General features: G+C 47.8%; 19 protein-coding genes and 2 pseudogenes across 29 annotated transcripts; 10 read left to right on the forward strand and 11 right to left on the reverse strand.

Annotated features, from left to right (window-relative positions):
* The first annotated feature begins 141 nt into the window (after positions 1–141).
* LOC112342150 (dynein assembly factor 5, axonemal-like) lies at positions 142–2938 on the forward strand. The gene is made up of 14 exons (XM_024663503.1): positions 142–359; positions 414–528; positions 631–801; positions 851–996; positions 1050–1149; positions 1205–1329; positions 1390–1470; positions 1530–1636; positions 1690–1913; positions 1972–2207; positions 2251–2383; positions 2437–2630; positions 2733–2792; positions 2842–2938. Exons 1-14 carry the CDS (start codon positions 142–144, stop codon positions 2936–2938), a joined length of 2007 nt encoding a protein of 668 aa, XP_024519271.1.
* Positions 2939–5608: 2670 nt separating this feature from the next.
* Positions 5609–6781, forward strand: LOC9638092 (RNA polymerase II C-terminal domain phosphatase-like 4). The gene has a single exon (XM_002989671.2). It carries the CDS (start codon positions 5609–5611, stop codon positions 6779–6781), a length of 1173 nt encoding a protein of 390 aa, XP_002989717.2.
* Positions 6782–6800: 19 nt separating this feature from the next.
* Positions 6801–8577, forward strand: LOC112342164. 2 transcript variants are annotated; one of them, XM_024663542.1, is made up of 5 exons: positions 6801–7069; positions 7115–7170; positions 7241–8149; positions 8235–8347; positions 8394–8577. In XM_024663542.1, the coding sequence occupies exons 3-5, from the start codon at positions 7249–7251 to the stop codon at positions 8541–8543; spliced, it is 1164 nt and encodes a 387-aa protein (XP_024519310.1). In that variant the 5' UTR covers positions 6801–7069; positions 7115–7170; positions 7241–7248; the 3' UTR covers positions 8544–8577. The 2 variants fall into 2 exon arrangements, with proteins under 2 accessions (XP_024519310.1, XP_024519309.1); XM_024663541.1 differs by having other exon boundaries at positions 7115–8149.
* A 3411-nt stretch (positions 8578–11988) lies between these two features.
* On the forward strand, positions 11989–14810 carry LOC9628964 (phosphoglucomutase, cytoplasmic 2). 2 transcript variants are annotated; one of them, XM_002989672.2, is made up of 17 exons: positions 11990–12130; positions 12217–12298; positions 12357–12412; positions 12473–12586; positions 12646–12708; positions 12756–12875; positions 12933–13033; positions 13091–13250; positions 13299–13456; positions 13523–13618; positions 13670–13733; positions 13791–13872; positions 13940–14115; positions 14180–14256; positions 14314–14446; positions 14507–14623; positions 14678–14810. In XM_002989672.2, exons 1-17 carry the CDS (start codon positions 12050–12052, stop codon positions 14747–14749), a joined length of 1752 nt encoding a protein of 583 aa, XP_002989718.1. In that variant the 5' UTR covers positions 11990–12049; the 3' UTR covers positions 14750–14810. The 2 variants fall into 2 exon arrangements, with proteins under 2 accessions (XP_024519277.1, XP_002989718.1); XM_024663509.1 differs by having other exon boundaries at positions 11989–12130; positions 13670–13872.
* A 146-nt stretch (positions 14811–14956) lies between these two features.
* Positions 14957–16137, reverse strand: LOC9638094 (protein TIFY 4B). Of its 2 annotated transcripts, XM_024663510.1 has the most exons (6): positions 15898–16134; positions 15684–15837; positions 15479–15581; positions 15335–15428; positions 15222–15279; positions 14957–15171 (listed from the first exon to the last, which is right to left on the reverse strand). In XM_024663510.1, exons 1-6 carry the CDS (start codon positions 16043–16045, stop codon positions 15042–15044), a joined length of 687 nt encoding a protein of 228 aa, XP_024519278.1. In that variant the 5' UTR covers positions 16046–16134; the 3' UTR covers positions 14957–15041. The 2 variants fall into 2 exon arrangements, with proteins under 2 accessions (XP_024519278.1, XP_002989775.1); XM_002989729.2 differs by having other exon boundaries at positions 15479–15837; positions 15898–16137.
* A 3580-nt stretch (positions 16138–19717) lies between these two features.
* LOC9628967 (tubulin polyglutamylase ttll6) lies at positions 19718–22813 on the reverse strand. Its single transcript, XM_024663504.1, has 7 exons — positions 22597–22813; positions 22397–22520; positions 22132–22261; positions 21876–22060; positions 21429–21813; positions 20221–21367; positions 19718–20085 (listed from the first exon to the last, which is right to left on the reverse strand). The coding sequence occupies exons 1-7, from the start codon at positions 22811–22813 to the stop codon at positions 19718–19720; spliced, it is 2556 nt and encodes an 851-aa protein (XP_024519272.1).
* A 342-nt stretch (positions 22814–23155) lies between these two features.
* Positions 23156–25238, forward strand: LOC9628968 (RNA polymerase II-associated protein 3). The gene is made up of 8 exons (XM_002989673.2): positions 23156–23284; positions 23351–23444; positions 23722–23772; positions 23827–24000; positions 24053–24226; positions 24281–24400; positions 24463–24596; positions 24652–25238. The coding sequence occupies exons 1-8, from the start codon at positions 23163–23165 to the stop codon at positions 24707–24709; spliced, it is 927 nt and encodes a 308-aa protein (XP_002989719.2). The 5' UTR covers positions 23156–23162; the 3' UTR covers positions 24710–25238.
* A 140-nt stretch (positions 25239–25378) lies between these two features.
* Positions 25379–28191, forward strand: LOC9638095 (protein IQ-DOMAIN 1). 3 transcript variants are annotated; one of them, XM_002989674.2, is made up of 7 exons: positions 25379–26386; positions 26466–26562; positions 26692–26856; positions 26906–27112; positions 27170–27283; positions 27330–27924; positions 28005–28191. In XM_002989674.2, the coding sequence occupies exons 2-6, from the start codon at positions 26494–26496 to the stop codon at positions 27900–27902; spliced, it is 1128 nt and encodes a 375-aa protein (XP_002989720.1). In that variant the 5' UTR covers positions 25379–26386; positions 26466–26493; the 3' UTR covers positions 27903–27924; positions 28005–28191. The 3 variants fall into 3 exon arrangements, with proteins under 3 accessions (XP_002989720.1, XP_024519248.1, XP_024519249.1); XM_024663480.1 differs by having other exon boundaries at positions 25379–25483; positions 25883–26386; positions 27330–28191; XM_024663481.1 differs by having other exon boundaries at positions 26695–26856; positions 27330–28191.
* Positions 28192–28302: 111 nt separating this feature from the next.
* LOC9638096 lies at positions 28303–29934 on the forward strand (annotated as a pseudogene).
* A 14-nt stretch (positions 29935–29948) lies between these two features.
* LOC112342137 lies at positions 29949–31173 on the reverse strand. The gene is made up of 3 exons (XM_024663482.1): positions 31085–31173; positions 30979–31025; positions 29949–30923 (listed from the first exon to the last, which is right to left on the reverse strand). The coding sequence occupies exons 1-3, from the start codon at positions 31141–31143 to the stop codon at positions 29962–29964; spliced, it is 1068 nt and encodes a 355-aa protein (XP_024519250.1). The 5' UTR covers positions 31144–31173; the 3' UTR covers positions 29949–29961.
* A 131-nt stretch (positions 31174–31304) lies between these two features.
* Positions 31305–35865, forward strand: LOC9638097 (chlorophyll a-b binding protein 8, chloroplastic). 2 transcript variants are annotated; one of them, XM_024663484.1, is made up of 4 exons: positions 31308–31561; positions 31654–31712; positions 31768–32353; positions 35700–35865. In XM_024663484.1, exons 1-4 carry the CDS (start codon positions 31397–31399, stop codon positions 35733–35735), a joined length of 846 nt encoding a protein of 281 aa, XP_024519252.1. In that variant the 5' UTR covers positions 31308–31396; the 3' UTR covers positions 35736–35865. The 2 variants fall into 2 exon arrangements, with proteins under 2 accessions (XP_002989722.1, XP_024519252.1); XM_002989676.2 differs by lacking the exon at positions 35700–35865 and having other exon boundaries at positions 31305–31561; positions 31768–32518.
* Positions 32489–35634, reverse strand: LOC9638098 (probable acyl-activating enzyme 18, peroxisomal). 2 transcript variants are annotated; one of them, XM_024663479.1, is made up of 14 exons: positions 35330–35634; positions 35147–35279; positions 34825–35084; positions 34540–34744; positions 34450–34490; positions 34267–34395; positions 34136–34212; positions 33840–34060; positions 33697–33791; positions 33417–33633; positions 33234–33359; positions 33076–33174; positions 32781–32999; positions 32489–32699 (listed from the first exon to the last, which is right to left on the reverse strand). In XM_024663479.1, the coding sequence occupies exons 1-14, from the start codon at positions 35605–35607 to the stop codon at positions 32601–32603; spliced, it is 2199 nt and encodes a 732-aa protein (XP_024519247.1). In that variant the 5' UTR covers positions 35608–35634; the 3' UTR covers positions 32489–32600. The 2 variants fall into 2 exon arrangements, with proteins under 2 accessions (XP_024519247.1, XP_024519246.1); XM_024663478.1 differs by having other exon boundaries at positions 34136–34395.
* A 13-nt stretch (positions 35866–35878) lies between the features above and the next one.
* Positions 35879–38988, reverse strand: LOC9628969 (probable acyl-activating enzyme 18, peroxisomal). 3 transcript variants are annotated; one of them, XM_002989734.2, is made up of 14 exons: positions 38676–38988; positions 38493–38625; positions 38171–38430; positions 37886–38090; positions 37796–37836; positions 37613–37741; positions 37482–37558; positions 37186–37406; positions 37043–37137; positions 36763–36979; positions 36580–36705; positions 36422–36520; positions 36127–36345; positions 35879–36047 (listed from the first exon to the last, which is right to left on the reverse strand). In XM_002989734.2, exons 1-14 carry the CDS (start codon positions 38951–38953, stop codon positions 35949–35951), a joined length of 2199 nt encoding a protein of 732 aa, XP_002989780.1. In that variant the 5' UTR covers positions 38954–38988; the 3' UTR covers positions 35879–35948. The 3 variants fall into 3 exon arrangements, with proteins under 3 accessions (XP_002989780.1, XP_024519244.1, XP_024519245.1); XM_024663476.1 differs by having other exon boundaries at positions 37482–37741; XM_024663477.1 differs by lacking the exon at positions 35879–36047 and having other exon boundaries at positions 36183–36345; positions 36409–36520.
* Positions 38989–39050: 62 nt separating this feature from the next.
* On the forward strand, positions 39051–41039 carry LOC9628970 (protochlorophyllide-dependent translocon component 52, chloroplastic). The gene is made up of 7 exons (XM_024663511.1): positions 39051–39604; positions 39722–39894; positions 39946–40012; positions 40057–40203; positions 40263–40448; positions 40518–40687; positions 40739–41039. The coding sequence occupies exons 1-7, from the start codon at positions 39104–39106 to the stop codon at positions 40968–40970; spliced, it is 1476 nt and encodes a 491-aa protein (XP_024519279.1). The 5' UTR covers positions 39051–39103; the 3' UTR covers positions 40971–41039.
* A 15-nt stretch (positions 41040–41054) lies between these two features.
* LOC112342151 (pentatricopeptide repeat-containing protein At4g02750-like) lies at positions 41055–42731 on the forward strand. Its single transcript, XM_024663505.1, has one exon. It carries the CDS (start codon positions 41055–41057, stop codon positions 42729–42731), a length of 1677 nt encoding a protein of 558 aa, XP_024519273.1.
* A 1558-nt stretch (positions 42732–44289) lies between these two features.
* On the reverse strand, positions 44290–47362 carry LOC9628971 (ribonuclease P protein subunit p30). 2 transcript variants are annotated; one of them, XM_002989736.2, is made up of 6 exons: positions 46923–47362; positions 46772–46852; positions 46626–46706; positions 46417–46571; positions 45886–46350; positions 45653–45788 (listed from the first exon to the last, which is right to left on the reverse strand). In XM_002989736.2, exons 1-6 carry the CDS (start codon positions 47322–47324, stop codon positions 45743–45745), a joined length of 1230 nt encoding a protein of 409 aa, XP_002989782.2. In that variant the 5' UTR covers positions 47325–47362; the 3' UTR covers positions 45653–45742. The 2 variants fall into 2 exon arrangements, with proteins under 2 accessions (XP_024519280.1, XP_002989782.2); XM_024663512.1 differs by lacking the exons at positions 46417–46571; positions 46626–46706; positions 46772–46852; positions 46923–47362 and adding an exon at positions 44290–45244 and having other exon boundaries at positions 45303–45788; positions 45886–45990.
* An 87-nt stretch (positions 47363–47449) lies between these two features.
* On the reverse strand, positions 47450–49468 carry LOC112342152 (pentatricopeptide repeat-containing protein At4g02750-like). Its single transcript, XM_024663506.1, has 2 exons — positions 48843–49468; positions 47450–47648 (listed from the first exon to the last, which is right to left on the reverse strand). Exons 1-2 carry the CDS (start codon positions 49466–49468, stop codon positions 47450–47452), a joined length of 825 nt encoding a protein of 274 aa, XP_024519274.1.
* Positions 49469–50082: 614 nt separating this feature from the next.
* On the reverse strand, positions 50083–50716 carry LOC112342157. Its single transcript, XM_024663523.1, has 3 exons — positions 50672–50716; positions 50434–50618; positions 50083–50356 (listed from the first exon to the last, which is right to left on the reverse strand). The coding sequence occupies exons 1-3, from the start codon at positions 50695–50697 to the stop codon at positions 50121–50123; spliced, it is 447 nt and encodes a 148-aa protein (XP_024519291.1). The 5' UTR covers positions 50698–50716; the 3' UTR covers positions 50083–50120.
* Positions 50717–53778, reverse strand: LOC9628972 (annotated as a pseudogene).
* Positions 53779–54512: 734 nt separating this feature from the next.
* Positions 54513–56417, reverse strand: LOC112342128. The gene has a single exon (XM_024663444.1). The coding sequence runs from the start codon at positions 56326–56328 to the stop codon at positions 54619–54621; it is 1710 nt and encodes a 569-aa protein (XP_024519212.1). The 5' UTR covers positions 56329–56417; the 3' UTR covers positions 54513–54618.
* Positions 56418–56625: 208 nt separating this feature from the next.
* LOC112342153 (pentatricopeptide repeat-containing protein At1g11290, chloroplastic-like) lies at positions 56626–57946 on the reverse strand. Its single transcript, XM_024663507.1, has 4 exons — positions 57606–57946; positions 57129–57447; positions 56851–56985; positions 56626–56649 (listed from the first exon to the last, which is right to left on the reverse strand). Exons 1-4 carry the CDS (start codon positions 57944–57946, stop codon positions 56626–56628), a joined length of 819 nt encoding a protein of 272 aa, XP_024519275.1.
* Between the last annotated feature and the right edge of the window lie 2863 nt (positions 57947–60809).

The raw sequence follows: 60809 nt of genomic DNA on the forward strand, positions 1-60809 counted from the left end.
CACCACAATGCACAGGTGGACTCCGTGGGCTTTCGACACGTCGAAGGACCTAAACCCTAGTTTTTAAATCGCCGGATATTCGTTGGGTGGGAAGAATTTGAAACTTAGGGCTCTTGTATTTAAAATTTAGGGCTCTTTGTCATGGCGGACAGCGGCATCGCTAGGGATGTCAATTGTCTGCTCGATCCCAGCGTGTCCGTTCGCAAGGCGGCGCTCTTGCGCCTGGACCACGGAGTCCGGGCCCGAGGCGAGGAGGAAATTCAGGAGCTAGGTAGTGATGCCGTCATCAAGGCTATCTTGCGGAGGTTTGCTGATCCATCGGAGAAATGCCGTTGTCTAGCTGTGTCGATCCTTCTCAGGTAAGCACTTTAGCAACGCTAGCAGTATCGACTGTTCGTTTTCTTTCTTTTCAGCCTTCTCGAAATTATTCCAGGATGTGTGGTGAGTTTGCTGCCTTACATTCTTCCAGTCGTGTCGGAGCGCTTGCCATTAAGATCTCTTCCCAATGAAGTAGAGTTTGGAACGAAGGTAGGCCAAGGTACCATTGAGAAACAAACTTCTAAAGGTAAAAGAGAGAACGTCTTTCTCAATTAGAAAACTTGGGTGATATTCTTTGGTTGTGACTTCTAGGATGGACAAGAAGAAGCTTTACTAGAGCCATCAGAGGAAGTCCGGCTTTTCCTCGTTCGGCTCTTAACCTCCTTACTCAACCATGCTCCTCGACTCATCCATCCCTTCGCGTCCGAGGTTGCGTCTATCATCATGGTCACCGCAACTGATTCATACCCGGAAGTTCTCCTGGTACAAACACACGCTCTTTCTCTATTTCTTGCTAACATGCCTTTGGCAGGAAACCATGACTTTGCTAGAACGGTTCACAGATACCATGGATCAAAAGATCAAGCCAATTGCCAAGCAGCTGGTGTCCGTGATCTTACGCTTGCTTGTACACAATCGCTACAAAGTGCGTGTCGCTGCACTCGGCGCTGTTCACCGGTAACCAACAATTTGCAACTGATTTCAATGCACCTTACATATACTTGATGTAGGCTTGTTCTTTGCGGTGCTCACGAGAGCATTTACGACCTCACGGCTTACCAAGATCCCAATCTGGTTCCAATAAAAGCATTCTATCATCCCTATACGAAGGCAAGCTTACACCATATTCAAGCTAACGGGGTGTAAGTATTGTTTTGTTCCATAGACACAATATCTAGCGTTACTGGCAACGGATAAATCGGTAGCTGTCCGGAAAGAACTTCTTTGGGTTATTGCGAGCTGGTTGATGAAACTTGACGAAAGAAAGCAGCACGAGGTCCGTCTTGTACCGTAAGAGTCTTATATTCACAACAACATTCTTTCATCCTGAACGTATTCTTCTTTGAACAGGTACGTCATTAGTGGCTTCAATGACTCAGACGAGGAGGTTCAAGCACTCGCTTTTCAACTAATGGAAGAAATTGGTCGACAGTAAGTAAGAGCCCGGATTTATTCTGTTTCTCGGAGTGACAGGTAATTATGCGTTTCAGGTACGAGAGTGAAAACGAGAATGAGGTGAGGGACTTGAAGCAGTACTTTCAAGAATCCACTGAAAACATTTTGATTGGAAGCGAAGCTTTGCCGCCTGTTTTCAAGCGTAAGTTGTGTTCTTCAGTGTTGCTCTTTAGAGTTACCATGGATTTTCTTCAGACCGTCCTTGTTTGGGAGCCAGGATACTTGTGAGAAACTGTTTTAGCGTTCTTCTCTATGCAATAGATGCTGATCTCCACGCCTGGACCAGTGGAACGAAAGAACTATCATCGAGGTTCCTGTACACTGTACTGATTTTTGTCGAAGAAAACGCCACTATGCATCTTGAACCACTCTGCAATCTTTTCATTAAGGCTTGTGGTGACTTGGTGGTGCAAAAGGCGGTATGTCATCGTGAGTTAAATTGTTTCATTTACTTCCATTTCTGTTCCACTATTTCAGATCTTGGAGTGCGCAAAAGTGGTTGGATTCTTTGTTGATCCATCCGCTTATCTGCCTATTATACTGCCACATCTAAGTGGTGAGCTTTCTGGACAGTCAACAATACAGAGCGCAGGGCGGACGCTAAAGATTTTATCTAGTTTTCTGGCCGGGACCCCATCTTCTCTCCTTGCCAAGCACGTTCCTGACATCTGTTCGTCATTGACAGAGCAAGATCTTCTCACAAGCATCGACAGGTAAGCATTTTGTTTTCTGCCATGGAACTGAGCTGATGTCTAGTGACGTGAATTCGGGGATCGTTCTGTCATGCAAAGCTATGGTGGCTGCCTCTTGTGAAGATGAATTAGCCTTGCTGTGGATAATTCTACATGCAATTTCGGCTGCCGAATTCAGTAGAAAGCCTTCTGAAATGGTGACTGAAAGTGGCTATTCCCTCAACTTTTCGAGTAACCGGGGTTTTCACAGGCGGAATCCGTTCTCAGGGATCTAGCAAGAGCAAGCAGACGTGAATCCTCGGATAAACTACTGGCGGATCATGCGGATTCCATTCTAAGCATGTTACCAGACCCAGAGTTCTGGATCATGCGTTCCCTCCAACCATTTATCTTTCGCAGGTTGCTGATAGCCGGGGCAGCGTGCGGGAATGAAATCTTGAACGGGTGAGCTTGCTGGAAGAACTTTGTTTGCCTCTCTTTCTCTCTCTCTCTCTCTCTCTCTCTCTCTCTCTCTCTCTTTTCATTCACTCTTTCTCTCGTCTTCAGGTTGTTACTTCCAATTCTATCGGGTGGAACGGGCTGCATAGCTGAAAGCGTTCGCGAGACGTAAGCAAAGGAGTGTCCGTTTAGTAGTTCTCACAAACCTCTTTCGCAGGATACTATCAACTTTGGGACATTTGGAACACGACATCAATCTGAAGCTACTGGTAGATGCAAAGACCAAGCTTTCACAAACCGAAGCAATGGTCTAAACTTACAGGTTCTTTAACAATATTTTATGTAACACAAACTTCTTTCCAGGACTTACGAGTCGAATAACAAACTCTCGGGAGCGTCCAGTTCGTGTAGAAGATACGCTTGGCAACAATCAAATGGAATGTTCCAAAGGATGCATTGGCAGGAATGTCTAGTGAAATTCTCATTTAGCTAGTTTTCTTCCTTTAGTAGACTTCCCAAATGCAAAAAGGAGATTAGCTCGACGGCTGGATGGTGTTTGGAATTGTGATCAATGGTTGTGTGTTTGTGGGAATCAACCATAGTATATTATGCAATTTAGAACTTTTATTTCTATTTCTCTTGAGATATTTGATTGTTTGAAATGGGAAAGGGAGGTGATTGTCAAGGACTTACACCATTTCAAGGACTACTCAGTCTGAGACTTGTCATAGCCAACTCGTATCTCGTTTGGGAATGTTAAGAAGCTCAAGGCTTACTTGAAGTGGTTGCATCCCCTCTGCCCATGCTGTGGTGAGAAAGCAAAGTTTGATTACTTCAATAATCATTATGTCATCTAGCCCCGTTACAAGTGTTGCGACAACAAACATCAGAAGTTCATATACAGTGGCACCATGAGGCCAAAGAAGGATTATGATGTCAACATGGAACGCCTCAAAAAGAAAACCAAGAAGCAGCAGCAGCAGAGGCCAAGCAGGTTTGGTGGTGGCAAGAAAGGCATAGCATTGGTGCATCAAAGCCCTAAAAGTGACCAATTGTTTCTAGTCAACAGTGAGCTCCAGAGCTTGATCGAGTCTCTCATGGAAGACATGAAAGATGGGCATGTGTCAAAGTACACATGTGGCATATGTGGGGAGGAAGTCCACATGGATTTCAGTGAGGAAAATGAGAATCTCAAAGAATTTGTCAAAGATTTCAAGGTTGATGAGGGGGATGATAATGGTACTACTACAATTTGAGCAGCTCATAACACTGACAATTCACAATCTGAGCTTTTCAATGCATTGATCCCTGCATTAGATTGAGAAGATATAGATATAGATGAATCTTGGTCGTTTATTCTATGTGGCATGGATTTGTTTATCAAATTAAAAGCATCTTCTATATTTTCACTGGATACTCTAAAAATGGAATACAGAAATGCACAGGTGGAATATTTACCCTGATGCCAGTATCACTTTTAATTGAATAAGTATGATGATTTCAATTTAAATTAATTAAAATATAATATTTCTAGTTAGAATACATTAATTTAGATTTATTCTATTATATATATCTTTATTAGGAAATTATTATTAAAAATAAATAAATCTAAAAATAATATTTTACATATTTTTCCAAGCATTTCTGACATAGTATATTTATATAGTTTAAAAGAATAATTGTATCTTTGAATTTATGATTTTATTTAACTATGATTTTTTGGTTTGTTATTCATTTGTAGAAGTGGTGATCCTAGCAAGGCTTATTTTTGCATATCTAGCCCACAATCACATAACAAACCCACTCATATGGTTTTTTGGATTTTGTATAGTTTTCCATGTGTTAGAGTGTTTTCTTTATATAACGTGTAGAGATATATATGGCCTTTTTTACTCTAGCACCAATAAATTCTTAGAAATACATGTTTCAATAATCTGCTACACATTGCATGTAGCAACTCTTGGTTTGATTAGTAGTAATGTTGTTCATATTTATTAATATAATTGATCAAATGGAAGTTTATAATTTATAAACACAAAATTAATCTTATTGAATATCAACCATTAGATGGTAGAATAAACTAGAATATACTAGGAAGTGTTTAGAAAAGTTTATAAATTATAAATACAAGATTAATCTAAATGAATAACAACCGTTAAATGGTAGAATATCCTTAAATATTCAAACATATATCCACTACCATGGTTTGCTTAAGAAACCCAAAAATAAAAATAAGTAATTATAGAATCACTAGTAGAAGCTTTAGAAGCTGCACTACTTTCTAGTATATAGCTCTTATCAAGGTGCCTTTCCTTGGTTGTGTCTCTTATTGTGCATATCATGGCTCATGCTCATGAGTCCAGCCATAGTGATGGTGCTACCTCATTGTGATAGCACTTCACACAGAGAGACTTTTAGTGACTATGAGTCCCTTAAACTACCCAACTAAGCTTCAGAACAGGCTCAAGGGTTTGATTCTCTTTGAGATTATAGGATGTATTGAGTTCTAAGGCTCTTCTTTGTAGGCATATCACACGCCTTCCCCTTAGGATGATATTGTTGAGTGCTACAGTAAACGATTGGTTTTTGTTATTTTATTTATTTTATTTTTGATTCAGTGGCCTTTCTTGCAGATCATATCCACCGCCTCCAACTGTATCAATCTTAAAGTTGTCTGCAAAGGAGTTCATCACAACCAACTTGTTCTTGACGAGCTTAAGGTACTGCTTTGCTTACTTGTTATAGTATCATTAGTACTACCATGAAATAATATACCATCCTAGTGAGAATAGGTTGTATCTTATACTTCATTCGGGCAAAACACCACCTCCTGACCGTGATCTAGCTAAGGATTGCAGTTTCAAATCAAAGCAGCCTTTTGTGACAGTGTAAAACTTACCAAAGAAAAGATAAATTCTCAGAAGTTAACTAGGAAATTCTTTTCATCTGTTAAAGCAAAGTTTAGGTCATTATGTATATAGGTCATGGCAAGGAAGCGAGAAAGGAGCGAGTGTCCTCCACACCCAGGTTTCATAAAGAATCTTTGCTTCCAGTGTGGCCAGCCAAAACCTGAGAGTGATGGTGGCGATGGCGAAGGTGATGCTACACAGGGCTTGCTCTACCACAAGGACTTTGCGGAATTCCAGATCTCTCAGGGCAGTTTCGAGAGGCTCCGGGAAGAACAAGCCCAGAGGGCACTCGAGCATCGCAAGCTCATGCTGGTGCTCGACTTAGATCACACGCTCGTGAACTCGGCCAGCTTTGACGAAGTTTGCGCCGAGGAGAAGCCCTTCCTGGAGAGCATGTACGCGAGAGATCCACCCAAAGGGCGATCGAAGCTCCTCCACAAGCTCGACGATTTGCAGCTATGGACGAAGATCCGGCCGTTTGCGCTGGAGTTCCTGGCCCAAGCGAGCAAGCTCTTCGATCTCTACGTCTACACCATGGGAACGAGGATCTACGCCGAGGCAATGCTCAAGCTCTTGGATCCCACTGGAGTGCTTTTCAAGGGGCTGGTCTCCAGGAATGACAACGATCTCACGGATCATCGCGACAGGAAAGACTTGGACACTGTTCTTGGGCAGGAATCGAGCGTCTTGATCGTGGATGATTTGCCGGAAGCTTGGCCCGAGGAGCAGCACAAGAACTTGATCCAGATCGATCGCTACCACTTCTTCTCGTCGAGCTGCAAGAGCTTTGGCTTTGACGAGAGCTCCAGCCTGGCGAGGAGAGGGATTGACGAGAGCCACAGCGGCGGGAGCCTGGCGAGCCTCTTGCAAGGGCTCGAGACGATCCACCGCGATTTCTTCCAGTATGGCGAGTTTTCCTTCCTGGAAGACGTGCGAGACACCGTGAGCGAGCTGCGCAGCCATATCCTCGAGGGCTGCAAGCTCGCGTTTAGCAGCGTGGTGCCCATCGATTGCGAGGATTCGCTGTGGATCTTGTGCGAGGGTCTGGGCGCCGAGTGTGTGCTCGAAATTGACGATTCCGTGACACACGTTGTGGCGATGGATCCGGAGAGCGCTAGGGCGCGTTGGGCAGTGGAAAATGGGAAGCATCTTGTCAATCCCTCCTGGATGCGAGCAGCGGCTTTTAGACTGGGCAGGCCCAGAGAGTCCGAGTTCCAAGTGCGCAGACTAGGTCTCGAAGAACCCTAAAAACAGAGTGAAGAGCCCTAATAAGGATGGGATTCGAACCTCTGACATTGCCGCGGATCGTAGCCGTTGAATTTGAATTTCGCGGACGGCTGTGGATCGAGATGTGGAAGGGGAGGAAATTAGGGTTTAAGGATGAATAGGCTAGCGGAGTACCAGGCGGAGCTCCACCACAAGACGCAAGGAATCATCCACGCCAAGGCCAAGGCCGCGGAGGATCTGCGATGGGTCAAGGAAAATGTGGAGAAGATGGAGGGAACTCTCTCGGCGTTTCACGGTGCGCGGCGCGAGGTAAATTTCTCTCTTCTTGGAAAAGAGGACCAAACACTCTCACAGGTATCTTTGGAGAGGAAGCGGCAACTGAGGGACGATCTAGCAGCAATTGAGAAACGGTAGAGTAAGATTTCCAAGTTTTTTTCTCGCTCCAGGCCATGGTTTTTCTGATTTGTGAAGTTTGTGTAGCATGTAGCATGGCAGAGAGGGCGTTGGAAGTGGAAGCCCGACTCAAGGAAGCGGCGGCCACCGTGGTTGGCCTCAAGGACAAAGTTTGCTGCCTCGAGAAGGACTACAAGGCCGCAAAGTCGCAAGCCGGATCCAAGAGTAACTCGCCGCCACCCTCGACCAGCACCACCACAAACGTCGTCGACAACCACGACATCATCAAGGAGCGACTGGAAGTCGCCGAGGCACAGCTCGCGCACGACTCGGACCTCGTCTCCAAGCTCTACCACCGCGTCTGCGTCCTCAACTCCAGCTTGGTGGAGGCCAAGAACAAAGGCGCTCAGCAGCAGCAGCAGGGATCATCCGCCGGAGCCATCACCGCCACCTCTCCAAGGCGGCTCTACGTGAAGCACCACCGCCATCCAAAGGCCGGCTCTTCCTGCGATGGCAGCGCCAAGACGAGCCCCCGAGATGGCGATCCGAAAGATGGTGACAATTTCGCGAGTACCTCGGCCGGGAGCAGTGCCGTGACAAGCCCACGCAGCGATCAGCTCGCAAACGCGTCGGCGGAGCTGCCGCGGCCGCTAAACGACCATGAAGTGGACTGGATCCTCCACGTTTGCGGGAAGAACTTCGAGGACGTCGGGATCAAGCTCTCGGACGCCAACGAGAAGCTTATCTCGCAGCTGCGAGACCGGGTGAGAGTTCTCACGGACGAGGCCAAGAAGGACAGGACTCCGAGCCCCGGGAGGAGTCCGGAGGGAACCACGACTCCGCCCCGGTCTGGAGTTATGTCTCCCGCGGCGGCAGTGTCGCCATTCCAGCCTTCTCCAGGAGTGATCAACATTGGAGAAGCTCCCTCGGTCACGGTCCAGAAGATGGAGGACTCGCTAACGCAGGTCCAAAATCGGTGCAAGGCTTTGGCCGCAGGTATGGTGTGGAATCATCCATCGCTCATCTCTCTCGAGCTTTGCAAGGTTTGTATATAAACTTGCCTCGATCTTTGTTCTTGCAGAGATTGATTACATGGAGAAGAAGAAGGCCGCGGCTGTAGATGCGATCAAGACTCTAGACGCTGCCATCTCTGAGAAGCTTCCCCTTCTCAAATCCGCAACTCTGGATGCGAAGGTACTTCAGAGAGCTCGCTCGTTTGGGATGACTTTTTTTCTTCCAGAGGCTGAGAAGATGTCTCAAGCGTTCCGAGGAGGAAGAAGAGCCCATCAAGGAGACGAGGCTTGCCAACCTGATCAAGTTGTTCAAGAAGCCCGATAAGAACATAGAAAAGTACTTGATCAACAGAAGAGGAAACAAGTTTGATGTGTAAGAAACGCTATGAAATGAAATTTTTTTACAAGTTTTCTCTTTTGTGCTTGTTCTCAAGAACCAATTCTTCATCCATATCTATGTTTTCCGGTCGGAATGATTGCTCTCCTTTGTTCCAAGGATTAATCCCGGGTAGACTACTCCGGGCAGCAGCAGCCTTGGCAGCACGAATCACTTCACTCTCGCGTTGGCGGCCGTCCACCTTCTTCGCGCTGCCTCGCGCTGCCGCAATTCATCCACCAAAGTTCTTGAGATGATCTCTACCAATCCCTTATAAACTCAATGTTACTATAAAGCACTCTCTTGCGCTAGCCTGATTCCTCCTCTGCTTCACTCATCTTCCTGCCCTGCGGCTCGATTTGAGCAGCCTCGTCTCCAAAGAACTGAAGGCTGAAGAGAAACTTCAAGCTCGAGAAGTCTTTCCCTTTGTCAACCTCCAGCCGCTGGATAAGTCGCGAGCTGGAAGTTATTCCCGTCTCGGAGTGCTAGTCCCAGCATATGTTCCAAACTGTCGCCTAGCCTATGCACTTCAGCCGAAAGTGCCACCCCATCTTCTGAAGGACTTCCGCACACTGCAAGCAGGCAGAGCCCGTCCGACGTCAAACAAGGCCCCAAAAAGGACGGCGGAAGTTGGATGACTCGAGCTTTCATCATGGCAGGCTGCACCACTTGAAAAACCCGGCGTGTTACGTCAGTGACGAGAAGTTCCTCTTTGCCCGGTACAAACTCCATCCAGGTGATGCCTCTGCTGCCCCTATAGCCCCCAAGCTGAATGGTCACTCCGTTCGAAGTTAACTCCCGGAACGACTCGTCCAATCCGAAAACTTTGATCGATAAAGCTGACGAGTTCCAGAGAGCTAGAAGCCTCAAAGACTTGTCAAACGCGAGAAGATCGGCTCCTCTGTTGAATGTCTTCGGCGGTCCAGTCGAACGTGCTCCAAAGTAGCCGATAAGGTGTATGTCCAGACGGGAAGTTAGGACATCTCTGATGAAAACGAGCACCTGGCCTGACCTGAGGAGGATGACTTTGATCAGCACCGACTGAGAAGAATCCATGTCGAAAAATTCCCGCTGCTCAGCGAACCTCGGAATAATCAGATGTTCGAACTTCTGGGCCTGCGCTTCCAAGTCCTTTGCGGGTACGAGCTCGACTGCTTTCCACGACACGCGCTCGTTCTGAGGTACTTTTCGCCTGAACATAACTCTGACTTGGCCGTTGTATCTTTTCTCGCTGCGAGTAAGCGTGATTGTCGGGCATGAGGCCCCAGGTTAGAGAGCTCTGACCTGTATTCTGCCACCAATTCGGACTTTTCTCAAGAACACTTCGTCCACGTCTTCGAAAGCGCCTCTCAGAAACTTAAGTCGCCTGTGCTCATAGATTGCACCCGCGCAGGAAGTTACTGGATTCCCCGCCACGAACTCAGTGTTTTCTTCCCCCGTCAATTTTCGTGCCACTTTTTCTCGCATAGAGTGGCATTCCTCGTCACAAACGGGAACAGGAGATCGTTGCCTGCGAGCGCAACTGTGAAGAGTGCCTCGTCTTCTGCTTCGAGAATCCCGAGCTCTGCTTTGTGGCTGATTACGAATTCAGCAAAACGAGCCTCTCTCTCAAGGCCTACACTTCCATGGAAGCCAAGCCAAGTCAAGAATCCAGAGTCCACAGTGTCGAACTTGATGTGGCTTTTGCCGCTTCTCCAGAAGATCCGAAGTGCTTGTCCGTGAAAGTGTCTTTGCTGAACACTGGACTCTTGCCGCAACCACTGCTAGTGAGCTTGAGGATGCATTGTGAACCATTGTCATTGGTTCCGGAAAGCCACTCTCCATACAGCACGAACCCGGACTCTCGGGTGCCAGACTTCCGTATGGTGTACGTGTTTTCGCCATCAAATACCACTCTCGAGCCAACGAACAGCATGAAGCCCCGGCTGCTATCACCTGTCAAGAAGCTGTTCAGCCTGGACTCCAGAGTCTCCAGAATTCGTTTGTCCTGATCCGTGGTAGACGTGCCAGAATTTTTCGTGTAGTCGAAAAACTCTCGACCACTGGGACTGCCTAGTTGAAAAGCTGCACCGTGACCATGCTCCTTCGAATATATCCCTTCTTCCGTTGCCTCAGGTAAGCGAGAAGCCCGTCTGCAAAGACCTTCAACACTACCATCATCATCACCATCTGGTAGTGTTTGTTGTTGGAGAGTTCTCTTAGGCGTTCCTGCCTCCGTTGTTCAACCGCATTGAGCTTCGTGCTCAGATCTTTGAAGCCTTCAAGCTCAGCACAGCTTGTGAACGTCGAAAACGTATCTTCACTGAGCTGGCTAAAGTTGAGGTTGACATTCCCCCACTCCTTCATTTTCCCTGGAACATCCTTGTGGTCTACTCGTCACCCTGGTATTTGGTCGCCAGAGTGTACTTCTCAGGAACAAGCAAAGCACACCGATGGAAACCTCCACTCCAGAGAGGAGAAGAAACACTGGAAGTCATCCGCAGCTGGAAGCCTCACACCACCACAAGATCGTTCTCTGACGAGTTGACAATGGATATCTGCAGCTTTTGTGTCTGGTTCTTCTTCGGTCCCAACTTCCCATTGCCATCCTCAACGTCAATGCAGCAGTAGACCGTGTCACAGAGATCCAGAGGTAACGTATGAAGTTGCAAGATACGTCACCCCGTCGTGCAGCCGAGAACTTCTTGTCCGGGTGCCAGTAGAAGAGCACAAGCTTTTCCACGGAGAGTGCTCCACAGAGTCCAGGCAATAGCAAATCCTCTCGAAGGGCTTTCACTTCTTCGTCTGGAAGTTGACAGTGGTGGAGAAGAGCTTCGGCCACTATACGCTTGCTCCCGTAAAGACCCACAGTGGCTAGAAAGGAGCTGTCCAGAAGAGAGAGCTCCAGGATCCAGCGGCCGCTAGAAGATGACTTGATCGATCCAGGAGCCAGCGTGTTGAAGAGAGCAGAGATGTCGGCTCGAGTGAGCAACACCTTCTCCACGAAGCTCAGCTGCTGTGTGTCGGACTTAATCCCAATGAGATTGAAAAGAGCGCTGGATTGGAAAGACTTCTATTGGATCGCAGACACCCGCGTAGGAAAACCAAAATTTCTTGAACCTAGCTCTTACCTCGCGAAAGGCTCCAACACTTGCGCGATCGAGCCCTGTCCGCCGAGAAGCAGCCACCAGAGGAGCCTCGAAACCCCAGCCGCCGCGCCAAATGGATATGGATCGCCAGCGTTGCCGGCGCGGCGATTATCGAGGCGATGGAAGTGACCGATCGTGCGGGCTTTACTAGGGCTTTCACGAAATTTGGAGGGAAAATTTGTCCACATCCAACGGTTCAAGATTAATCTTAGTATTTAAAATAATAAGTACACGTTTATTACCAATTCCAGGACAAACCTTTAAATTTTTTTGCTGTGCATTTCTATGGCTGGACGCGTGGAATCTCCTATTATCTTGACAACCCTAAAAGAAATATTGGGATCATTTAGCTAGGGCTGGTGTTGGAGATCTTGGATCCATGGCGAGCTTCACGGTCGCCAAGCGCACTACTTCTCCACACGAGGGCCAAAAGCCCGGGACTTCTGGATTGCGCAAGAAGGTATACGTTCGATCCAATGCTCTCTTTTTTTCTCGGGAGAACTGAGCTGGAAAAAAAAAAGAGATCGACCTCCATTTTCTGCGCAGGTGACTGAGTTCCAGAAGGAAAATTACTTGCACAACTTCGTCCAGGCCACATTCTTCGCATTGGGGGAAGACAAGGTGAAAGGCAAGTGATTGGATTTGCGAAGAGCGCGACTTTGATTCCATTTCGTGATTTCCTTCAGGGAAAACCATTGTTGTCTCTGGCGATGGTCGATACTTCTCCAGGGAAGCAATCCAAGTGAGTGGTGTTTTTTTTTTCGCTTTTTTCTCGCTATGGCTCAGAGGAGAACTTGCGCAGATTATCATCAAAATCGCTGCGGCGAATGGAGTGCGGAGGATTTGGATCGGGCAGAATGGATTGCTCTCCACTCCTGCGGTGTCAGCTATCATTCGGAATCGCGTTGGACAGGAGGTGAGTTTTTCTCGCAAGCACCTGGCGATTGATATATGCTTGTGCTTTGTTTCTTTCAGGGAGAAAAAGCATCTGGTGCGTTTATATTGACCGCGAGCCACAATCCTGGAGGACCTCACGAGGTTTTTCTTATAAGTTTTTGGAGCCTGACTGTTCGTCCTTGCGTCAGGATTTCGGGATAAAATACAACACAGAGAATGGTGGCCCTGCTCTGGAAGGCTTGACTAACAAGATCTACGAGACTACAACAACTATCAATGAGTTTTATACGGCCGATGGCCTTCCAGATGTAAGAACTTGGTGCTTTCTTCTGTTTTTATTTCAAGAGCGTGTATTGAAACGTCAGGTTGACATTGCTCAAATTGGAACTTCAAGCTTTACCGGTCCCGATGGTCCCTTCGACGTCGAAGTGTTTGACTCGGCTGACGATTACGTGAAGCTGATGAAGTAAGCTTTGTCCGGTAGCTTTTGTATCTGTGACGTAACGATCGTGCCTACTTTCAGGAGTATTTTCGATCTCTCGGCAATCAAGGAGCTCTTGGCGCGACCGGATTTCTCTTTCTGTTTCGATGGCTTACATGGTGTGGCTGGTGCATACGCTACAAAACTCTTCGTTCAGGAGCTGTCAGCAAAAGAGAGCTCCTTGTGTAACTGCATCCCCAAGGTTTGTGTTTTTCTTTCTTTCTGTGCCATACTTGAACGTTTTCTACAGGAGGACTTTGGCGGAGGCCATCCGGATCCCAATCTCACGTACGCAAAAGAGCTTGTTTTGCGCATGGGACTGGGGAAGACCGGCCCTCCTGCCGATCCACCTGAATTTGGAGCTGCAGCCGATGGTGACGCCGATCGTAACATGATCCTAGGAAAGAGGTAGTATTTATCTTTCTTGCGCTTCCAGTCCGCTTTAGCTTTTCTAAGCTAACGGAATCAATGCAGGTTTTTCGTAACTCCATCAGATTCAGTGGCTATTATCGCTGCAAATGCCGTGGATTCGATACCGTATTTTCGTTCCGGTCTGAAAGGTGTTGCGAGGTATGTGTAGACGCTGCAGCTGAATCCTTGAGTCATGTACACGATTCTCAGGAGCATGCCTACCTCTGCAGCTTTGGACGTTGTGGCGAACAACTTAAAGCTCAGATTCTTTGAGGTGATAGGATTGCTCTTGTTCTTGCTTTCCTACACACGCGTACATGTTGCGTTGCAGGTCCCTACTGGATGGAAGTTTTTTGGAAACTTGATGGATGCTGGCATGTGTTCCATCTGTGGTGAAGAAAGTTTCGGAACCGGTAACTCTTTACATTCGGAATTAGTGTTCCTGTGTGTATATTGTGTTGCTTTTGTATTTTTTTGCAGGATCGGATCACATAAGAGAGAAAGACGGGCTCTGGGCAGTGTTGGCATGGCTTTCCATTCTGGCTTACAAGAACAAGGATGTCCCGGCTGGCGGCAAGCTTGTAACTGTGGAGGATATCGTTCGCCAATACTGGGCCACTTACGGTCGTCATTTCTACACCCGATATGACTACGAGGTAAGATGTAAGATGTTCGGCCTGACTTAATGCTTTCTCTCGTCCTTTTTGTTCTGCCTGCCAGAATGTGGATGCTAATGCTGCGAAAAAAGTGATGGACCATTTGGTGGAACTCCAGTCCTCCATACCAGATTTGAACAAGTAAGCCTCAGGTTTTTTCCCCAGGGGTGGGTCTTCCCTGACAGTGTGAGCATGCAGAATAGTGTCGGGGATTCGATCTGATGTCGCTGGTATCAAAGAAGCAGACGAGTTTGAGTACAAAGATCCAGTTGATGGTTCCGTCGCAAGCCACCAAGGAATCCGCTTTCTTTTCCAGGATGGCTCTCGACTTGTGAGTAAAGGAAACTCTCTTCCACAGAGATTGTTAAAAACGTCGTCCGCTTCGTTTCAGGTGTTTCGTTTATCTGGCACTGGCTCTGTGGGGGCGACTATTCGAGTTTACATTGAACAGTACATTCAAGACAAAGCCAAGACTGGCGGAGACGCACAGGAAACACTCGAACCGCTGGTAAGTATATTTGTTTTTTGCCCAAGAAATCACGAGTGATGCGTTGGTGCTCAGGTGGACGTGGCTCTTAAGCTGTGTAAAATGGAAGAGTTTACTAAGCGTTCTTCTCCCACGGTCATCACTTGAAAGGATTTTGATGTGGCACAGCACTCGTTTCTTCTTTTGTGAATAAAACTACTTTTCAGGATGCTCCGTAACTTCTCCACAAGAGATCGAAACCAAATATTTAATGTCATGGAATACACATGAAATTCCATGTTGAATTGTCAGAGCTTATCGTGTACTTCTTCACAAAGTAAAGGTGAGTCTACAGGAACTTTTGGAAAGAAAGAATTCGATGACAATCGCAAAGGTCAGCTTAGAATAGAATCAAAGACAGTAAGTTCATCGAAGGCATAGAAGTATAGTGGAGATGTAGCTAGGAAGAGACCTCCGTGAGCAAGGGAGAAGTGGCTGGATCAGTAGCATCCGATGCGTGCTTCCCCGAGCTCTCGCCACGACAAGGCGACTTATTAGAGTTCCCTTTGGATGCTGCCTCTTTCGCAGTTCTGTGAAACATCGTCACGGTTCCAAGAAAAGAGCGAGAGGGTCTACTCACTTCTCACGGCGTCTCTGAAGAAAACGCTGGAGTGATGCCTTTCGCGCCTGTGGCAACTCTGGGAGAACAAACAAAACGAACGTGTTAAGATCGCCCAAGCAGTGAATTCGTACCAGAAGAAGAGATCACAACTTTGTTGGTGTTAGCAGCAACGTTGATCGAAGGCCACGACTTCACATCCCCGGCCAGGAGCATGATCGCATAAGCCTATGACAAGAACTTCTCTAGAAGTTGCAAAACCAAAGGAAAAACGATGCCTTGTCTGGCGAAACGTCGTCAAACACGGACACTGCTCCATCGTAAAACATCGTAAGATTGGCGGCGTCCACAGCAGCGGCAGCCTTGAGATCGATGCTTGTCCTGCCACCCAAGAGAGACAGACAAAGAGGAGAAAAGCAAAGCCAAAAGCGAAGAAGAAGGCTCAAGTAACTCTCTAGAGAGAGAAAGTAAAACTCCACGTACATTGCCATGGGTTTCTTCGCTGGAGCCTCGTCGAGCGGCGGAGATGGGCTCCTCTTGGCGGCTCCACTCGAAGCCGGGGAAGGATCGCACAGGCTCTTGAGCGAGAGAAGTTGCTGCACGGCCTGGGCCTTGTTCCAAGACGGACGGCGCATTCCTGGAACGAAACTCTTGAAAAGTTCGTCGAGAGCGTTGCAGGCACAAGAATCTCACATACCCTTCTCCTTGAGGTAGCGCCGGCAATCCTCCCGAGTGAGCTGCATCACGTCCTCGTCCGTGAGCTCCTCCAGCTTCCTCAACCTCTCGGCGCTGACGCTGGTGGACACCTTCTCCTCGATCCCCAGGAAATCGACCATGCTAGACATTTCATGCTAGGATCCTCCACTCAAGGGGCTCCTCCTAAAACTCGCTCGCCTCAGTAGCTATAGCTGGCTATGGCGGACAAACTAAAACGCACGTGTTAATCGATGTACGCACGTGGAAATTCGAGAGAATATACTCGGGTAAGTTGGGCCAGTGAAATATCTGTTTTCGGAGAGTTCCACCGCAACAAACAGTACCTAATACCCACACACACATAAATCATGGCACCTGCTAGAAAAGGACTAACCAATGTGTTTTTTGTAATTCAAAAGCAAATAAAATGAAGTTGAATGAAAACTCAAATCTGTTTTCATATTTCAGTCCCTCTAAAAACGAATGCAGCTCATGAAGCTCTCAAAGGAACCATGAACTTGTTTTGCGAGAGAGCAGCACTGCAACAAGACTAGTACGCACAAGAACCGCTTGCCTGTGAGCTGTTCCACCATTTTGTCTATAAAGAAAACATCATGCTCTTGCTTGATCGGCATGCCAAAGTCGGCCACTCCACATCGGGATTCATCAGTTGAGGATGCACAGCTGCTCCTTGCTTTCCTGCCAGTCGAAGTCTAAAATATGCACCTCATACTCTGGCGCGTCCTCGTCTTTGATCGCGGAAGCTCTGAGCATGACGTTGCCCAGGCGCAGGTCCCCATGCACAAAGCTTTTCGAGTGGCCCGTGGCTGCAGTAGCAGCAGCAATGCAGGGCTTGAGCTTGGCAAGATGATTTGCGTCTTCGCGAGCACCCTCTACCACGTCCACTGCTGACACCCACCCAGCGTCACCTATGCTTACCATCCACCAGTTCATGCTGGTTTGCTTCACAGCCTTGAGCGAAGAGCCTTCGATCATCCGGCTGCACAACGTTGTCAAGATTCCTCAGCGGCCAAGGGATGGTCGCGCCTTGCCACCTCACAATGAGTTCTTCTCTGTTTGCTTCCTCCACGAAGATGCAAATGGCCCCAGTCGTCCTGATCGCCTCAAAGTCTCCATAACACGTCGTCACAGGCTCGGGCCAAAGTTGTGGTCGCTCTCCATCGATGCAGCGAGGACATGCAGGACTTCCACGTTGATCACGAGCGCATTGGGGCTTTCCAGTCCAGGAAGAGACGTCCCACTCTCTTCGTGGCCCATATCGGCTTTCACTCCTCCAGAAAGCGCTGCGTATGGTATAAAAGCCTCCCCAAGGTATTTGGCCAAGAGCTTGATTGTGATCTCGTATACCGCTCCGTCACGTACTCGGGATCATCTCCCAAAAGCTCTTGGCAAACTTGAGATCCGTAGCTTCGATCTGGCCATGCTTGAGGTTGTTGGCGAGGTTGGAGAAAGGCTCGTAGAGCAGTGGTGGAACAGCAGCTTGCGGGACGTAGCACGGGAACTCTGCTGGATTCTGGGCCTGGTATTCCCTCCACACGTAGTGATCGCACAGCTCGGACGGTCGATGATCTCTTGCTTTGGAATGAAATTCAATCGCATTTTTGGTGTCTATGACCTCAAAAATACTGATTTGAGCTTGCACGAAGCTCTCGAGCATCCGAGATTCCTCCTCCGTCGATATGAGTCTAGATGCGAATCAGGATCTGGCGGCTAATGTAAAACCAATTTCTGTACAATATATCGGTTAGAAAAACAAATTTATATTAACAATTCGATAAAAGTGGTAATGACCAAGAGCAACTGTCAAATTACCCTTGACTTCCATCTGCACAACCATGAGATAAGGTTGGAGCGCAGAGCAATAGGGCAGCATTTCGTTTTCAGAGAAATACTTTATTCTTGGATGATTGTCTTTGCATGTGTCCTGGGAAATCTCTTCTGAGAGCGTCATTGTCATCCTTGTCATTGAGCTGGCTAAAGAGCAAGGCTAAAAGATCTCAGAGCTTGAGCGATAGTAATTCTGTAGATGTTTGTGAGTGAAAAATGGCCTCAGATTTGAGACAGTTTAACTCACTCAGTATCATCTGGAAGATCAATATCAGGAAAGGTTCCTGAGCTAGGTTTGTTAATTTTATGGATTTGGTACTTCATTGATACTTGTATAATGCCTTGTTCAGTTGAATGTTTTATGTGTTTATGCTGGCTAATCCCACAGAACACGGCATTATGCTTTTGGTCATTTAATGCAGAAGTTTGTAGATGGCGGATCCTGTCATAGAGTAAAATTGATAGAGTCTTCACCATTTATCTTATGTTTCTTCATGGATAAATGCCTAAACTTTGGCATTCCCGAGTCTTAGAAGAGCTAGCAAGCCACACAGTTTGATCGATTGTTGCCTCCAAACAAAGGTCTCTCTTTCGTTGCTACATGTTTGCAACAACTGAGTTAAAACAGAAACCCACAATATTACCTGCATGACACTGACAGTCCTGGTTGAGCAATCATCCTCAGAGCAGCTGGAAGTTTGGATGCTCTCAAATGAAATAGATTATGCAATCTAACAACCCCTAGGTTGAGAGGTTTGAGATTGATCCCAAAGTTCTCAATAGCTTCCTCAACTTTCTGACCTCCAACATGCTCCCCAACGTTGCCATTGGCACATTTTCTTGAGCTATAGTCCAAGCTCTCTTCATGCATATGGTAAATTCTTTTGGAATTTTGACAACTTGGAGCTGTAGTCCAGTTGAAGAGGAGCTTCACAGGTGGCTAGGAATATGGCAAGCTTTAGGTGGTTAATCGCAAGCCACTTAAATGAGTACTTGTATCCTAGGGAGATCTTAGCACAGCTCAAGGGGCACCAAAGGCTCCAATTCTGCAGCAGGAACCATTAGAAGATCTTTCCTTAGATGGTGACTAAGTAAGACACTATTGAGAGCATGATAGTTACCAGCATGATTGCCACCACCTCATCACTACCAGGAGGAGAGTGGTATAATGCCATTGTGCCTGGCCATTACGTGCTCAAAATCTGCACGTTAGGAATATTCTTGGTGCCATCACTTTGTCTGGAAAGTCTCGGTGCTATGCCCCGCATGTCCCATGCAAAAAATATTATGCACACAATCAAGTTTAGATTGTTATTATAGCAATCCAAATGTAATTGTGTGCATAATATTTTTGTATGCAATTGAAAATAAAAATATATATCTGCATATGTGCATATTCAAAATATTGTAAATTAAAAAATAACTGAAATAATAAGAACATAAATATAGAATATTCAAAAATTTAAAAAGTATTTAGTATTCATTTCTAGTTAAAATAACTCTCTGATTCTTTACTAGCATCAATTGATAAAAATGCTATCAAACTGTGATTTTATCTAATCAAGCTATGAGAAGCAAAGATCTCCTCATCTGCTTCACAATAGGAATCCCCACAAGCCTCTTGAGGACCTGATCTATCATATTCTGCAAATAATATTCTCATAGTATGGATTTTTTTCAACTCATGAAAAACATTTTTGCAGATCCCTTTCTCAAAGCTGCTACCAATGTATATTTTAGAGGACTATTAATCCATAAGAAGATTGCTACAAAAGTCATTTAATGTAAATCCAGTTTAAAATGCTCTTACTAGAAGAACATTCAGCATGCATCTAAATAATATTGTAAAATCCATCCAACAAAGTAGTAATAAGACATTCAATACAGAGATTTGTCAAATTTACAGCTAAAAATGTACTGTTTCAATCTCCAAAAACTGATTTTTTTGTCTTCTCATTGTCCATGGATCATCATCAAGATGGTGCCAGTTGCGTTGTCTCAAGCATGATGTTGAGCTTTTGCCTGTGACGATTGGAGTTCGTGGAAGCGTCCCATGGCATCCGCTGCAGTGGCTTGAGCAAGCTTGGATTGGCGAGAAATCCCCCGGTGCGCTGGAAGTTGAGAAGCTTAGACCGGAACTGTGCCTTCATGCTCTCGGACACTCCCATGGTTTTCTTGAGCGGGATGGACTTGGCCGACGACCTGTCGTGCTCCCATCTGTGCGTGAGGAAGCTCGACGCCAGCGTCGTCATCTCGTGGAGCGTCATGGGGAGCGCGTTGGCGTTCTTGAGCGCCAGAGCTCGTCCCTGGTGTCTCTGGCAGTGAGCACACTTGGTCTCGGCTGGAAGTCCGCTCACGCTCTTGACGTAGCCCCGGGTGGTGAAGCAGTGATCCTGGTGGTCGTGTTGGTGGCGATGGTGGTGGTGGTGGTGGTGGTGCTGCTGCTGCTGCTGCTGCTGCTGCCCGATGGTGCTACCTTTAAGCTTCTTGGTGGTGAAGAAGTCCGAGATGGTCTTGCTGCCGAAACCAAGTGTGTGATCATGCTGCTGCTGCTGGGGAGAGTTTGACGACGTTGTTTCCAGCTCCGACGAGTGCTCCCTGCGATGGTGGATCGGGATCTTCGGGCATGGCTGTGCTTCCACCCGGGGAAAGAGAATGTCGTTGAGTGTCGTGGTGGCCTCGTCCACTGCCGAGCTTCGAGCTGAGGCTGAGTCCGGCCTTCTCCCGCCAACTCGCTCCGGTATCTCGTCGAAGAGCTCCACCAGCCTTTGCACGCTTTCTTCCCGATCGCCTGGAGCTTCCTCGACTTCCACTTGGACAATCTCTTCCTCCACCTCCATCGCTCTCGACTTTGGCGTCGACGTCGCGGGAGAGGTGATGGGAGATCCAACCAGTGACATTGCCATGGACACGGAAGAAGTTCCCAGGGAGACTGTCGGCGATGGCGATTTCTTTCCGAGCCTGCTCGACGAGCGCTTGACAGTGGTCGTCCTGGTTGTGGTTGTGGTGGTGGCGGTCATCGTCGTGGTCGTGGTTGTCACGGTTTGTCCATCGTTTCTCACTCGGCAAGCAGCGGCGGCGGCGGCAGCGGCAGCAGCAGCAGTAGCACGTTGGCTCAGTGCCTCTTTCCTCAGGATCGCTACGTTCTTGGCCGCTTCACGAGCTCTCTTTCGCAGCTCCATCTCCGCCCGCCGCTTCTCAGCCTCCTGCCTCACCACCTCTTCCTGCCTCTTCTCCTCCTGGACTTTGGCTATCTCTTTCTTCACTTTCATGTCAAAAGAGTGCGTGAAGAGCTCGGAAGCTCCGGCTAGGCACCGGTCGTAAAACTTTTGCAAGTTGGCTTCCTCGGTCGGGTAGATCATGTCGAAGCTGCCCCTGGTTTCGCCCTCGACGTGGTTCTCGCAAGTTTCCTTTGTACTGACTTCCTCGGCTACGTCAGAATCTTCGCATTCCTCGACCAGCTTCCCATAGAGCCTGAGCTGCGAGTCCCGTCTCTCTTCCATCTTAACTTTGCTCATTCCTGTGGGATCGATGTTGACGAGCTTCAGAGTGTCGAGGATAAGTGCCTCCTTCACCATGTAGTCCAGCGGAGTGTCTATAGAAAACGAAGGAGAATGGTTCACCTAGAGAAATCTCCCAGTCAAAAACTCGTGCTCGGCAAAAGTAAAAGCTCGGTTACACTACCTCTAGCAGCCATGGCTTGCACTTCTCGTCGACAAGAACATCCAAGCCAAGCAGCTCAAAACACGAGCGTCCATTGTCGTCCTCGTTGAGGCACGTCTTGTAGCTGTGAGCGAGAACTGGGACGATGGCGATGACGGTCAAGACCACCATCCTTTTGATCTGCTCGTAGAGCTGATTGGTGTCAAAGCCCTCCGCCGCCAAAGCCTTGAACAACGCAGTGAGTGTCCACTTGCTACCTTTGTTCACTTCGGTGGTACTGCTGTTAAACTCAAACTTGGAGCTGTACTTGTTGAGCGAGTAGTTCGTGAGGTGCATCCGGCTCACTTTGATGTTCTTGTGGTCGGGCTTCATGTACTTCTCCGTGCAAAATCGAGCCAAGCCTTCTCTGCAAATGCAAACGATGGATTCAGCCATGGAACAACGTATAGAAAACACAGGACGACTTACCTGTACAAGTAAAGTCGCAGTGGATTGCACGACAGTATCAACACGTAAATCCGCAAATCAAACTTGTAGCCATTGAGCAGCATCGGCTTGGTGAGGTACTTCTGTGCCACGAAGTTTGCTCCATGCAGACCTTTCATGGCGTTCTTCACCTCGTCGGAAGTTTGGACGAGAACAACGCCTCGGCCCTGTGGAGAGGACGAGATCAAATGGCAGATCTTCACGCTATAGAATTCAAAGAAAGAGAGAGTTAAGTTACCATGGAGCCAGTGTCGGGCTTGAGAATGTAAGTTCGCGGCTTGGGAGTGTTAAATCTTGCCATGAACTGCGTGAGCTGGTTGGGGAGGATGAAAGCGCGCGGGAAGAACTTATATGCTGCAGGAAAGATCCTGTAGACATAGAATATCAAAGTGCCTGAGCAAAGCAACAGTTACCGACGATCACGGAAGAAACGAGCAAATAGTTCTCTAACTCTTAAAGAGATTGTCAAAGCAAAAGCTTGCGAAACATGAACGAGAACTTACTTGCGCATCATGGAGAGGTTGCGAGCCAGCGCCTTCTTGCGGCAAATCTCCAGCATTCCCACGAAATGGTTGATCTTCTGGCCGCGCTTGAGCATCATGAGCTTGTCGGGACCGATCGAACAATCTGTTCTTCCAAGAGAGAAGAAAACGAGCGTGAGATGAGTTTCGCGAAGAAAACGATGGAGCTAGCTCGAGATCACCTGTCCAGATGAGATGCCATGGCTTGCTATCATCGGTGGTCACCTCCCAGCCCAGCTTTCGCAGCACGATGCGAAGGATTTGATAGCGGCAGCACGAGAGATCCACGCGAATGTAGCCACACACGGCCTTCTTCTTCTTCTTCCTCCTCTTCTTCTTCCTCTTGGAGTTGAGACCCGGGGCGACGATGGCCAGCGGCATCTCACTCCTGGCTCTCATCGCGGGCGCCCAATTGGATCAGCATGCCCGGCCAGGGCATGAGCTCGATCGATCCATGATCAGCAGCAGTAGCCACTGGGTGAAACCGCCGATCCTCTGGGAAAACGCTTGGGGTTCTTCACGCACCCCATCGCCCCCCAAGCATTCACTGTGCTGTGGACTTGGATCGCGCAGCCAATCACCGCCGCCACGCTTGGCATCTCTCCCTCCCATCGCTCGCCGCCCACGCCTCGAAGGGCTGCTATGCCGGCCGAATCTGACGTGGCGCTTCCGGCGCCCACGGTGGACGCCACCTGGCGCCGCCACGTCCGCCCTAATGTTTTAAAACCCTAGCTTAGCGCTGCGAGCTATGGAGGCGGGGAAGCACCGCGAGGAAGGGAATGCGCTCTTCAAGTCGGGGAACTATCTCAAGGCGGCGGCGGTCTACACGCAGGCGATCAAGGCCGATCCCGGCAATGCCACGCTCTACAGGTAAGAAACGGGCTGGATTCTTCTTCGATCGCGTCATTCGTTTTCGTTCTTGGTGCGCAACTGCAGCAATCGCTCGGCGGCGTTTCTAAATCTTCTCAAAGTTACCAAAGCTCTCGCGGACGCTGAGACGACCGTCAAGCTCAATCCGACATGGGAAAAGGTTCTTGCATTCTTTCTTCTTTCCCAAGTTGGAGTGGATCATCTTGCAACTCTTGTCCCGTTCATTCATTATAGTAGCGCTTCAAGGATTTGTGCTTGAGTGGATCATCTTGCAACCATCAGTCATTCATTCTAGTATGACTTCAAAGATTTTTATTTGAGTGGATGATCTTGCTTGCATTTCATTCATTCATTCTAGTAGCGCTTCAAGGATTTTTTCTTGAGTGGATCATCTTGCAACGATCACTCGTAAAACAATGCCTCCGGTGTTTCTACAGGGGTATTTCAGGAAAGGGTCGGCACTAGAAGCCATGGATCGCTACGATGATGTAAGCTTTACGTTCTTTGTGCCTCGATACTTATTGATGCCTTCGCTTGCGCAGGCGCTTGTTGCGTACCGAGAAGCCTTGGAACAAAATCCCCAGAGCGCAGAAGTTGCCAGTAAAATCAAAAGGCTCTCGCAGTTGATCAGAGACAGAAAACGTGCCAAAGAGAAACTGGCAAAATCAAACGGGACTACGACAAGCTCGGCACTGGAGAAGATCAAGACCGAGTTTGTGAGTATAGAATTCCCCTCTACACTACAGTCTTTAATTTTCGATTTGGCAGGGCGACACAGATATCGAGAAAAAGTCTTACAACTTTGTCAAGGAAGTTATTGAATCGGGCATGAGGGAATGGAGCGAAAACCATGGAAAACTAGATCCAGCTGTTCGTTTCTCCGTCGGGAATCCCCCAAAGCCACCAGCTGAAGAGGTTGCAACGCTCGTCTCGATTTCCAAGGTATACACGAAGCTCTTCTTCCTCGTTCTCAAACTGACTTTCGTTTGTTTTAAGGCGTTCGAGTCTCCGGACACATTGTCCAGTTGTGTGTCCTTTCTACGACAGTATGCCGTAGATACAGCTTCAGAGTGCGCTTGCGTGGTGGTGTCAAAAGCAAGCATCGCCTATCCACAGGTAAGAAGAAGTTCTGTGTTTTTGAGACTTCAGCTTGTAAAAAAACGATCTTTTACTCACAGGTGTGGAAGGGCCAAGGCAGTCGGAAGTGGAAACACACACAGTCAGACGGATTCTTCGTACAATTGGAGGCACCGTCGCTGAGAAGAGCGTGGTTTATTTCTAGTTTTGTTGACAAGGGGCAGACAATTTGCAGGTAGAAGCTTAGCGATTTCCTTATCTGCGCTAATAAAACCTGTATTCTCTTGCAGGGACATCGAATCTCTTGATATCGATTTGCATGCAGTCATGGCTCCGCTTTTTAGATAGTGTATTCAACTTGCTACGGACGAGTTTTAACCCCGCGTGTACAATCACTCAAACTGGTGCTGCTTCTCGGCAAAGAGATGGAATGATCAACGAGGCAACGAGAAGCAAAGAAAAAAACCTGTGAGTAGTTTCAAAGTTTTCTCTTGGATCGGATATGGCTTAGAATTAAGAGTGAAAAGGAGGGGATGGACCCGAGATGGAGATGGTGTGCCCGACACCATCGTCACGCAGTGACAAGCGACGAGCTGTTGAGCTTGGTTAAGCGGTCAATTTGCCAACAAGCTCTCTTTGTTTGCGTAGCTCGAGTGCCACAATCAGCTGGAAGGAGTGGGATAAGCAAGCAAAGAAACAAGCAAGCAAGACGAACAAGACGATGAGCTCTCAAGCGAGAAGAGAAAGAAGAAAAAACTATGGCAGAGCTTTGATCCGTGAGCCATGTTGGTTGGCTTGTCTCCATCGCTAGCGCTATTCGAAGATTAAGATTTTGGACATCCATGCCATGTCTCTATAAAAAATCGATTTTTTCTCTGAGGAGGTCCTCTAAAGTATAGAGGAACGTACGTGAGTCCTCATTTATTAGCTGGGCGCCGTCAGATCTTAAGACAGGAGAGAGATCCTGGGCCGTTAAATAAGATGAGACAGCAAAGCGCCGCGTGGCACCATCTGGGGTTTTAGGGTCGTCGTCGTCGTCGCGGGGCATCTTCTTGGCGGGCGCGCATCATCCTGGACGCGATCGATCGCATTTCACTCGCCAGCGATCGATCCATCGCATTGGTGAGTTGATGATCCCCCTCCCGGAGTGAGTAACGCGGGATGGCGATCTTCCGCGATTCCTTTCTTTGCGATCATGGATTTCGCGTGTGTGCTTGCTTGCTTGTGCTTGTTTGAGAGCTAGCTAGGTCGCGCTAGGCGTAGTGCTTGTGCCGTGATGCGATCATACATCCAACGCATTGCACAGTGTGTGTGTGTCTGTGTGTGTGCGCTTTCAAGCTTTGCTAGTATTGAGCCAACTTAGTCTAAAGTTTGTCGCTGGGAGGTGGGGTCTCTAGCGCACAGACTGTACACAGTGTGTGAGCGTGTGCGCAGTTTTCTCTCCTTTTGTGTGCGCGTTTTCTCGTTGAATCTTCTCTGGCTGCTGGCTAAAATTTTTTCTCCTTCTTTCTTCTATCGCAGTGACAAAAAAGTTTGTAGCTGGCTTGCTCGCTCGCTCGCTCGCTCCTTCCTTTTGATTTGAGTGATTGTTTGTGTCAGTCGTGGCTACTTCTTCCCGATTTCGCATTGGGTGTCAGGTCAACGTGCTACAGGGCGCTTGCATACCAAATTCCTTTTTTTTTCTCGAGTCTCTTCTTCTTCCTTGCTTTGCCTTGCTTTGCCTTGCTTGTATGTAGAAATGGTATGTATATAGGCTTTCTTTGTTTCTATGTGTCCTGAGCTAGGAACACTAGGCGTGGTGGTGATAAAGAGTTTTTTGTTAGCGGTTTGTCGCGTCAAGGGAGATGCTCTCTACAGTAGCCTGATTCGTGTAAGCTCTGTAGACTATTTCTCCTCTCCTTTCTCGGTCTGTCTTTCCCAATTCTTGTGGTGTGAAGGTGAAGGGGTCTAGATCTGGTTTGTCTCCCTCATTCTGTTTCGTCGCGCTTGAGCTTGGTGCAAGTTCTCTCCGCTGTCTTCTTCATGGTACGTTTTCCTCTTCTTGTACTGGCTCGGCCGAGATCTTGCGGACGAATTTGACGCTTGCTTTGCTCCGCGGTTGCAGTGACCACTGCTGAAGTCGCAGCGCTGCTATGGGTGGATCACAGAAGTTGTTCCAATCGCTTGGAATCATCAAAGTCAAAAGCTCATCTGAGGAAAATGTAAGACCTCTTCTTCCTTCTTGCAATTTTGTCTTTGGCACTGTCTCTGAGCACCAAATTGCTGGCTAGAGATGGCTGACATCTTGCAACAATCATTAATGTTCTCCCTGACTTAAATTTTCTTTGCAGCAGAAGAAGCCGAAGAAGGCCAAGGGAAGAAAATGGAAGTTCTGGAAATCGTCTATCCATGCCACAGATGACAAGCCGCAGGTGGTGGTGAGGAAACCCGATTTTCCCCATGGTTCTCAGGACTGGGCTGCCGTTGTTATCCAGACGGCCTTTCGCGGATATATGGTAAGCACAGTAGCTGCTTGAGTTTCCTGCTCATCTCTTGGATTTCCAGGCTCGGAGAACGCTCCGTGCCATTAAAGGTGTCATTCGGTTGCAAGCGCTCGTCCGTGGTCGCACCGTCAGAAAGCAAGCTTCCATCACGCTTCGGTGCATGCAGACTCTGGTCAAGGTCCAACGCGCTCGCCAGACGCGACTTCACGAAGCGTCCACAATGCGTACCATAACTCATCGCCCGATTCCAACCGACAAGACTCCAGAGGTCTGCTTTCGCTTCCTGTTGTAGCAACTTTGAGATGAGCGTGTCTCGTTCTCGCAGAAAGGATGGGCTGATGGAGTTCGCACGAAGGAAGAAATGAAGACAAGGATCCAGCAGAAGCACGAAGCGGCTGTGAAGCGCGAGCGCGCCTTGGCGTATGCTTTCTCACATCAAGTAAGTCACAAGCTAAAGATGTTGTTTTGATTGACTCCTTTCGCAGTGGAGGGCTCATCCTCGACCACCAACGAAAGGCGCGGAGAATCCTGAATGGGAGTGGGGGTGGCTGGAGCGTTGGATGGCTTCACGCCCCTGGGAGAATCACACCGTGGAGGAAGTTCTAAAGAATGGAGTCCACAGCAAGAGCTCCGTGCAACCGCCGAGCAAGAGTCCCAAGGAGAGCGAATGCGTTGACTCGCCAAAGAGCGTCCAATCTAACAGTAAGTTCCAGCCGACACCGGCCTCCGAGATAAGCTCGCCAGCGTCCGTCAAGGTCACTTCCACTCCAGGCAGGACGACGAGCAATGGCTACACCAATTACGTGGTGGTGAACGGGGTCGAGAAACCGGTGGTCAAGTCGAGGTACATGAATCCCAGGAAAACTCCAGGCACTCCGGACCAGAGCAAAGATCGACCATCCAGCCTTCCAAAGCAGAGACCATCAAGCGAGGATCTTGAGTTCCAAAAGAAGCGGCTCTCACTCCCAACACCCAAGATCAAGGCTCTCAACAAAGAAGTGACTACTCCCACAAAGTCTCCGGTGGTGACGCCCAAGAAGGCTACCATGGTGCTGTAAGCTAGCTCCGCGTCCTCCTCAGGTACGAAGCTCCAGAGATTTGCTTCCTCTTCTCTACTCGCTGGTCGTCACAGTAGCTATCAATCATGTTTTCACTAACAGGAGCTCGAGAGATTTGTGTCCTTTGGAGCTGTGCCAAGCACTCACGATCAAGGATAAAAAGAAAGGCACACAAGATAGAGTTTTGCGTGGGATTTGATTGATCGATAGCTCTCTCTCTGTCTCTTTTGTGTAATTTGCTTTTTTTTTTAAGTGGCTTTTGTAAATACAAGAAGAATGTTCCTTTAAAGAAGAATTCTGGTAACTAACTGCTATCGTTCAGCCGGCATGGCGGTTGCCACCACTGGAACGCTTCACATGAATTACCGTTACTCACCGACGAGTATAAAAACTGGTCAGGCGAAGAGGAGAAGAGCTCCTGTTAGTTCCAAGTGTCTGCTGAGAGTCCTCGCCACTTCCAGCATTCCAGCAGCGCTTCCGCAAGATGAGAGAGTGCATCTCGATCCACATCGGCCAGGCCGGGATCCAAGTCGGCAATGCCTGCTGGGAGCTCTACTGCCTGGAGCACGGCATCCAAGTGAGAAACAAACCAAAAACTTGGCTGCCACTCACCTCTCAAAGCTTGTAACTCTTGTGTGCTCGAGCAGCCTGACGGACAGATGCCCAGCGATAAGACTGTAGGAGGCGGCGACGATGCCTTCAACACCTTTTTCAGCGAGACTGGAGCCGGCAAGCACGTCCCGAGATCCGTGTTCCTGGACCTGGAGCCGACTGTCATCGATGAAGTCAGGACTGGAACTTACCGCCAGCTCTTCCACCCGGAGCAGCTCATCAGCGGCAAGGAAGACGCGGCAAACAACTTCGCCCGCGGTCATTACACCAGTGAGTCTGGACGAGCAGGCTGCGACAGCTTCTGACTCGTTGCCTTTCTTACAGTTGGAAAGGAGATTGTGGACCTGTGCCTGGACCGCGTCCGCAAGCTCGCTGACAACTGCACTGGCCTCCAGGGATTCCTCGTCTTCAACGCTGTTGGAGGTGGCACTGGCTCCGGCCTCGGCTCTCTTCTGCTGGAGCGCCTGTCCGTCGACTACGGCAAGAAGTCCAAGCTCGCCTTTACCGTCTACCCGTCCCCGCAAGTCTCCACTGCCGTTGTAGAGCCATACAACAGCGTCCTCTCCACGCATTCCCTGCTGGAGCACACCGACGTGGCCGTCATCCTCGACAACGAGGCCATCTACGACATCTGCAGGCGCTCGCTCGATATCGAAAGGCCCACCTACACCAACCTCAACCGGCTTGTGTCTCAGGTATCCATCTTTGCTCGCACCCCGTCTTCCTTCCAAGCACCTATCTCACGTCCTCCGTGTGTCACAGATCATCTCGTCTCTCACGGCTTCGCTGCGCTTCGACGGTGCTCTCAACGTCGATCTCACGGAGTTCCAGACCAACTTGGTGCCGTACCCGCGTATCCACTTCATGCTCTCCTCGTATGCCCCGGTCATCTCGGCCGAGAAGGCATACCACGAGCAGCTGTCCGTCTCGGAGCTCACGTCCACCGCTTTCGAGCCTGCGTCGATGATGGCCAAGTGCGATCCCCGCCACGGTAAGTACATGGCGTGCTGCCTCATGTACAGAGGAGACGTCGTGCCCAAGGACGTCAACTCGGCCGTGGGAACCATCAAGACCAAGAGGACCATCCAGTTTGTCGACTGGTGCCCCACCGGATTCAAGTGCGGGATCAACTATCAGCCTCCAACTGTAGTTCCTGGAGGTGATCTTGCCAAGGTCCAGCGGGCTGTCTGCATGATCTCCAACTCCACCAGCATTGCAGAGGTCTTCTCCAGAATCGACCATAAGTTCGACCTCATGTATGCCAAGCGTGCCTTCGTCCACTGGTACGTCGGCGAGGGGATGGAGGAAGGAGAGTTCTCGGAAGCCCGAGAAGACTTGGCAGCTCTGGAGAAGGACTACGAGGAAGTTGGCGCCGACTCCACCGAAGGCGAGGGCGAGGACGAAGGTGAAGAGTATTAGCTAGACCAGCTTTCGTTGTAGAGAACCGCTATTTCTTGAAGCTCTTCTTCTTCACGTAAACCGTAAAGCTACCTGGAAACTCGTAAGTTCCATCTCTCAGCTCCCTCTGCGTCTTGTAGAACCAGTCCATCTTGATGTTGTCGATGGGTATCGTCGTGCAATCTGTACCCGGTCCCATCTTTCTGGCCTTCACCACCCTGTAAGCGTAGAGCAGCACGTCGATGTCCGAGATATACTCGATCGTGTTCCTGTAAATCCCATCCGCATCCGGCTTCATGGTCGACAGCTTCGCTTTCACTCGCTCGATGTGAGGATCCGAGGAGAAGAAGCGAGGCGTGTAGTCGTACTTGTTTGCGATCCTCAAGTACTTGTCTAGCTCCCCGCGGAAGTATCTCATCCTCTCCTCGCTGGTGGCGTTCTTGGGCATCGTCTTGTAGTGCAAGCTCTCGTTGGGATTGGGATCCAGTCCACTTCGTTGGCCCTTGGGACGATCCCTCACAAAGTCGAGATCTTCGTCCTTGACATCCGTGGTCATGCTAAACTGGCGCTTGAGCTCGGCCCACTTGTCGAAAGGTATGTCCCCTCGCAGCTTCTCAACGTCGAAGTCATCAACGTCCAAGTCGTCGTCCTTCTTCCTCTTCTTCGGCATGGAATCGTGTTGCTTCTTCATCTCGATCCAGTCCTCGTACGAAACTCCAGCTCTCGCGAACGGCGAGAACTTGTAGTCCGTCGAGAAGGAGTAATCCACGTCCTCGTCGTCCTCCGTGTCCACCTCCGAGTCCGAGCTGGGCTTGTAATTCTTGTCGAAAAAGCCGTAGAACTTTGTCTCGGTGGTGGGCTTCGGGAACTCGTAAGTTGGATCCAGATTCTTGGCGCCGTCCGGATCCTCGTCCCATACCTCGGGATCGATATCCAAGTCCTCATCGTCGTCCACTTCCTCTTCTTCATCGAAATCCTCGCTATCGCTACGCGAGTAGCTGCGGGAAAAACCTGGAATAAAGAAAATCCATATCTAAGGCCGGATCAAAAATTTCTTCACGCATACCGAGTGATAGAGACGATGGAATCGTGGCGATCGCGCCGCGCATGGACCTGTGCGGCTAATCCATTCAGACCTAGGCGCTAGAAAATCCGAAAAGCTGCTCGCTTACCTTGCGATCGACAATGTAGGGCGATAGCGCCATGGAAGTCGCCATAGCCGCGCTAGCATTGAGCTTGGCGAAATAAAACCCTACACCCTCTCTTCCCTGCCACGTCGGAGGCTATCCAAATTGCTAATAGGCAATCCTCAAGTCCACGTGGCAGATTGCGAGTGGCCGAGAGCATTGAAAGAAATCTTCATACTATGCCACAGAAGTGAATTTGTGGCTGGGCAGCGCGCAAAGACAAGCTCGTTGCTCGCGCTCCCTAGGGTTCTTAGCGCCGGCATTCTCGATTCCCATCGTTCGATCGCTCGATCGAGCATGGCAGCCGCCGTGGTGGCCACAGGGATCGACGCCGCCACCAGCTGGAAGCAGCAGCTGGTGTTTGGGAATGGCATCAGGGTTTCCAGCTCCTCCGCCGCTCTGCCATCGCCGCGCAAGGTCTCCAGATTCGTGGTGAGGGCCACATCGGACAAGCCAGCCACGGTAATGTGGTCCTTCCCCTGTTTCATCGATGCTATGCTACATTGTGGAAATTTGGAGAGATTGATGGAGATGTGCTCGTTCTTGTGTGCCAGAAAGCGAATAGGCAGCTGTGGTTCGCGTCGTCGCAAAGCTTGTCCTACCTAGATGGAACGTAAGCTCTCTAGAATCCATTCCATTCGTGAAGAGTTTGATCGATTCCTGGACAGGCTTCCCGGAGACTATGGCTTCGATCCCTTGGGCCTCTCCGACCCGGCGGGAGCTGGAAACTTCATGACTCCCAACTGGTTGTCCTACGCGGAGATCATCAATGGCCGCTACGCGATGCTGGGAGCCGCGGGAGCCATCGCTCCGGAGATCTTTGGCAAGATTGGGATCATCCCACAGCAGACTGCAGTGGTGTGGTTCAAGACCGGCGTCTTCCCTCCCGCTGGAACTTACAACTACTGGGCCGACCCCTACACCTTGTTCTTCCTGGAGATGGCGCTCATGGGCTTCGCCGAGCACCGGCGAGCGCAGGACTACTACAAGCCCGGCTCCATGGGGAAGCAGTACTTCCTGGGATTCGAGAAGTACCTGGGAGGCTCGGGGGATCCAGCGTACCCGGGAGGGATCTTCAATCCTTTTGGATTCGGCAAGGACGAGAAGTCGATGCGGACGCTCAAGATCAAGGAGGTGAAGAATGGGAGGCTGGCGATGCTGGCGATTCTGGGCTACTTCATCCAGGCACCCTTCACAGGCGTCGGTCCGTTCCAAAACTTGCTCGATCATCTCGCGGATCCATTCGCGAACAACATCCTCACGAACTTGAAAGTTTACAGCACTTTCTAAGCGCTCATAACGCTTGTTCTTCTTCGCTGTCATCTTTCTTTAGAAACCGGATATCATGCCAAGAACATTTACATGTTCCTCAATGTAACTATATCTTTGTGAATGATAAAAAATTGGTTTTGATGGTAATGCCATATCTTTGTGAATGATAAAAGTTTGGTTATGATGGTAAAATTGTGGTTTTTGGAACAAATCTACCAGCAGGAAAATCTCAGAGCTTGCTGCGCGCCATTTGTGCTCGAAGGACTCTTCGCATGATTTTGTTTGACGCTGTGCGAGGAAATTCCGGACGAAGAACCACCGCATGGACCTTTCAAAAAAAAAAAAAAAAACAAAAATCAAATTTTACGCAAGGAACTTTCTTCTTTTTTTTTTTCTCGTGCTCACTCACCTTGAACAAAGGATTTAAGTTGTCATGGAGAGCCTTCAAGAAGATCCTCTTGAGCATTTCTGGGTGATTTTCACCTGGTGGAAGAGCACCTTTGAGAACCGCAGCGACGATCAAGTTGTCGGGGCCGCCGCCTTTTCCTTGAGGCATGGCTATGGCTGCGGTCTCAAGAACGCTGCTGTGCGCGGTATTGCAAACACGCTCGATCTCCACAGAACTCACCTGCGTCATAAGAACAGTCGATCATCAACCAGAGAGCCTGGAGAAAAACGAAACAAAACAGACTCTTTTTTCTTACTTTGATGCCTCCAAGGTTCATGGTATCGTCTGCTCGACCTTTAGCTTTGTAGAAGCCTCCGGCTATTCGCTCAAACACGTCGCCATGCCTCCGAAGTTGCTAGACACGCGAAGAACTTCAGGAACTTCACGATGATAAATCTTCTGAAAGGTACTTACAATCCCATTGATCACAGGCATGCCTTCGAAGTAGACTTTGTGATGATCAGCGTTTAACAGCGTGTATGAAGCTCCAAGAAGCTTGGGGAAGAGAGCAATCTCTCCAGAGCAAGGCTGGTCATCTGGCTGGAAAGTTTTCCAAACGTTTATGCTGATCGATTTACAAACGGAATGAAAGCTTACGTATGGTCTTCCGGAATCATCAAGAAGAACAAAGGCTGCCGTCAAGCTCGGAGTGCTGAAAGCTGCAAAGGCCTGCGGTTGGAGCAGTGATCCGTGAAGGAAAGCAGAGCCAAGCTCGGTTCCACCACAACACTCTAGAATTGGTTTATACCAAGCTCTTGCGCTGAGCCACAGATCGTCATCGATACTAGAAGCCTCACCAGTTGTTCCGAACGATCTGCCGCAAAAAACAAATTTTTTAAAGAGTTGCACAAACTCTCTCGGTCATCCTATAGATTACCTGATACTCGACCAGTCGAGTGAATCCATGCAGTTGACCTTCTTCCAAGTTTTTACCATGCTCGGCACGGTTCCCAGAATCGTAACTCTTGCATCCTGTGCAGAAACATCTCAAGAAAGAAGATAAAAAACGATTTTTTTCACCTGGACAAACCTTCCGAAAGATCGTCCGAGAGGAGACCCGTTGTAAAGTGCCATTGTTGCTCCAGAGAGTAGACAAGCAGAGATAATATAAGGTCCCACCATCCATCCCAGATTCGTTGGCCAGCAGTAAATATCACCAGCTTGGAGATCGAAGTGTGCCCATGAATCGGCAGCACATCTCATGGGAGTTGTCTGGTTCCACGGGATTGCTTTTGGCTCGGCTGAATGGAAGCACGAATCTCAGAAAAGAAAACAACACCAACTTTGTAGAGTTTGGAGAGTTTTTTCATTCAGACCTGTAGTGCCTGAAGAGAAGAGTATGTTTGTCCATGACTCGACGGGTAATTGCACAGCTGGGAACTCGTCTCCAGATCTGCAAATGAATCTGAGTGACAATGCTCCAAGGTTTTCGATAGTTTCCCTGTACCTGTTTGTGCCGTTTCCATTTGCAAAGAACTCCTCCCAAGAAACGTCTTGGTTTCTGATTGGAACGCGCACTGATTTTCCATCCGATGGAAGGACGACTGCCTTTGGTGGTTTAGCTCCCAGAACTCGACTTCATAGAAAACTGGATCACGCAAAACCTGAAAGATATGACTTTGCTCTTTACCTGTACAACGGGATTGCTTTACCACCTCTCACTATCACATCCTGTAGAAGCTCTGGTAACAGCTGAAAACGTGAAAGTTTTGGAAATCACCTGAGTGAAGATCCCCTTTGCTTTGGAGATCGCCAGGCGAGCAGCGATCTCCGAGGAAACAAAGCTGTCAGCTATTGACACTACCACGCAGCCCGCGAGAATTATGGCCAAGTAGATGATAACAGCGTGGATGTGCATTGGCATGTCGATGGCGATTCGATCTCCTCTTTGGAAACCGGCAGCTTGAAGCGAGAATGCCACTCGGCTGCAAGAGAAAAAAGAAAACGAAAGAAAGGAAGAACGTAAGTTCCTAGTAAACTATGGATGAATGGAACTTAAATTCACCTGACATGGTGCCGAAGCTCCCAAAGTTTCATTGTGCTGGGAGGCAAATCATCTCCACCTTCGTCTCTCCATTTAATGGCGATTCTATCGTCCGTCTTTCCGATACTTGGCTTTGGTAGCAAGCAACAGTGAGCAACGTTCAAGACAGCACCGGGTAGCCATTTTCCTGCTGGACGTGACGAATCACTCGAGTCCACCATTTGTTTGGGTTCCACAGAAAAATGCAAGCTCAGCTTCTCAAACGCAATGGACCAGAAAATCTGAGAAGTTGGAATGAAAAGTTTAGAGCAATGGAGGAACGAGAAAGAAATGGTTTTTTCACCTCCGGATGCTGAACCGAGAACTTGTAGAAGTTTGTAAAGCTCGCGATTGGATCAACGTGTGCCTTATTGCCGAGAAGTTCGTTTCCACGAGCCTCGAGGAGCTGTCCAATGCTCGTACTCCTTGCGATCTCCCTGTAACTTTGAGCGATCAAAAAAGAAAAAAAATGCAAGAAAACTTATACAGCGATGGAAACCAATACGGTGGTGGACCGCATTGCAACTCGTCCCAATTCTTGTAGATCGAGTAGTACATGAGCTGATGGAGTGCGTGAGGATGTCGAGGCGTGAGCAAACTTTGAGATACAAGCCTCCATATCGACTCGAGTTTTCCAAATCCTGCCCTTTGCAACGCTACCTGGAGCTCCTGGTAGAAGTGTAGAGCCTCGGATGGTTCTAGCCCCGCGCTCTCGAGATCGCCCACATCCAGTTCTTCGACACTCTTGGCACCAAAGCCTTCCATCTCCAAGCAAAGAAAACCCTTTGGAGCTCATCATCTTTGGCGAGAGCTTAATAATTATACTCGATCATCTTGCGGATCCATTCGCAAACAACATCCTCACGAACTTGAAAGTTTACAGCACTTTCTAAGCGCTCATAACGCTTGTTCTTCTTCTCTGTCATCGTTCATTAGAAACCGGATATCATGCCAAGAACATTTACATGTTCCTCAATGTAACTATATCTTTGTGAATGATAAAAAAACTGGTTTTGATGGTAATGCCATATCCTTGTGAATGAAAAAATTTTGCTTTTGATGGTAAAAATGTGGTTTTTTGGAACAAATCCACCAGCAGGAAAATCTCAGAGTTTGCTGCGCGCCATTTGTGCTCGAAGGACTCTTCGCATGATTTTGTTTGACGCTGTGCGAGGAAATTCCGGAAGAAGAACCACCGCATGGACCTTTCAAACAAAATAAAAAATAAAAAATAATCAAATTTTACGCAAGGAACTTTTTTTTTTTTTTTATGTGCTCACTCACCTTGAACAAAGGATTTAAGTTGTCATGGAGAGCCTTCGAGAAGATCCTCTTGAGCATTTCTGGGTGATTTTCACCTGGTGGAAGAGCACCTTTGAGAACCGCAGCGACGATCAAGTTGTCGGGGCCGCCGCCTTTTCCTTGAGGCATGGCTATGGCTGCGGTCTCAAGAACGCTGCTGTGCGCGGTATTGCAAACTCGCTCGATCTCCACAGAACTCACCTGCGTCATAAGAACAGTCGATCATCAACCAGAGAACCTGGAGAAAAACGAAACAAAACAGACTCTTTTTTCCTACTTTGACGCCTCCAAGGTTCATAGTATCGTCTGCTCGACCTTTAGCTTTGTAGAAGCCTCCGGCCATTCGCTCAAACACGTCGCCATGCCTCCGAAGTTGCTAGACACGCGAAGAACTTCAGGAACTTCACGATGATAAATCTTCTGAAAAGTACTTACAATCCCATTGATCACAGGCATGCCTTCGAAGTAGACTTTGTGATGATCAGCGTTTAACAGCGTGTATGAAGCTCCAAGAAGCTTGGGGAAGAGAGCAATCTCTCCAGAGCAAGGCTGGTCATCTGGCTGGAAAGTTTTCCAAACGTTTATGCTGATCGATTTACAAACGGAATGAAAGCTTACGTATGGTCTTCCGGAATCATCAAGAAGAACAAAGGCCGTTGTCAAGCTCGGAGTGCTGAAAGCTGCGAAGGCCTGCGGTTGGAGCAGTGATCCGTGAAGGAAAGCAGAGCCAAGCTCGGTTCCACCACAACACTCTAGAATTGGTTTATACCAAGCTCTTGCGCTGAGCCACAGATCGTCATCGATACTAGAAGCCTCACCAGTTGTTCCGAACGATCTGCCGCAAAAAACAAATTTTTTAAAGAGTTGCACAAACTCTCTCGGTCATCCTATAGATTACCTGATACTCGACCAGTCGAGTGAATCCATGCAGTTGACCTTCTTCCAAGTTTTTACCATGCTCGGCACGGTTCCCAGAATCGTAACTCTTGCATCCTGTGCAGAAACATCTCAAGAAAGAAGATAAAAAACGATTTTTTTCACCTGGACAAACCTTCCGAAAGATCGTCCGAGAGGAGACCCGTTGTAAAGTGCCATTGTTGCTCCAGAGAGTAGACAAGCAGAGATAATATAAGGTCCCACCATCCATCCCAGATTCGTTGGCCAGCAGTAAATATCACCAGCTTGGAGATCGAAGTGTGCCCATGAATCGGCAGCACATCTCATGGGAGTTGTCTGGTTCCACGGGATTGCTTTTGGCTCGGCTGAATGGAAGCACGAATCTCAGAAAAGAAAACAACACCAACTTTGTAGAGTTTGGAGAGTTTTTTCATTCAGACCTGTAGTGCCTGAAGAGAAGAGTATGTTTGTCCATGACTCGACGGGTAATTGCACAGCTGGGAACTCGTCTCCAGATCTGCAAATGAATCTGAGTGACAATGCTCCAAGGTTTTCGATAGTTTCCCTGTACCTGTTTGTGCCGTTTCCATTTGCAAAGAACTCCTCCCAAGAAACGTCTTGGTTTCTGATTGGAACGCGCACTGATTTTCCATCCGATGGAAGGACGACTGCCTTTGGTGGTTTAGCTCCCAGAACTCGACTTCATAGAAAACTGGATCACGCAAAACCTGAAAGATATGACTTTGCTCTTTACCTGTACAACGGGATTGCTTTACCACCTCTCACTATCACATCCTGTAGAAGCTCTGGTAACAGCTGAAAACGTGAAAGTTTTGGAAATCACCTGAGTGAAGATCCCCTTTGCTTTGGAGATCGCCAGGCGAGCAGCGATCTCCGAGGAAACAAAGCTGTCAGCTATTGACACTACCACGCAGCCCGCGAGAATTATGGCCAAGTAGATGATAACAGCGTGGATGTGCATTGGCATGTCGATGGCGATTCGATCTCCTCTTTGGAAACCGGCAGCTTGAAGCGAGAATGCCACTCGGCTGCAAGAGAAAAAAGAAAACGAAAGAAAGGAAGAACGTAAGTTCCTAGTAAACTATGGATGAATGGAACTTAAATTCACCTGACATGGTGCCGAAGCTCCGAGAGTTTCATTGTGCTGGGAGGCAAATCATCTCCACCTTCGTCTCTCCATATAATGGCGATACTATCGTCCGTCTTTCCGATACTCGGCTTTGGTAGCAAGCAACACTGAGCAATGTTCAAGACAGCACCGGGTAGCCATTTTCCTGCTGGACGTGACGAATCACTCGAGTCCACCATTTGTTTGGGTTCCACAGAAAAATGCAAGCTCAGCTTCTCAAACGCAATGGACCAGAAAATCTGAGAAGTTGGAATGAAAAGTTTAGAGCTATGGAGGAACGAGAAAGAAATGGTTTTTTCACCTCCGGATGCTGAACCGAGAACTTGTAGAAGTTTGTAAAGCTCGCGATTGGATCAACGTATGCCTTATTGCCGAGAAGTTCGTTTCCACGAGCCTCGAGGAGCTGTCCAATGCTCGTACTCCTTGCGAACTCCCTGTAACTTTGAGCGATCAAAGAAGAAAAAAAATGCAAGAAAACTTATACAGCGATGGAAACCAATACGGTGGTGGACCGCATTGCAACTCGTCCCAATTCTTGTAGATCGAGTAGTACATGAGCTGATGGAGTGCGTGAGGATGTCGAGGCGTGAGCAAACTTTGAGATACAAGCCTCCATATCGACTCGAGTTTTCCAAATCCTGCCCTTTGCAACGCTACCTGGAGCTCCTGGTAGAAGTGCAGAGCCTCGGATGGTTCTAGCCCCGCGCTCTCGAGATCGCCCACATCCAGTTCTTCGACACTCTTGGCACCAAAGCCTTCCATCTCCAAGCAAAGAAAACCCTTTGGAGCTCATCATCTTTGGCGTGAGAGCTTATTAATTTGTCTAGGTCTAAGCTTACCGGCCAGTCCAACGATAAAATCACCCAAGATCATACTTTGGTGTTCTTGGTCTATACTATAGATAACGTTTCAATGGCGATTCTCGAGGTTCTAGCTCCAGATATTACATGGCAGAGCCCATGGAAATCCTTGTGGGCGACCAGCAACCATAGCGTCCCACTCGCATTCTCTAGAAGAACCACGAGAAAAGGTAGAGTAGCGCATCCAAGGCACATAGCTGTAGTCACGAGAGCCACTTCGTCTAGGGAGAAAGAAGAAGCTCTAGAGCAAACCAAGCGCTCGACATGGTTCGATTGGAACAGCGAGTGGTACCCGGTAGCGATCGAGCAAGAACTAGACAAGGGAGTTCCTCACGCTGTCACGATTCTTGGAAATGAATTGGTTGTGTGGTGGGATAGGAACGGGAAGAACTGGCAAGTTTTCAGTGACAAGTGCCCGCACAGGCTAGCTCCATTGTCCGAGGGAAGAATCGCGGAGAATGGTCACATCCAATGCAGTTACCACGGATGGATGTTTGCTCCAGGAACTGGATCGTGCTCTCGGATCCCTCAAGCCCAGCCTGGAGACTTAAGTGTAAGATTGTTTCTTTCCAAAGTTCTTGGATGTTTTTTTCTCTCCAAAGTTTAGTTCTTGGACGTGCTTCTCTCCAAAGTTCTTGGATGATCAAAAACTTCTTTTTTATCTTTCCAGGCTGCTAGATCGCCTCGCGCTTGTGCGACGGTCTATCCTAGCATGGAGCAGCAGGGGATTTTGTGGATGAACTTCAGCGCTAGCGCGTCTTCGCAGATCAAGCCACCTTTCTTTCCAGTTCTCGAGGACGCTGATTTTGTTCACTACTGGGCTACGAGTGATGTTCCCTACGGGTAAAAGCAAAGGTCTCGAGATTCTCACCAAAGTTCTTATGCTCTTCCAAGGTACGAGGCATTGATAGAGAACCTCATGGATCCTACACACGTTCCATTCGCGCATCACAAGCTCCAAGTATGTTTCATCTTGTTCTTTTCACTGATAGTTTTCTCGATCAGGGGAATAGAAACAAAACCGGGCCAGTGAGCTACACCGTGAACAAATTCGATCGGCATGGTTTCAAAGGTAGCACAGGACGAGGGGACGTAGTTTTCATGCCGCCTCTCTCGTTTGTGATGGAGATAAGAATACCACCCAAGCAAAAGGTTCTTAGCAAGCTTTCGAGCAAGCTGGTTTCTAAGAATCTCTGGATTGCTCAATGCAGGAAGAGTCGGACAAGATCACATACACCGTGTTCATGTGTGTGCCCGTTCTTCCGGGCAGAAGCAAAGCCTTCTGGTCCTTCCCGAGGAACTTCGCAAAATCCATCCACTTTTACACCCCGAGATGGCTCGCTCACCTTCGACACATGCTGGTTCTCGACTCGGATCTCTATCTTCTCCATATCATGGTAAGTCTTCGCTGCTTCCTCCATGCAATCGATCGATGATCGAACTCTTGGAATCCTTTCATCCTCCAGGAGCAAAAGCAAGAGCGAAACGAAAGAGAGTTCACACCAACATCGGCCGATGCATTCGTTCTGGGATTTCGAAGATGGCTCAGCGTTTACGCGGGTGGAGCTCCAGGCTACGCTCCACACATTGATCGAAAGCTTCCATCATCTCCTCCAAAGCCGCAGCTCATGGACAGGTACTCCCTCGTTCTTTCCTGGATTTTCTCAAAGCTTGCGATCACCACCAGGTATGAGAACCACGTCAAGAGATGCCCGACTTGCATGGCGGCCTTGAGATCCTTCAAGCTGGCCGAGCTGGGGTTGCAAATCGCGGCGATAGCCACAGTGGCAGTAGCGTCGATTCGCCGTTCTTGGTGGGGGATCTTGGGAGTGTTCTTGTGGATAGCTTCGAGATATACAGCTCGCTTTATCCGCAAGAACTATCACTTCCACGACTACAACCATGCCCTGGTTAAATGAAGAGGAAGATCGATTTGTTCTCTTGCCAAAGCTTGGAAGTTTCTATCCTCGAGAAATCTAAGATCTGCCCACGATTCAGAAGCAATGGACAATCGCGACCACTGCTTGCATTTGATCCAGTCTTGCGGCAATCTCTCCGCGGCGCTAGATCTCCACCAGCGATTGATCCAATCCAGCTTGTATCGCGACGACGATGTCTACCTCCTCAACAAGCTCATCGAGATGTACGCTGCCTGTGGCAGCGTGGAGCACGCCCGGAGCGTCTTCGATGAGATTCCCACGAAGAATGCCTTCTCCTGGGATCTCCTCCTCCTCGCCTATGCCCGGAATGGGCATATCAAGCAAGCGCAGCGCATTTTCGACGCAATGCCACACAGGAATCGAATCTCTTGCACTGTTCTTCTCGACGCCTATGCCCGGGAGGGCGATCTTTCCCAAGCCAAGAAGATTTTTGATTCGATTCCAGAGAAGGATTTGGTTTCCTGTAATGCCATGATCTCGGGATATGCCCAGAACGGGTATCTGGAGGAATCTAGGCTGTTGTTTGGTTCCATGCCGCAGAGAGACATTGTTTCATGGACTTGCATGATTTACGCTTATTCCCAGTGCGGTAATTTTCAGGAAGCTAAGAACTCGTTTAACTATATGCCAGAATACAACTTGGTATCCTTGAATGCAATGTTGTCTGCATATGCCAATGGCGGGCATCTTGGTGACACGAAGCGATTCTTTGCACGTATGCCGGCGACGAATCTATTGTCTTGGAACTCGCTGCTGCATGCATACGTGAATGGTGGCAGCGAAGTTCAAGCTTGCAAAGTCTTTGAATCGATGCCGGAACAGGACATTGTTTCATGGACTACCTTGTTGAGCGTATACTCCCGCACTGGGAATAAGCTGGAGGCTGAAACTCTCTACAACAAAATGCCTCATTGGGATCTAGCTTCGTCCACAGAAATGCTGAATCTGTTCTCATCCAAAGCTGATTTTGAAGGCTTGCAAAGACTTCTATCCCAGATGCCCATGCTTGATCTTGCAACGTGGAGTTCCATGCTTGTGGCTTATGCCCGAAAGGGTCATCTCGAGGAAGCTAAGTTCGTGTTTGATTCGATGCCTTTCAAGGATCTAGTTTGCTGGAATGCCTTACTCAGTGCATATGCACAGCAAGGAGATTTAACCCAATGCAAGGATTTGTTCGATCAAATGGAGCGCAAAGATGAATTTTCATGGACTACCCTGCTTGCTGCGTATGCCCAGAATGGAAACTTGCAACTATCAAAGAGATTGTTTGATGAAATGCCTGTGAGTGACACAGTGTCATGGACATCTATGGTGGCTGCCTTTACGCAAAACGCAACACCTCGAGATGCATTGAGTACATATTACAATGCAAACATGGTTGATAGATGTAGCTCTTCTGTGTTCGCATCGGTACTAATCGCTTATAGCGCTTTAGGAAAGCTGGAGAGTGTATATAGTTGCTTTAGATCTTTAACTCTAGACTATGGTGTGACACCCAGTTTTGAGCATTTTAGTTGCATGATCGATGTGCTAGCTCGTTCATCTGAGCTTGAGCAAGCCAAAGACCTCATACACAACATGCCTTACACTCCACATATTCTAGATTGGAGGTGTTTTCTTGCTGCTTGTAGATACCAAAGTGATATTGGATCCGCTGAAACAGCTGTTCATCATCTCATCCAATCTAAAATGAATGATGGGTCAAGCTACATTATGTTTGCAAACATGCTTGCAAATTAAGATAGGACTTGCTTAATATTGCGTGCAACAACGTTTTGTTTGCTTAATAGTAGTGTTATTTCTATTTATTAATCCAATTAATCAATGGAAGTTTATAATTATAAACATGTTTATAATTTATAAACACAAAATTAATTTTATTGAATATCAGGTAAAATAAACTAAAAATATTAAAAAGTGTGTAGGAAAGTTTAAAAATTATAAACATCTTTATAAATTATAAATAAAAAATTAATCTAAATAAATAGCAACCTTTAGATGTTAGAATATCCTAGAATATCCAATTATATTTTAGGTATATTCATTACTGCCCAGTTTTGCCTAAACACGCTAGGAATTGACTTCAAATTTTTGCTGTAAGGGATTACTTTTTAGAGGTACTTAAAATAATTTTAATTTTAATTTATTAATCCAATTGAAGTTTATAATTATAAACATGCTTAAAATATATTAAAAATATTCAATAAAATAAACTTAAATATACTAGGAAGTGTTTTGGAAAGTTTATAAATTATAAACATGTGCATAAATTATGAATACAAGATTAATCTAAATGAATAACAACCAATAGATGGTAGAATATCCTAGAATATCCTAGAATATCCAAGAATATTTTAAGTATATCCACTACCATCCTAGTTCCCTTACTAAGAAAAAAAATCAACTTTTTATAACTATAAAAAAATTTGTTGATAATTTTGAGTTATTAGAATTTGTTATGAAATTAATAAAGCTACCATGGAAGAGAAAAAATTATAGAAACTGATTTTAGAAAAGTAATTGTCAAATTATAATTAGATTTATACAACTTTCTAGTATAACAACTATGAATGACAAAAGTTAAAACAATTAAATTTATTGTGTATTTGGTCTTCTTAACATGACATTCTTTGATGTGGTATTTCTAAAGACACAACATTCTAGTGGCACAGTAATATTAGTGGCTTACAAATACTATTTTTTATTATCACTAATATTAATTATAAAGTTATGCTCAACACACTGTTATTAGTAACTAACCAAATGATGAACTTATATGTTTGAAGGACAAATGTACATCAAACTGTAGAATGTTAGCTTCCTCAATATATTTTTAAATAGTTTATATAATTAGTCAAAAGTTTTGACTTGAAGAAAATGTCTTTCTGTTTAAATAAGGATCCCAGTATTGGGACTATAAAACTCCATTTGAAATAGATAAAGTGAATTTATATGTTATTGTTCCTAAGATTTATTCTCATGTTAATTAGTGTTATTCTTACTTATTAATCCAATTGATCAAATAAAGTTTGTAATTTATAAACACAAGATTAATCTTATTGCATATCAATCATTAGATGATAGAATTAAAAAGAATATATGAAAAAGGGTTTTAAAAAGTTTATAAATTATAAGCATTTTTATAAATTATAAATACAACATTAATCTAAATAAATAACAATCGTTAGATGGTTAAATATCCTAAAATATCCAAATATATCCTAGGTATATTCACTATCATCCCCCTTAAGCAAACCAAGAAAAAACAATATGGTTAGTCTCTCTTGAAGTCACTAAATTTCCAAAATGCCAACTCATGTATTTAGCATGGTTTAGGATGACTCTAAAGAATAATCTCTTTCATCCCAAATACCAACTTGTTTATAACTTTGTCAAGGATTCATGAGCGTGGAATCGCCCAAGAGTCTGTCCATAGCATCGTCTCTCAAAGACACATACGCAGCAACGCTGCCCTCGTCTCTCCCTGGGAAGTAGTACATCCTCCCATCGTTTGGGACCGCCACAGCTGCCATCCCCACCGGCTTGCCGAATCCAAAGTCCTCGTACACCGGGAAGTAGAACGAGCTCCCCACAATCACGTCATTCTTGGTTAAAGTCAAGCCAATTCGGTGCTGCTCGTCCGACGCAAGCATCTCCACGAGCTCGCAGAATCGCGTAGCCTGCTGTTCAGTGAATTCCTGGATCGTTTTTCTAAGCAGTGCCAGTCCATCACGGCCTACTTGAGAAGCTGGCAGTGGAGTAGTGCCGATAATGAGAGCGCCCTGGCCTCCGTAACCCGGATCCAGCCACCGGAACCTCTTGCGGCAATTCACCGCAAAGAACATGGCTGTGGACCCATGAAGCTGGCGAGCGACAGTGATCTTCTCCCACAAGTGAGCCGTCAGGAGCTGGAAGGTTGTAAATCCGGGATCTTTTTCCTTGAGCCTTGCGAGAACTTCCGCCTTGAACACGAAGCATCTGTTGCTATACTTTGTTGGATCTTCTAGTGTGGCAGACAGCACTGCTTGCTTTGGAGCCCGCCTCAAGTAGTGTGGAATCTCGAGCTTGTCAAGTGTCGGACGAGGAGGAAGAACTTTGATCGGCTGGTCGCTCCAGACTGGTAACAGTGATATCTCTTGTCCACGGCAAACTTCCGCCCAGGATTTCCAGAAGTGCCATGCACTCGTCCCATCCATCACCTGGTGATTAAACTTGATCGAGATGCACAGACCACCGCAAGAGAATCGAGTAGCCTGCAAAGCAAAAGGAAAAGAGTTTTTCCCTGGTGATGGAAAAATGGAAATTTGGTACCTGGATGAAGAGGAGAGGGGCGTCTGAAGGCCAGGGCCAGTTGAGAACATGCCCGGCAGTCTGCGCCAAGCTCGATAGATCCTCGTCAGGAAGCTGGAAATCACCATCGCTGTAGCTCAGATCCCCGAGCCCAACGTCGGAGCTGGCTCTGATAAACATGATGCCGTCGCCGTTACAGTCCACCTCCATGAGATCATCTTCTCGGACAACGAGACGTCCTCCGACAAGATAGAAGGCCCCCAGTGCTTTGCGAAGGCCGGCCTTGAGCCTCACTATTAGCGCATCAAAACAAGCACCTTCCTTGACTGAAGGACGCTCGAAAAAGAGAAACCGAGTGCGATACTGTACCTCCCAGGCGAAGTGAGCTAACGGCGAGAGAAGAGCCTTGCCGGGCTTGTTGATCTCCGGAGGAACCAAGCAGATCTCTTCCACCTCCACCTTCATTCCCAAAAGCGTCGAGAACGAAAACTTCTCCTAGTCAAAACCCTGAAGTGATGGAAAAAAAGGCGGCTCGTCAACAACAAACCTTCTTAGTGGCAGGACACAAGGATCAAATGTTTCATTAAATGGAAAAAACTATTACCCGTTCTGGTGAGTCCTAGAGCCATCCCCATTCATTGCCGCAATGATCGAGAGAGAAATGCTTTTGAGGCTCTGGCGAGTGTTGTACCTCTTTCGCTTCTTGAACGGTTGTTTTTCGGCAGAGGATTGATCCACCACAACCTCCTCCAACTTGGATAGCTCGGCCTCCGGAAGAACACAGTCCTCCTCCACCTTCGATACTTCGGCCTCCGGAAGAACACAGTCCTTCACCTTGGATACCTCGGCCTCCGGAAGAACACAGTCCTTCACCTTGGATACCTCGGCCTCCGGTAGAACACAGTCCTCCTCCACCTTGGATACCACGGCCTCCGGAAGTACACAGTCCTCCTCGGTTACCAGAGGATCCCAGACGTTTGGTACGTCAAACAGTGGCTTTTCCACCGTCTCAATAGTGATGGCTGCCTTGTACGTGTTTTTCCTTGTGTATCCGTGCAAAAGTACCGAGCTGTGTTGTTGAAATGAAGTTTGTGAAGCAAAGAAAAGTTGAAAACAAGAGGGAGACACTACTTACTTGCAGTTTTTGGAGATGGCAGCTCTTGCCTGGTCCATCGTAAGCCCGAACAGCGTTGCCAGGTTTGCCGCGTCGTTGGGTCCCCGGATCTCGCAAGCGTTTCGGGCACCACTGCTTAAGATGATGTTACGACCGCGTGTCATAGTCACGAGCGTCTGGATATCGAGATGATGCCAGAATGAGAAGAGAAAAAAACACACACTCCTTACTTGAGTGTTTATGAACAGCTCTTTTCTTGCGTTTGGATCATCCAGAGCGGGGGCATACACGATCTCAAAGAAAACTCCTCGCTGTTAGAAAAGGCAACGTGAGTTCTTCAAAGGACTAAAGCTAGGAAATGGAAAAACTATCTCACCTCTATAGCCGCATCTGTCAAGGCAGAAGATTTGATCCTGAAAGACAACTTCTGGGACAAATTCAAGCTTATCACATCAACCTGGAAAAAAAGAATCACGATCCAAGAGACAAAAAAAAATAGAAGAAAGGTCGAAAGTTCTCATTCTTACCTCCATGGTCGTGCAAGCTTGAGCAAACGATTGCTGGCTCATCGGCTGGACAGCAACCACATCATACGACTGAAGCACGGGATTGGAAGGATTGAGAGCCGCCGCTTGCACTTGATCCACCACCACGACGCTGATTCTCGAGTACTGCCGGAATGGGATCTTGTTGGAGACTCCCAGGAGGCGGCGATGGAACTTCGTAGACTCACAAACCCCAGGCAATGCGGCGAGGAGCACATCGGGCTTGATTGGCCGCAGCTTGCAGCGATCCGACTCGTGCATCACGGCCTTGACAATGTGAGGAATGGCGACGCCGGTGTATCCCAGCTGCAATGCCATGGCCAGCGCCTCCCGCCTCGGCTGCTCATTGCCGCCATCGCCGCAAACGTTAAGATCGAAGAACATAGAAACCCTAAAATAAATAGGTCTCTTTTGAGAGAACAAAAAAAAGTTTTGTCACTTTTTGAAAGGAAAGAACTTTAGCTGAAAGTTTGTGTTTTATGCTTGCTTGTATCACTGTTGCAAAGACATCATCTTCTAGCAATTGCCGAGCCCAATCCTGGTAGTGATTCCAATCCTTCTTTGCCTCTAGCAGGTACACAAACTGCTGCCACGGCTTCCAGTTTTGATTCAACCTCAGTATCGCTCATGTTCCACGCAAAAACGATTCCATACTCTCGGGATCTTGTTCCGTTACACGAACCATGGAGCACTGCGTCTTCCATGCGACTGCTCCATCCATCCCCAAGAGAAACTCCATAAAACCAAGAACTCGGCAGCTATTGTCACTGTGGTGTCACCACCATGTCTAGAGCTGCTTGTCTTCCCAGTCTTCTGTGATTGTTTGGAGTTGATCCAAACTCCTTGGCCACTCTCCGGCGAATTCCCATGCTATATCTGCATTCATCAATAAGAGTGTTGGGCTGACCCCCTTTCCAAGGTTTCGATTGAAGTGTTTTGTGCTCTTCTCGAGGCCCCATGAATCTCTGACCTAATTGGGTGGATGAAGGAGCTTTCATTTTGTCGAAACAGTGGTGATTGACTGATTTTTGTCGCTGTTGTTGCAATCACAAACGCACCGCTCGAAATATTGCAAACAAAACCGGAAAACTACGATGATTGATTGAAGCAGACAAAGGAGTTTCAATGTGTACAATTATTGTGGCAAAGTTGTTAACCCAAGCCGGTTTAAGCGAATATGGACTCTGGTGATCCTCAGCCATTACAAAGGCTACTGTGCATTTGCAATCTTTTGAGCATAAAAAATAGAGAAATAGGAGCAGACAATGTGCATGTGAGGTTACCACTGTTGTGTTGATGAATCTTAACCATCAATCCGGATTATCACAGCTTTCCTTTTCCGTTCATCTGGATTCTTGATGCATTTGCCGGGTTTTTAAGCATCAGCATACATGACTCAACTTGAAGCCTACATCAGGTTTATTTGAGTTTCATGGCTCTTTTGATCTTTTAATTAGTGAGGATTAAAGTGTGTAAATTAGATTCAAAGGAACATTAGACAATTACTTCAAGCTTCTAATATATACACTCCACTTTATTTATTTTTATACTTCATCCTAAAATGAATAATTTTATTCCAAAAGTTCAAAAGATCTTAACAAAAATGGATAATGTCCAAAATTTAATCATATGAACAAACAGAAAATAAATCACTGTGTTAGAGTGTTATAAAAAATCATTATGGGTGTTGGCCACAGTGCCACGAATTTGTTTAAAAGTAAATATTTTTCATAAAATTTTAATGAACTTTTATTAGAAAACTTTAAAGCGAGAACTTAAATCTAAGCTGTCTTGTTAATACAACATTTAGTTAGAATGCTATTAATTCTAAATTCCAAGTTTTAAATTTAAGCTAAACTTGGTTTATGACACTTTCTATTTCCTACGCTGCTGAATAAATACTTTTGTTGGGTGCTCCGGATCTGACTGAAAAGCAGATCTAGCAACATCCTCCTCTTCCTCCGAGCCTCCAAAAGATTGAGTCTTATAAGTTCCAAGCAGACACTGGCAGTTGACAATATCAGGGGAGAAAAGCATGCTAGTGTAAGTTCCCGAGCACCCTCAAAATGTCCAGCCTTGGCAAACACATCCACCATGCAACCGTAATGAAGCCTGCTCGGCTTCATGCCAAAGTCTCGTCTCAACGCACAGAACAAATCCCGACCAACAAACATACTCCCAGCGTGAGTGCAGCCGATGATCAAACAATGAAAACTAGTGTCATTTGCCACAACCCCTTCCATCCCCACTGCTCGAAACAGCTCTTCGACGTCCGCCAAACATCCTCTCTGAGCATAAGCAACAAGCATGGAGTTCCAGGAAACGACGCTCGGTTGCGGCATCTCGTCAAACAACCTCCTCGCCATTGCTACAAGTCCTTTGCAAGCGTAAGCCCAGAGCATAGCGTTCCAGGAAACGACATCCCGTTCCAGCATCGAAAGAAACAGTACCTTCGCTTCAAACAGCCACCCGTTGTCAGCGAAACCAGCCAGAAGCGTGTTCCAGGATATCATGTCCTGCGCCGGCATCTCATCACCAAAAACTTACTCCTCAACAAGCCCATTCTCAGCATTTGCACCGAGCATCGAGTTCCACGACACAAGGTTACGGCTCGTCATCGTATCGAATAGATACTTGGCCTCCTCGACAAATCCCTTCTGGGAGTACGTAGCTAGCATGGTATTGAACGACACCAGGTTCCTGACTTCCATCGCCTCAAAAGCCCGCTTCGCCTAGTTCAGCTGCCCGCCGCGGGCATATCCCCCGAGGATCACATTCCTGGACACTGTATCCCACACAGGCATTCTCTCAAACAAAACCTTTGCCTCGTTGATCATCCCGTTCTGTACATAAACAGCCACCATGAAAACACGCTCTGCTGCGGCATGCCGTCGAAAAGTTTTCTACATTTGTACACCGCCAGCATCCCGACGCACGAAACCAGATTGTGCTGCGGCATGTCGTTGTACAAACGCTGGGCCTCCAGCAGACTCCCGCGGCATGCTCTGAAACAAATCTACACCTGCTCCGGCCATGATCAGGCAACCACACAATGATTCTGTCGTAATTCTGGTAGATTATATTAATTTACTGTATTCTATATATATATATACATTTTTTGAAAAATAATTCATTAAATTGTTTTAGTGTTAAAATGCATTTAATTAACTATATGTGTTTTCATGTGAATAACCCAACATCGGAGAAGGTTGGTATTTTTTTCTTCGTGTCGGTTATAAGTAACGTACGAGCTATTATTGGTCGATTAAATATTGGGGGTGCTCCTGGAACATCTCCTCTCGCCCATACCCTGCGCATTATAACCTCGTCCCTCATCGTGTAGAAGTCGTTCAGATGCTCGAGATTGAAAACCTCATCCGGGAAATGAACAGAACGTGTGACCGTGGGCACCACACCTGTACAAATAAATAATCACTAACTTAAACAAGAAAAACAAAAAAAACAAAAAACAGAATACTGAATTCAAAGTTACCTCTGAGTGCAGTCAGCAAAACTTGCTTGGCATTAGCCACACCTGTCTGATCAAGTGCATCCTGGTTCCAGAAAAACACAAGTACTGGATCATCATCTGAAGCGCTGTGCAGGGCATCCAGGACATCTTTCTTTTTTTCTCCCTCGATTCCTTGTTGTGCAAGTTGGGAGGACAGCTCACAGTTTCTACAGTGAAATACAGTAAATCCTACCATCGATTCCTGTTAGAACACACGCACCTCAATCCGTATAGCCAACGCGCCATCAGCTAAGCTCCCGTAGCGCTAAACCCTAGCCCTCGACCTCCAACTGGAGCCAAGAATATTGTCGAAGGACATTCTCAAGACTTTTCGTGTTTTATTTTCAAGATAAGGAAGAGCAGTTTGATCCTTGGAATGCAGCCCAAGGACTGCAGTAAGCATGCCGAGCATCGGAAACAAAACGAACCACTTGAGAAGACGATAGTAATGCATATGAAACGTGAGGGAAAACTGATCCCGCGAAGTAGAAGCCATTCTTGTCCACCATTTCCAGCCTGACTGTTCCCGTCGATCGTGAGGAAGCGCAAGGAAGCTGAAGCTTCTGCACCCCTGGTTGATCGTAGATCTGAGACTGTCTCGTCTGTCTAGGCCCTTGAAAATTGCCGGGAACAAGTAGTGTTACCTGCAAACAACACAAATTCCTGTGTTCTCAGCAAGGAGGAAGTTCAAAGCGATTGAAAAAGCTTACAGTCACATTGTAAGGTCCTTGCAAGCTATGCTGATCCACGATCTTGAAGATGACCCAGAACCTGCTGCCTGCTTCGTCCCGAAACGCTCTGGAGGATGGCAAAGCGTAGATGCCTTCGCGGTTATAGCGTGACGACACGTTCCTTCCGTGAGTTAGCTAGCATTGGTCATGCCTGCAGAGGAACAATTCAGAAGCAGCTCAGAAACAAAAAGTATCGTGTCTGAAAGCAGTAAATGTTTCTGTTCGTTGTTGTAACGATCAGATCAAGGTCATCTCCCCCGTCAGCTAAGACCATTGTGTATCTGCAAATAGCAAGACGCATCAGAAACTGAAAACCGAATTCATAACACCAAAAGAGTACTTACGATTTCTCTCCAATATCGATCGTGTCAGCGCAGCCAGATTTCCCATCAATCATGTACAAGTATCCATCAAAGGACGTCGTCACCATAGTCAAGCCGCCTGTCTGCACCGTGTCCTCGCTAGAACCAAAGTCGAGCAGCAGAACCGAAGACATGACCCGGCCATGAGTTCGGAAGGGGAAAGGAGGAACATAACTGCCGTCACTGCCCCGCAAAACATAGATGTTTCCTGATGCAGTTGGAACAACAATGTTGCTACTTCCATCGCCGTTCACATCACCCACAGTTGGTGCCTGAAACAAACACACAAAAGCTCATCAGACGGACACCTCTAACCGTTCTGAAAGACACGAAGTCTTACTTGAGCAACCAAACTCTTCAGGTGTACTTCCCACAACAACTTGCCGGTGGGCGCCCAGGCAGCAACATTTCCTCTAGTGTCCGCAGTCAGAATCTCAACTTTCCCATCGTCATTGACATCGGCTGCAACGACTTGCGCGTGAATTTCTCCCATTTGTAAAGGAAAGTTCGCTCGCACAGATCCTGGATGAAAACAGAAATCCAGATTCAGTCACGATCGACAAGCGAAAGAGAGAGAGAGACGTACCATTGTAATGCAGAGCATACACGAATCCAAAAGAGGTTCCGACGAGAATGCTCAGGTAGCCTTCCCCGTCCAAGTCAACCACCGTGGGTATATACGCTCGAAAGCTCACGGAATCGGTGCTGAGATCCAGATGCGTTTCCACTTGACTTGTTTTGTATCCATGTTGAACACAACAATCTCCCCAGAAACATATTTTCCAATGTCTACATCCTTGCCCAGCTCGGAAGCATGCGCAGGTACGTCGCTCATCGCTCAAACCATCGTTTCCATGGTCACGGAAAACGTCAAACGAAGCGGCTGCTTCCTCCAATACACCTTCTTCAGTAACAGTTCTTTCTCCGACTTTGTGATCCGTCCAAACTTGCCTCAGTGTCGTCAACAGCTTTCTTACCACTTGAGACGTATCCTGTATCAGCTTCCACTGGCTTGTTCGCAACATCAACAGCTTCGTCGATGAAATATTCATCGAACTCTTCTTCCTTATCGTCAAGAGGCCAGCGCGACATTTCATCATCGCTCAAATCATCGTCTCCACGATCAAGAAAAGCGTCGTCAAACGCTCGAACCTCTGGCCCAATAACTGTCCAATCCAGAAGCTTTCTTACTGCAGATATAGAACTTCGCGATTCGTTCAAACTGGCTGCGGCCATGTTAAATCCGGTTCCAGGTTCCTCAGTGTCGTCAACAACTTTTCTAGTAACTGAAACGTTTCCTGTGCTACTCACATTAACTTCCACTGGCTTGCTCACGTTGACAGAGGAATCAGCGGAGGCGTTGATCTGTGCAGTTTCAGAAGAATTTGCGACATGACTAGCGCTCTCCGAATGTTCAGTGGTTGACATGTTCATGTTCCTGTCAGGAACTGCAAGTAACAAGACAAGTTCATGCTGCACTTGCACCGACAGCTGAATAACGTACTTGGAACGGAAGAAGCTAGACCGTCGTCGTGAACATCGGGATGAGACCGGTCGTCGTGATCGGGATCCAGCCCAACATACCAATCCTTCCCAACTCTGAGCTTAGGAACGACAAACTTGTCATCCGACGAAAAACCCGACGAACTGTTTCCACAATCAACGGTGGGTTAAGAAACTAATAGAAGAAGAGGAACAAGGATTTCATCCAGCAATTACCGGAAAATAAGAACCTCTCCGAGAAGAATCTCCTTGTATCTATCCTTGTCAATGTCATAAATTAAAGGACTCGAATGTACAATCGCTTGATGAAAAGCTGGCCAGCCTTGAGTAGCGAAAAGAAAGAGGAAAATAAAATTAAAAAAAAACTCGGGCTGGCTTACCTGACAATTTCTCACCGTCTGCACCTTCAAGGACATCCAGCACAACAACATCCAGCTTTCCGTCCCTGTACAAATTGGCAAACGATTCACACGCAAAACACTCAAAAAACTACAGCGATGCACAAGACGTACCCATTGATGTCTGCTATTAGTGGAGCTGAATATATACCTCCGCCTGCCATCGCAATTCCCCACGCCTGGGACACTGCGTGTTCGCAAGAGCTTCTTCATCACTGCAACAAGAAAAACAAGCGTGACACCGACGAACGAACAAAAACCAGACGGAAAAAAAACTCACAGATTAGTCGCCTGGCGGCTCAGAAAAATGTTGCTGCTCCATGTTCTTGTCATTCGCCACCGGCCTGGATAGCTGCGCGTTGATCAGCGCCACCAGCAGCAGCAGCAGCAGCAGCAACAGGAGGAGCCACATCTACGTAAGCCCCGGATTTCTCCTCCTCCACATCGATCGCACACCGCGCTGCAGCTGATCCGCGACCTGGCTGCTGCATCCCGCAAGCACCGACATCCATCCCGTCTCGCTCGGCTCCTAGGGCATTGCCTCCAGCAGCTGCTCCGCCTGCCGCATCTCCCCAACCCGCGCAAGCAGATCCACAACGGCAACGTAGTGATTGCATCCTGCCTCCAGCTGATGATCGCAAACCATGGATCGGAAGCACGCCCCGCCTTCCGCCACCAATCCGGCATGAGCACAGCAGCTCAAAACGCTCTGGAAAACCACACCTCAACCTGCATCCTCCGCATCAGCTCCTCCGTTTTCCCACTCAACCGCGTCTCCACAACGCGATCTCCCCGCGGATCAATCTCTCGAAATGTGTCCTGCTCGCTTCCACCATTCCGCAGCTGGCGTACAGCTTCACCACGCAAACACCCAGCTCCCACTCCATTCCTCTGGCGACAATCTCTTGATGGATCATCACGCTGAGATGGAATCGACGAGCGGAAGAACAAGCCTCCGCCATAGTCGTGAGGCTGGATTGATCCGGAATCACTCCCTCCAAATCCATCGCCAAGAACAGCCCTGTAGACGAATCGGGGTTGATCCCGCGATAATATGCAAAATTTTCAAAATCCAAGGTATGCTGTGATGTTGCATATCAATTACCCAGAGCTCAAGAAGTAAAAAAGAGAAGAAAAAAAAAAAAAAAAAAACCAAAAGCGAACTTTGCGTGTCTACTTCCATGGGAAAGCCATGACAAACTGCTGAACTCGAGACATCACCGGTAGCGCCTGCTCGTACGTGTCGCCATCATCTTTCTTATACTCTTGAAAGCTGTAAGTGTCGAACTTGGAGTCAGGAACCACGAAGATGAGCTTGTAGAGCCTTGGGATGGGCAGCTGCTTCTTCTCATGCCATATATCATACTCTTGCACCACCTCCCATATTGCCGACCAGAAGAGTTTATGATTCCGGGAGATGGTCTCCTGGAAGATGATGTCGGGAGTGAATAGTGAGCCGAAAGCCTTCTGAGTAGCAGAATACGGCTCCACAAAACAAGCCTCTGGGAGGCTTGCTAGGCCAGTGGCTACCTCTGCCCCTGGTCGCCTTGCATCCTCTGTGCTAGCTGTGTCCATGTAGAGATTGAAACCAGCTTTGTCCACCTGCTTTTTCTTCCTCCGCCCCGAACTGGTGCCTCTCTCATCAACCGGGATGTCGCTTGTGATTTCCCAGCGTCGCAACCGCCTAAAATGCTGTGGCTTAAGAGAAATAGATGGAGAGCAGCTTGAGCTTGGGCCATTGAGTGGCCTCAGCTTGAACTCTCCACCTCCACTTCTGACCGTCTTGTGGAAGTGCCTCTCGAAAACCTTGCCTGCTAACGACTGGGCAGAAGGAATTTCCTGACAGAAGTCGAAGAAATCCTTGACTGCTTCAAAACCTTGTTCTTCGTAAAGATCGCACACCATCTGCTCAATATACTCCGAGCCAAAGCACAGCTCCTTCTTTGTCACCCTGTAACAGTACCTCTCGTTCAAATCCACCACGTTAGGAAGCTTATAATGCAGCAGATAGTGTGACAAGTCCGCACGTTTCTCCCCGTCCCCAGCTGCATGCCTGATTACTGCCTTCCAGTCACTAGCTCTTGACGCCGCGTTGTCCATATCACTTTTCAACTTGGCCAGAGACATCTGCTCATCCAAGATTAAACGCGGCAGGCCCCCGCAGATCTCATAGCGCTGCTCGATGTCACGGTCACTGAATTCCAACTGCAGCTCATCTCTGCAAGCCTTCAAATCTTCCAAGCTCCAAGCTTCAAGGTGACAAAGGATGCCTGTGTCCTTGGAACCCTCGTGATAGCCACGCCTGCCTGGGGAGACGCACTGAAGGAGAGGGCCGTAATGCCCTGCTACACCCCTGGATTCACCGTCGATTATCAGCCAGATGCTCTTCATAACCCAGGCCGGTGGAATCACATAGGCGAGTGACATCGAAACCAGGGGATCCTCCAAGGAGAAGTCGTAACACAGATAGAGTGGATTGTCGCCTTTGGTCCTCCACACCACCTTGTTCTTGAGCTTGGCTTGCTTGTAGAACCAGTAATGTCCAAAGTAGCTCTTCCCAATCCCAGGCGTCCCCACAAGGTGAAAACTGAACCTCCGTACCCGTTTCCGCCTCTTGGGTGCTGTATCCTTGTTTGCATCTACAGGAGTACCTGTTCCGGAGGCCATAATCAGTTGAATGTACTCCTCCAGAAGGTCGTAGTTTGGATGAACCCACAGCGGATGCAAAGATTCATCGCCCAAAAATCCCGAAGGTACGTCCAACACGCCATTTTCCACCTCTGCAGCAGCAACCTCCCTACCATAGATCGCATACGGCTCGACCAGAACAACTGCGACTGCCCCAGCCGCCGCTGCCGCCGCCGCCGCCGCTGCAGACGCCATTTGCTAGATCCTAGAACCCCTAGTTTACATAAAACTTCAGTTTAGGACTTAATGAGGGCACAATCATAACAGAAATGTGAGATGCGTTTAGTTTATCGAGCTAGCTACAAGCTGACGGAATTTGTCTGGCAAGTGAGCCTCGTAATCTTCCCATCGATCCACAACCTTACCACTTTCCCAGCGGACGAGCGTGGACGCCGTGAATCAATCCTCAAAGGATGATCAGAAACTCGCCATGCTGTTTTGTCGCTCACATTCACCCTCACCAATGTCGTCGGCTTCTCAATTCCTCGTAGATCACAGATTCACCTCGCACACAATCTGATTCAATCCATCCCAGAATCATTCAATCATTCAATCAATCAAATTTCAGCTGGGCACCAGCTGCGTCTAAGCGACGGCACAATCTCTCCCACAAACAGGATCAACAACGGCCTCCCCTCGCCTCCCCTTTCTTCTCAACAACGGCATCAAGCTCCGACACGCTCGCGTCCACAATCACCATCGCCCACAAACCCTAACCTTAACCCGATCGCGTTCTTCCACCATTCCCACGCTTCCAAAGATGTTGGCCATGAGCACGTAAGACGTCGGATCCTTCTCATCCAGCTCCACCAATCTCTCATACGCGATCTTCCCCACCTCCACATTCTTCCACTTGTGACACGCCCCAAGAATCGCAGTCCAAGTCACCGCATTCGGCTCGATTCACCAATCTCAGCGCCTCGCTCAGGAAATTCGCCCGCCCCAGAAGATCCACAACGCAGTTGTAGTGGATGATGTTGGGAATCACTCCGTACTTGTTCTGCATCTCCTCCAGGAACTCCTTGCCTTTGCGAGTCAGCCCCGTGATTGCAAGCCGAAAGAAGATGCGTGAGCGTGATCTCGTTGGGGACGACTCCTGCCTTCTCCTTCATACGCTCAAACATCTCCAAACTCCGCTTCCAATCCCCCGTCTGGCTGTAGCCACTCAGAAGCGCATTCCAGCTGCACAAATCCCTCGCAGATATCGAGTTGAAAACCATCTTCGCAGCTTCCATGCTTCCACATCTCCCGTAAAAATCCACCAAGCAAGTTGCCACTGGAACATCCTCTTCCAGCCCACAGCTCTGAATCTCCCTGTGGAAGAACTTACCAGTTCCAGCTGTTGAAGTGAAATCCGTTGTTCTTGCTCCGCTTTTCTTTCATGGTATTAGAGATCAGTTTCTGAATTCTTTCTTCTCCTTTCTTTGTGTCTCACATCATGAGCTGCAGCAAAGTTGGATTGATCTTGCTACAGGGAGTCACTGCCTTTGATGGGAGGAGAGGGTTCAACACCTGGTCCAAGAAAGTGATGCGTGTGCTGCAGATGGGGAAATCGTTTCACCACCGACAATCGCTGCAGATGCCCATATGCGCAAGCCCCTGCTGCGTTGGGAGCTTCAACTTCAGTGGAAGGAGAAGTCGTGGATGAAGAGGCAATTCGTGCCTCTATTGCAGCAGCTTGACAACAGGATCCTGGGAACAAGCTGTGCTGGAGAAGAAGGAATCTCGAGCAAAAGGATTGATTCTTTCTAAGCTTGCAGATGCCCTTATGATGCGTTTGCATCATAAGAGTGCTTGTGAGATTTGGGCTCATCTTCACAACAAGTATGCTATTCTTTCCCTCTCCAAGATCAGCATGGTCGAGACTTGCATTCGTGAGACCTGTTTTCATCCAGGCAAGAACTTTGAAAAGTTCCTTGCCAAGATGCAAGACCTGTGGATGGAGTTTGAAGGCAGTCTAGTGGCGTTCAATGAAAGCAAGAAAATTCTGACGTTTTGTGAGGCCATGCAAGATTCTTCTTTTAGTTCTTTTGTCCCTACCATTCGCATTATGTCGCTCAACTTTGAACAAGCTGGGCAAACTTTACGCTCGAAGCTGTTTGCGAGAGGTTTGATTGTGGACTTTGATCAGAGGCCTTCTCATGTTTTGTTCTCACAGTCTACATCAAATGTTTTTGCATCAAGTGATCAGTCAGGAACTGATTCAGCTCTGTGGGCTGGAAATCATCGAGGCAGAGGAGGCTGCGGAAGAAGAGGATGAGGCAGAGGTCGTGGGTTTAGGGGAAATCCGCAGCAGCAGCAGAATTCAGGGAATTCTAGTAAAGAAGCAGTAGTTCAAGATTGTTTTGTGCGCAAGAACAAACAGGAATGTTGGACCTGTGGGATGCCAAGACACTACTCTAAGGATTGCCCAGTTGCAGCTTGGCTGCAGCGCATGAACATAGGGCTTGCAGCAAATGCTTAGGAAGGAAAAACACAGGAACTAGCAACATCATCTGAGATAGCAATTCCAAATGTTTTTGAAAAACTGACCATCGATTCAGGTTCAGAGAGACACCTAATGCAAAGCCGGTCAAACTTTGTGCAGTTGCGGGCTGCGAAAGGGAAGTGCATTTGTGTGGGAGATGGAAGCATTTTACCTATTTGCGCAACTGGGGATGTGTGAGTTCCACTGGGAAGAAAGTCTCTGCTCTTGAAGAATGTGTGGTATGTTCCAAAGATGTCTGGATATGAATTTCTCCAAGCATCAATGTCAAGTTCTTGCAAATGGTCGTCCATTATTGCATTTTCCTAGATGTGGTAACCTGTTTAAGAAGGAGATAACTTCTGGAAAAAATTTGAATGCTCCTGAGATGTGCATGACTGCAGATAGTTCTCTTTGGCATGCTCGACTTGCACATGCCAATCCCCCTCTCATCAGGCGTATGCAGAAGCATGAGCTTGTGGATGGCTTTAACAACCACATTCTTCAAAGTTCAGCAAAATGGTATTGCATTCTTGGTAAGCAAACCTGTTGTACTTTCAAACCTGCTGTGATCAGAAGCACTTGTCCCTTGTAGCTCATTCACTCAGATGTTTATGGACCCATGCGACTGTTTGCTCAGAATAGTGTGAAGTATTTTGTGATGTTTACTGATGATTTCTCCAGGCACATGGATGTCTTCTTCCTTCGTCACAAAGATGAAGTCTTCAGCAAATTCAAGCAATTTGTAGCAGAAGCCAAAGAACTGGTTGTTTACATACTGATTCAGGAGGGGAATACATCAACAAGTCCTTTCAATAGTTTTGTGTTGAATGAGGAATTCTTCATCAATGCTCTTGCTCTCATACCCCTCAATAGAATGGAGTCTCTAAGCGCAAGAACATGACAATCATGAATGCAGTTTGGTGCTTCTTTCAAGAATCAGGACTATCAAAATTCCTTTAGGCTGAAGTAGTCGGATCAGCTGTGCACTGTGAGACACAACATCCCTATGCCCCAAAGTGGAGCCAAAAGGGTGCCACGTGGTAGTGGCCGAAGCGAAAGCCAAACGAGCGTAACACGTTTGGACTAAAAGCTCCGACTTGAAAAGGTCGAGAGTGGGAATGAAACTCTCAACGAAGTGCTCGAGGAACGAGCACGAAGCGAGCCATAAGCGAGGCTCCAAAAAGGGACCCAAAAGGACCAACACATGACACGTGGAAGTGTCTGAGATGGACCCGAGTTAGGGTCTGAAGTGGAGTCCGAAGTGGAGTCCAAGATGGATCCGAGTTGGAGTCCGAAGTGGAGTCCGAGATGGAGTCCAAGATGGACCCAAGATGGAGTCCGAGATGGACCCGAGATGGAGTCCGAGATGGAGTCCGAGATGGAGTCCGAGGTGGAGTCCGAAGTGGAGTCCAAGATGGACCCAAGTTGGAGTCCGAAGTGAAGTCCGAGATGGAGTCCGAGATGGACCCGAGATGGAGTCCGAGATGGAGTTAGAGGTGGAGTCCGAGGTGGACCCGAGATGGACCCGAAATGGAGTCCGAGATGGAGTCTGAGATGGATCCGAGATGGAGTCCAAGATGGACCCAAGATGGAGTCCGAGATGGACCCGAGATGGAGTTTGAGATGGAGTCCGAGATGGACCCGAGATGGAGTCCGAAGTCGAGACCGAGACCGAGACCGAGACCGGGACCAAGACTGAGACCGAGATCGGGATCGAGACCGAGACCGAGGCCGAGGCCGAGACCGAGCCTGAGCCCAAGTCCGAGTCCGAGTCCGAGTCTAAGTCTGAGTCCGAGTCCGAGTACCAGTTCAAGTCTGAGAGGGTGAAAGCCCAAAGCGTTCGTCTCCCAGAGTCCGAAGTGGAGTCCAAGATGGACCCGAGTTGGAGTCCGAAGTGGAGTCCGAGATGGAGTCCGAGATGGACCCAAGATGGAGTCCGAGATGGACCCGAGATGGAGTCCGAGATGGACCCGAGATGGAGTCCAAGATGGAGTCCGAGGTGGAGTCCGAAGTGGAGTCTAAGATGGACCCGAGTTGGAGTCTGAAGTGGAGTCCAAGATGGAGTCCGAGATGGACCCGAGATGGAGTCCGAGATGGAGTCCGAGGTGGAGTCCAAGGTGGAGTCTGAGGTGGACCCGAGATGGACCCGAGATGGAGTCCGAGATGGAGTCCGAGATGGACCCGAGATGGAGTCCGAGATGGAGTCCGA

This window comes from Selaginella moellendorffii, unplaced genomic scaffold, assembly GCF_000143415.4.
Source record: "Selaginella moellendorffii unplaced genomic scaffold, v1.0 SELMOscaffold_100, whole genome shotgun sequence".
In the NCBI taxonomy this organism is placed as follows: domain Eukaryota; kingdom Viridiplantae; phylum Streptophyta; class Lycopodiopsida; order Selaginellales; family Selaginellaceae; genus Selaginella; species Selaginella moellendorffii.

Coding starts and splice junctions, on each gene's coding strand:
- LOC9638098 (XM_024663478.1), bottom strand. CDS start 35,607: ATGGAAGGCTTTGGTGCCAAGAGTGTCGAAGAACTGGATGTGGGCGAT. Junction 35,280..35,329: donor CCGTATTGGTTTCCATCGCT/GTATAAGTTTTC, acceptor TCAAAGTTACAG/GGAGATCGCAAGGAGTACGA. Junction 33,634..33,696: donor CTCGACTGGTCGAGTATCAG/GTAATCTATAGG, acceptor TTTTTGCGGCAG/ATCGTTCGGAACAACTGGTG.
- LOC112342151 (XM_024663505.1), top strand. CDS start 41,055: ATGGACAATCGCGACCACTGCTTGCATTTGATCCAGTCTTGCGGCAAT.
- LOC112342137 (XM_024663482.1), bottom strand. CDS start 31,143: ATGCTAGCGCGGCTATGGCGACTTCCATGGCGCTATCGCCCTACATTG. Junction 31,026..31,084: donor CCTACATTGTCGATCGCAAG/GTAAGCGAGCAG, acceptor TTAGCCGCACAG/GTCCATGCGCGGCGCGATCG. Junction 30,924..30,978: donor TCCATCGTCTCTATCACTCG/GTATGCGTGAAG, acceptor TCTTTATTCCAG/GTTTTTCCCGCAGCTACTCG.
- LOC9628970 (XM_024663511.1), top strand. CDS start 39,104: ATGGCGATTCTCGAGGTTCTAGCTCCAGATATTACATGGCAGAGCCCA. Junction 40,449..40,517: donor TCTATCTTCTCCATATCATG/GTAAGTCTTCGC, acceptor TTCATCCTCCAG/GAGCAAAAGCAAGAGCGAAA. Junction 40,688..40,738: donor AAGCCGCAGCTCATGGACAG/GTACTCCCTCGT, acceptor GATCACCACCAG/GTATGAGAACCACGTCAAGA.
- LOC112342153 (XM_024663507.1), bottom strand. CDS start 57,946: ATGAGCCCAAATCTCACAAGCACTCTTATGATGCAAACGCATCATAAG. Junction 56,986..57,128: donor CTGGAGGAGATGCAGAACAA/GTACGGAGTGAT, acceptor GCGTGTCACAAG/TGGAAGAATGTGGAGGTGGG. Junction 56,650..56,850: donor AAGAACGCGATCGGGTTAAG/GTTAGGGTTTGT, acceptor GGATTGAATCAG/ATTGTGTGCGAGGTGAATCT.
- LOC9628964 (XM_024663509.1), top strand. CDS start 12,050: ATGGCGAGCTTCACGGTCGCCAAGCGCACTACTTCTCCACACGAGGGC. Junction 13,873..13,939: donor TGAAGAAAGTTTCGGAACCG/GTAACTCTTTAC, acceptor ATTTTTTTGCAG/GATCGGATCACATAAGAGAG. Junction 14,447..14,506: donor TCCAGGATGGCTCTCGACTT/GTGAGTAAAGGA, acceptor GCTTCGTTTCAG/GTGTTTCGTTTATCTGGCAC.
- LOC9628971 (XM_024663512.1), bottom strand. CDS start 45,746: ATGAAGGTGGAGGTGGAAGAGATCTGCTTGGTTCCTCCGGAGATCAAC. Junction 45,245..45,302: donor CCCCTCTCCTCTTCATCCAG/GTACCAAATTTC, acceptor TTTGCTTTGCAG/GCTACTCGATTCTCTTGCGG.
- LOC9638092 (XM_002989671.2), top strand. CDS start 5,609: ATGGCAAGGAAGCGAGAAAGGAGCGAGTGTCCTCCACACCCAGGTTTC.
- LOC9628968 (XM_002989673.2), top strand. CDS start 23,163: ATGGAGGCGGGGAAGCACCGCGAGGAAGGGAATGCGCTCTTCAAGTCG. Junction 23,773..23,826: donor CCATGGATCGCTACGATGAT/GTAAGCTTTACG, acceptor TCGCTTGCGCAG/GCGCTTGTTGCGTACCGAGA. Junction 24,001..24,052: donor AGAAGATCAAGACCGAGTTT/GTGAGTATAGAA, acceptor TCGATTTGGCAG/GGCGACACAGATATCGAGAA.
- LOC9628967 (XM_024663504.1), bottom strand. CDS start 22,813: ATGAGAGCCAGGAGTGAGATGCCGCTGGCCATCGTCGCCCCGGGTCTC. Junction 22,262..22,396: donor AACCTCTCCATGATGCGCAA/GTAAGTTCTCGT, acceptor CTATGTCTACAG/GATCTTTCCTGCAGCATATA. Junction 22,061..22,131: donor AGCCCGACACTGGCTCCATG/GTAACTTAACTC, acceptor TCCTCTCCACAG/GGCCGAGGCGTTGTTCTCGT.
- LOC9638095 (XM_002989674.2), top strand. CDS start 26,494: ATGGGTGGATCACAGAAGTTGTTCCAATCGCTTGGAATCATCAAAGTC. Junction 26,857..26,905: donor CGGCCTTTCGCGGATATATG/GTAAGCACAGTA, acceptor TTGGATTTCCAG/GCTCGGAGAACGCTCCGTGC. Junction 27,284..27,329: donor CGTATGCTTTCTCACATCAA/GTAAGTCACAAG, acceptor CTCCTTTCGCAG/TGGAGGGCTCATCCTCGACC.
- LOC112342157 (XM_024663523.1), bottom strand. CDS start 50,697: ATGGCGCGTTGGCTATACGGATTGAG. Junction 50,619..50,671: donor CGTTGGCTATACGGATTGAG/GTGCGTGTGTTC, acceptor ATTTCACTGTAG/AAACTGTGAGCTGTCCTCCC. Junction 50,357..50,433: donor TTTGCTGACTGCACTCAGAG/GTAACTTTGAAT, acceptor TTATTTGTACAG/GTGTGGTGCCCACGGTCACA.
- LOC112342152 (XM_024663506.1), bottom strand. CDS start 49,468: ATGCCGGCGCAGGACATGATATCCTGGAACACGCTTCTGGCTGGTTTC. Junction 47,649..48,842: donor ATCCGGAGCACCCAACAAAA/GTATTTATTCAG, acceptor TGGATGGAGCAG/TCGCATGGAAGACGCAGTGC.
- LOC112342128 (XM_024663444.1), bottom strand. CDS start 56,328: ATGGCGTCTGCAGCGGCGGCGGCGGCGGCAGCGGCGGCTGGGGCAGTC.
- LOC112342164 (XM_024663541.1), top strand. CDS start 7,210: ATGGTTTTTCTGATTTGTGAAGTTTGTGTAGCATGTAGCATGGCAGAG. Junction 8,150..8,234: donor GTGCAAGGCTTTGGCCGCAG/GTATGGTGTGGA, acceptor TTGTTCTTGCAG/AGATTGATTACATGGAGAAG. Junction 8,348..8,393: donor CCGCAACTCTGGATGCGAAG/GTACTTCAGAGA, acceptor TTTTTCTTCCAG/AGGCTGAGAAGATGTCTCAA.
- LOC9628969 (XM_024663476.1), bottom strand. CDS start 38,953: ATGGAAGGCTTTGGTGCCAAGAGTGTCGAAGAACTGGATGTGGGCGAT. Junction 36,521..36,579: donor TGCCTGTGATCAATGGGATT/GTAAGTACTTTT, acceptor TCGCGTGTCTAG/CAACTTCGGAGGCATGGCGA. Junction 36,346..36,421: donor TGAACCTTGGAGGCGTCAAA/GTAGGAAAAAAG, acceptor CTTATGACGCAG/GTGAGTTCTGTGGAGATCGA.
- LOC9638094 (XM_002989729.2), bottom strand. CDS start 16,045: ATGTCTAGCATGGTCGATTTCCTGGGGATCGAGGAGAAGGTGTCCACC. Junction 15,838..15,897: donor GCGCTACCTCAAGGAGAAGG/GTATGTGAGATT, acceptor GTTTCGTTCCAG/GAATGCGCCGTCCGTCTTGG. Junction 15,172..15,221: donor CTTCAGAGACGCCGTGAGAA/GTGAGTAGACCC, acceptor GATGTTTCACAG/AACTGCGAAAGAGGCAGCAT.
- LOC112342150 (XM_024663503.1), top strand. CDS start 142: ATGGCGGACAGCGGCATCGCTAGGGATGTCAATTGTCTGCTCGATCCC. Junction 2,384..2,436: donor GTAGAAAGCCTTCTGAAATG/GTGACTGAAAGT, acceptor GGGTTTTCACAG/GCGGAATCCGTTCTCAGGGA. Junction 2,793..2,841: donor GCTGAAAGCGTTCGCGAGAC/GTAAGCAAAGGA, acceptor CCTCTTTCGCAG/GATACTATCAACTTTGGGAC.
- LOC9638097 (XM_002989676.2), top strand. CDS start 31,397: ATGGCAGCCGCCGTGGTGGCCACAGGGATCGACGCCGCCACCAGCTGG. Junction 31,562..31,653: donor CATCGGACAAGCCAGCCACG/GTAATGTGGTCC, acceptor CTTGTGTGCCAG/AAAGCGAATAGGCAGCTGTG. Junction 31,713..31,767: donor TTGTCCTACCTAGATGGAAC/GTAAGCTCTCTA, acceptor ATTCCTGGACAG/GCTTCCCGGAGACTATGGCT.